The following is a 72,089-nucleotide window of genomic DNA, read 5'->3' on the forward strand; positions in this document are numbered from 1 at the left end:
AATTGCACGGTGCACGCTTGCAAATAGTACTGAATGTATTCAAATGTCAAGTTACAACTTTGCCACGTTACATTTTTCACACGTCATGATACAAGCAAATACATTAATAAATAAACCAAGAAAGACCACAGCCTGTCATTTCAAATGGTAACAAATTAGTCATAGTGGAAGAACAAGCATGGAGGTGGGTGGAGCCAAGCAGAGGTAGAGAGATCCTATTGGCGCGTGCTGTCATACATTTGCATATTTCCTTTAGGGAACGCCTACTTTGTGAAGTGCGCGTGTGTAAAAAATAAATTCGCCTTTGCACTCCTTCAAAACAACACAATATTTTGAAACTTTGGCAAAGCGTAAGGTCTACAAAACTTTGTTCACTCTGTACGTAACAGATTTTAGTTTGGGGAAGAGAAAATTGTATTGAGATGAAATGTAATCCATCACGTTACATCGTCTCCCACTGCAGAGTGGACTAAATTTTGTAGTGAGTGGAAAAGCCAAGGGAATGCTTTACATTTATACATCCGGTGGAATTTCTGTCTCATTGTTCTATCTGTGAAATTCACACGTGTGAATCACGATATGCTACAAACTTGAGCCGACTGCGAGCTGGGGTAGGCTAGGTCGTTTCACGTCTCAGGCCCTCGGAGGAAGCCGATTGAGAGAGGGGTGAATGTGCTGCTAAAAAAGGCAAATCCAGGAGGCAAATCCGGGGGAAGCAGGCGAATATAAGGAATGATTCTACTCGTTCACAAAGAGACAGGCGTGATTAGAAACGCAGTCCGATCAAGAATAGGCCTATAAGCGTTCTGAGCTTTGATCAATGCTGGGAATAATATTTAGATGTTCATCCGTAACTGATTTCTTTATTGTGTATAAAATATATAAATAGGCTATATATAGTTTTTTTTTTTTTTTTTTTTTACAAATTAGGAAAAATTACCGAGGTCCGGATCTCGTCCTCATACGTAGTTACAGCTCTGTGTGCAGGTTATGCTTTTAATATGACTGAAGGCTCTACTACCGACTGAAGCGATGTGCTCGCTTTCAACCACCAATTTCACGACAATGTTTGCTTGCGCATGGCCAGTCGCTCTCGAGGTCTTTCCGTCTCACTCGCAACCGGCATCTTTGTACAAAAAAAATCTTAGCACTGGTGCATCAACACCTGGGGTAGGTTTTCCTTTACTGTGTTTAGTATTGATATATCAAGAGAGTAGTAGGCCGTCTGTTTTTTTTATGCATAGGATGTTTGTTATAGTATTGTAGGCTAATGTGATTCTTGTTGAATATTTGTCCTCTTTGATTCATTGACGCATAGGCCTATATATAGATATCGACCTCTCAAAACGTAACATTTCATCTAATAAATAGGCAACGTTATTGTGATGGTCATCAAGGTCATGCCAGTGTTGATTGTGCACTGTTTTTAAAAACTATTAAACCTCTATCGTGTGCTAAAATTGAAGGGATTTCATGATATGTAGGCCTAATTCATATAGAAAATGTGTCAGTAGCCGACTGTTTAAGGTAAATATTTAGCCTACAGCCTATTGTCACACAGCTAGACCCTCGTCAATCTCTAGATCTGGTAGCCTACAATTAGCAGATGAGCTATGATTATGATCATGAAAAAGGCTGTTCTTGTTAATAATATATCAACGTTTTTTGACTCTCTCCACCCCGTTTAATGATAATCGGAGCATCTGTGTTACCAACAGTAGCACTACATGGTGGCGTTCCATCGAGGTTAAATGGTGGGAGGGATGCATTTATTCCCAAATAAATAGTCTACAATCTGCGAATCAACAGTGAAGTGTTTAATATACGTATAATTAAAATCGCCTATATGGATCAGTCAATGCGGGTTTGGATTGTTAACATTGCCAGCGTTCAATGTGATTAGTGCACTTCTAGGCAGTGATTTTCCTGATTAAGGAATACGCTCTCCATTACCAAGGTTTACACACTTCAACGCTTTAATTTGAAATAATTATTGTTTTGTGACGGCTGCATATGTTATTCTATCTAATTTAAAGAAATATATTGTGGCCTTTGTTAACCTAGAATATTCTATTTCGATTTAAATTACGTTTAGATTTCACTAAATATGGTGGACTATTCAAATTTGAGAGGCAGGCACAGCATGCGTAATAGCCTACATGTCAATGTCTATTTCATAATTTCATAAATTCCTGCAGGTGTTCAGCAAAATAATTAAGGGCGAAATAATTTAACGACATGAGCAGATCCACTGAATGTCGATGGAGTCTGTGAATGCCGTAGAGCTCCATGAATTGGGGGATGGGGACAAGCGCGCTGCCTGCAAGGCCGCTACAACTCCGGGACAGGGACAAGGACCCCGGACAGCGCCCAGAGCTGGAATCGAGAACACGTCATATCAGGAAGAAGAGCACGAGATGAGGTTCAGTGACCCAGCCAGCTCGAGTGTTCATCGGTCCATGTCTAATGATAGGGGCTACCAGACACAACCCCAGCCTTTCCAGCGAAATGAACTCTCACCCCGGTCTGAGGAGGGCCATGTGACTGACTTCAATGACCATTCTGTCGACTATGGGTTTATATCTGCCCTGGTGTTCTTGGTGGGTGGAATAGTACTGGTAATCATTGCCTACACCATCCCCCGAGAGGCTAAGGTCAACCCAGACCTGGTGTCAGCTCGTCAGATGGAGAAACTGGAGATGTACTACGCACAACTGGGCTCGCACCTCGACAAGTGTATCATAGCAGGCCTGGGACTGTTGACTCTAGGGGGGATGCTCTTGTCCATCTTGCTAATGGTGTCCATATGCAAAGGTGAGCTGTACCGCCAGAGGACTTTTGTCCAACCCAGGAAGACGTACGGGTCGATTCACCTGCGGATGAGACAGTTGGGCGAGGGGGGAGAATCTATTGTTGAATGTGAACCTAGTCACACTGGCACCACAGCTCCTGCCACAAGTACAGATGGAACACAGATGTCCAGTGGGACCCAACAGGAGTAGCACAATCTGAGCACATTTCTATCCACAGACTATGTGAAGGGTTGTAATCATTGCTTGAGGGGCTTTGTGAAAAGTGAAGCAAGCAAGGTAAGCTGAATGTGGTTAAGACTAAGAGCACATCTGGAACTACACATCATGTATTGATGGATGTAGGATCAAATCAGAGACTGAGATGGATCTGAAAAGCACAATGGGCACCCTTGAGGAACTCATTGTATAGGCTAACTTGACATGCTGTAAACAGATGGCTATCAGCATCTTTTCAAGACTTGAATATATGTCTCGATAATATATGTATCACATTGTTAATGAACAAAACATGTACAATATGTATAGGCCTACAAATGCTGTTGTTGTTATTATTATTATCATGTAAGGATACAATGCCTTAAAAAGTTAGTCGCTGTAAATTGTGTACACATATGCTAACATACTAAGCTCATGTGAGCCAATAAGCCAAGTTAAATATGTAGCAACTCACTGGAGCCACTTAACCTGTTGGTTGTTATTATAACGTGGTCTTGGCAAGAATATACAGCAGCACAAACAAAAACATCTAAGCAAGTGAAATGTTAGATTTGCATCAGAGGCTTTGGGCCAGGTTTTTGCTGAATTTATGGAAAACAACAGATTATTTTATTTCATAATGGTGTAGAAATATATATACCAAATGTGGAGAACTGGCAACAACTTTTCCTCCAAAATGTGTTAAGGAGAATGTCCATACACACACCATCATGCAAGGTCTTGACCAAAGAAATGGGGTCATAATTATATACTATAATTGTCCCAGTTGTTTGCTACAAATTTAGCCTTTATCTTTAAAAATACATTAGAGCCATTTGGTAACAGATCATATATCAGAGAAGTCCTTATGAAACTTTGCAATGGAATAATGGCGCTGGAAGAATAAATCTCTCTCTTTCTCCCCCCCCCCCTCTCTCTCTTTTCAAATCAGCATGTTAAACAGCAGCAGCACAATATATATTTATTTATTATAAATATCAAACATTCGTGATAATGAAATATATCGCCTCCAGATAACAGTTATTATCCAAATGAAATATTACTATAGACCAAATTATTTGATGCAAACCAAAGGCCTTTTCAAATGATTTAATGGAGAAAGCTAATCACTTATAAAGAAAGTGGTAAGAATAAAGTGCTAGTATACAGATTACGATTTTCTTACCATCCGGTGATGCATTACATATAGAGCAACTGAATGAGACAATTTATAAGGCTCAGAAAGCATATTAATGACTAAAACCTAAGGCTCCTTTAACATCAACTGAGGCTAAGGATTTGGCTGCGAAGTTGATATCCCTTCAGTGTATGTAATAAATGTAATAGCCCAACATAAAAACAAATCTAAATCAGATTGTATTAGTCACATGCACAGGGTTGCAGATGTGTTTGCAGGGTACATTGAAATTCGTATGCTCAGAGCTCCAACAATGCAGGTCAACGAGAAGTGAGTGAAACAATAATAACAAATAATAATAGTAATAATACGAAGTAAAATAATATAAAATAATTCAAATGCTGTGTTGTACACTCATTGTTGGTCCATATTGGCAAGTGCACTTTTGGAAAAGAGAAGCACATTTTCCTGGAAGAAATGACAAATATCTGGCTTACTGCTATTAGCCATATATACTGTTAGTTATGTAAAGGTGGCCGTTGTTTTAATTTTGAATCATGGAGTTAATATTATATTCACAACAAATATAGACAATATATCAGAGAATTAAGTTTACAGATATTTAACAACTATTTCTATACAGTGTATATACAGAACCATTGTTGGATCAATGTAACGTAGAAAATATTTGACCTCCACAATTGCTGCTGTTCACGTCATAGGCCTACTCATAAGTATTGTACATTGATGAAACTTGCAGAGTAATCTAGCCGTAGATATCAGTTCAAGGTTTTAGGAGGCTTTTTCTTATAATGGTGTTTTCAACCATCAATAAAGTGTCTGTCTATAGGTTATGACCAAGAGTAATGTTGCATTGCTTGTTATTCAAACTGTTAAAAAGAGAGGTTACGTTGAATGTCCATGTTAATCTGATTGTGTTTGATGAATGTTAGGTAATGTTGTATTACTACAGAGATGTTGGACTCATAAAGGCCCTGCTAGTCTAAGTTTTCAGTTATTACACGTGAATACATACATTTCACGTATGCACAACTGGAATACACTTCAATACCTTCTCACTTAGTTTGGGTACCCGTCTGTTTTTGCCGTCATGTCAAGGAGCATGAATGAATGTAAACTATCCCAAAAGGTGAACAACTGTGGCATCACAATAATGCTCACAGTATTCATATTATGGTTGATGCAATACTGATGTATGTTGACATTTGACGATTGAATGACGGTTAGCATGATATCGTCTTCACATTTTACACACAAAAAACACACAGGAACTTATGTTATCACAATTACAGTTGAAGTTGGAAGTTTACATACACCTTCGCCAAATACATTTAAACTCAGTTTTTCACAATTCCTGACATTTAATCCTAGTAAAATTCCCTGTCTTAGGTCAGTTAGGATCACCACTTCATTTTAAGAATGTGAAATGTCAGAATAATAGTAGAGAGAATGATTTATTTCAGCTTTTATTTCTTTCATCACATTCCCAGTTGGTGAGAAGTTCACATACACTCAATTAGTATTTGGTAGCATTGCCTTTAAATTGTTTAACTTGGGTCAAATGTTTCGGGTAGCATCCACAAGCTTCCCACAATAAGTTGGGTGAATTTAGGCCCATTCCTCCTGACAGAGCTGGTGTAACTGAGTCAGGTTTGTAGGCCTCCTTGCTCGCACATGCTTTTTCATTTCTGCCCACAAATTGTCTATAGGATTGAGGTCAGGACTTTGTGATGGCCACTCCAATACCTTGACTTTGTTGTCCTTAGGCCATCTTTACACAACTTTGGAAGTATGCTTGGGTCATTGTCCATTTGGAAGACCCATTTGCGACCAAGCTTTAACTTCCTGACTGATGTCTTGAGATGTTGCTTCAATATATCCACATAATTTTCCTGCCTCATGATGCCATCTATTTTGTGAAGTGCACCAGTCCCTCCTGCAGCAAAGCACCCCCACAACATGATGCTGCCACCCCAATCCTTCACGGTTGGGATGGTGTTCTTCAGCTTGCAAGCCTCCCCCCTTTTCCTCCAAACATAACGAAATAGTTATATTTTTGTTTCATCAGACCAGAGAACATTTCTCCAAAAAGTACAATCTTTGTCCCCATGTGCAGTTGCAAACCGTAGTCTGGCCTTTTTAATGGCGGTTTCGGAGCAGTGGCTTCTTCCTTGCTGAAGGGCCTTTCAGGTTATGTCGATAGAAGGACTGGTTTTACTGTGGATATAGATACTTTTGTACCTGTTTCCTCCAGCATCTTCACAAGGTCCTTTGCTGTTGTTCTGGGATCGATTTACACTTTTCGCACCAAAGTACATTCATCTTTAGGAGATAGATTGTGTCTCCTTCCTGAGTGGTATGACGGCTGCATGGTCCCATGGTGTTTATACTTGCGTACTATTGTTTGTACAGATGAACGTGGTACCTTCAGGCATTTGGAAATTTCCCCCAAGGATGAACCAAACTTGTGGTCTTGGTTGAACCAAACTTGTGGTCTTGGTCAAACTTGAGGTCTACAATTTTTTTTGAGGTCTTGGTTGATTTCTTTGGATTTTCCCATGATGTCAAGCAAAGAGGCACTGAGTTTGAAGGTAGGCCTTGAAATACATCCACAGGTACCCCTCCAATTGACTCAAATTATGTCAATTAGCCTATCAGAAGCTTCTAAAGCCATTAATTCATTTTCTGGAATTTCCCAAGCTGTTTAAAGGCACAGTCAACTTAGTGTATTTAAATTTCTGACCCACTGGAATTGTGATACAGTGAATTATAAGTAAAATAATCTGTCTGTAAACAAATGTTGGAAAAATGACATGTGTCATGCACAAAGTTGATGTACTAACCGACTTGCCAAAACTATAGTTTGTTAACAAGAAATTTGTGGAGTGGTTGAAAAACAAGTTTAATTGACTCCAACCTAAGTGTATGCAAACTTCCGACTTCAACTGTACATTATCACCAAGTTAGCCGCCACACTGTGTATTCCAAACAATCCTGTTTGTTTTGGCTTCATCTTAAAGTGTAGAAATGCCCTCAATGTTTAAAAAAATTGAGGACACAAAACCTTTAAGGAAGTGGATACACCCTGAGACCTTGGAAAACTGACCAGTGATAACTCAAATTGATTTTAAGTTATTAACCCATGTTAATGATCAGCACAGCAAAATGAACTAGCATGTTTGAGGATCAGTAAAGGACAACTATGTGTACCATCGACTGTTAGCCAATGTGTGTCTTGTTCTTAAGGAGCAGTCATACAGTTACTTAGTGATGAAGTCTTATTTGGCGATACAAGAGTAACAGAGAGTAAGCTGTTGAAACTGCATGTGTGTTTTGTGAGATATTGTGAAAATCCAATGCCCCATTTTTGTTGCATTTATGATATATCTAAGAGCTGTATATGTGACAATTTTTAAGAATAATTTCAGTATGACAAATAAACCGTTGTTGCTGTTGTTTCTATTCTCTCTACTCTACTTTTCTATTGTGTCCTCTTTATTGTTTCTCTTAGTGGTTGACTCTCAGTTATTTTTGCTGCTTATCAGCCCAATATGAACATTCAGCTCAATCTGTGGACTTGTAAATAAGACTGGCCGGTGATAAAAGGGGTTATCTGATTGGTGGGATTGATATAGGAAGGGGAACGCGGGCAGGGTTGGATTTTCTATAGTGTATTGAATACCTCTTGTATCATCTTTAATTCCTGATTTGTCAGTACCAGTCTGCATGACATCGTACTGTGGTAGAGAGTCCCTCGCTGAAGCTCATGAGGCTGAGAGAAAATGTTGCTCTTTTAAAGCAAATTTTCTGCAATTCTACACATATTGCAATGGGGGAGAGAGAAAAATGTTACGTTTTATACCTAATCTCATGCTATTCAACAATTTTTTTGCAATGAGGCTGAGAGAATTTTGCATTTTTAAAGCTAAGTTTCCCAAATCCTACAACAAAAGTGTGTGCTGTTGGGGGTACTCGAGGACTGGAGTTGGGAAACACTGATATAGATGATGTCGCCATAATGTCGACTGAATTATTTGTTTTCTACTATTTAATGAAAGGCATGCCTTATTCCTAGAACGGAGGCCATAAATATAAAGAAAGGGAATCTGAATGTGCACAAAGTCCTATCAAATTAAGTTGTATCAATTTCAAGTACTGCCATATTGTTTACAGTGGAGTGTAGTGAGACACCATTTTTTTTCTTCCCCCTGGTTAGCTTTTTCTGTCAGGGACTGTTTTGGTTACCGTATTGCATGTGTGACATATTTTGGGAATTGACCTGTTGCTAGGCAACAGTCCAAGGCCGGAGAGTGGAAGAGACACGACTTGAGCTAGCTATTTTTGCTAGCTAATCAAAGGCTGACAGTCTGACTTCATAGAGACCATCTAGTCTAATAGTACTCTCACACACCTAAATAATAGGTCCATTAGACTAGGTGGTCTGTAAGTAGTCAGCATGTGACGGTTAATGTGTGTAAACATGTATAGGCATAACCATAAATAATGTAGAGCAGTGCCTACACCTAATATGTAAGGCACTCCTAAAGATATGTATTTACTTAATAGGAAATATAATAAAACCCACACAGTATGGAGAACTGCTCAATGATTAAATGTCCCTTGAAGATAAGAATTAAACACAAACAACCAATTACCAGTTACAAATTATTATTAAAAGGAAGACATGTCAACTCAAAAGTACACTCAATAAAAGCTCAAGCTTAAAACAAAGTGTAAATCAAACAATTATTATCTCATTTCAATCACATCTAAACTACCGTTCAAAAGTTTAGGGTCACTTAGACATGTCCTTGTTTTTGAAAGAAAAGCAAATTTTTTGTCCATTTAAAATAACATCAAATTGATCAGAAATACAGTGTAGACATTGTTAATGTTGTAAATGACTATTGTAGCTGTAAACGGCAGATTTTGTATGGAATATCTACATAGGCATACATAGGCCCATTATCAGCAACCATCACTCCTGTGTTCCAATGGCACTTTGTGTTAGCTAAATACAAGTTTATCATTTTAAAAGGCTAATTGAGCATTAGAAAACCCTTTTGCAATTATGTTAGCACAGCTGAAAACTGTTGTGCTAATTAAAGAAGCAATAAAACTGGCCTTCTTTAGACTAGTTGAGTATCTGGAGCATCAGCATTTGTGGGTTCGATTACAGGCTCAGAATGGCAAGAAACCTAGAACTTTCGTCTGAAACTCATCAGTCTATTCTTGTTCTGAGAAATGAAGAATATTCCCTGCGAGAAATTGCCAAGAAACTGAAGATCTCGTACAACGTTGTGTACTACTTCCTTCACAGAACAGCCAAACTGGCTCTAACCAGAGTAGAAAGAGGAGTGGGAGGCCCCGGTGCACAACTGAGAAAGAGGACAAGTGCATTAGAGTGTCTAGTTTGAGAAACAGACCCATCACAAGTCCTCAACTGGCAGCTTCATTCAATAGTACCCATAAAACACCAGTCTCAACGTCAACAGGGAAGAAGCGACTCCGAGATGCTGGCCTTCTAACGCTAGCTGGCTGGCTCGCTAGCTAACGTTACGTGTATGATCTGTGTAGCAACATTATTCGTATCTCAGAGCCGGGTAGTAACGGTGTGAGTTGGGATTATGGTTCATTGTTTAGCTAGCTAGCTACATGTCTAAACAAAAGACTCCACTATGCAAGTAACCATTTCAATAGAATGTTCATGATGACACAGCGACAACTGCCGATAGCCAGAGCGAATTTACCAGCTACGTCTATCTACTGAAATTTCAGAGCACTCTGTCTGAGTGTGACAGAGCGCAGAATAACTGACGAATTTACGAACGCGTGTCAGTTAACCTTGGCAAAAAAGCGTAATACATTTTTTGCCTACAGCACAGTTGCAGTCATCAACGCTCTGGATAACAAAAAAACAGCCTAACCAGCTCTGCTAGGGAGAGTAAAATGGTCAGAGTGAGCTGTTCTCTCATTTGTGTCTGGAAGTAGCTAGTAAGCTAGCCAACATTAGCCAGATAGCTTGGGTGTTTGACTGCTGTTGTTGGGTCAAAACACTCGGATCAACCCTACTCCTCGGCCAGAGTGTCCAATGTGCGCGCTAAATACTCAGGGAGCGAAAAACTCTGAATTTACAAACAGACAATCTGACAAAGCTCAGAGTTTCCGAACTCGCAGAGCACATTCTGGCACTACAGATTAAATTAGCTTTTAGTCTTGAAACTTTTGGTTGTTTAGTACATGGCCTCACATGTGAATCCTTAAAGAGGTGGGTGGGGCTAAGGCTTAAGAGGGTATGAATGATGCTGAATGGGTGTATACAAAGACGAGCTCTCCAGTAGGTGTACCAAAACATTCAAGGGCCATTTTCTCAAATGTAAAAAATAAACTTTTAAATTTTGATACATAAGACCGAATCGAGTCGTCGGTCACATTTAGAAAGGACCTGGTACCAGATTGTAATACCTAAGATTGCTCATTCTATACAATGGGGATCCCCTTCAAACCAATAAAAGATATAGCAAAGTAATATGGCACATGATACAAGGCTCAATTGAAAAGTTCAATCCCAGCTAACAACAAATGTTCCCACAACTTTAGAGGACATTCCCTTAATGTCAAATAGAACTTACCCAGAACATGGTTACCGTGGTCTCAGAATTTAAGATATTAATGTTCTCGACACGTTTCATGGGATCGTTGCAAGAACATTCATGTGTCCAGTATTCAGGGGTTTAGAGAATATTCAATCTACGTCCAACCACACATACACAGAACATGGTTGCCATGTTCTCAGAACATAAGATATTAATGTTCTTGACATATTTCATGGGAATGTTGCAAGAACATTTAGTGCCCCTAAAAATACATAATGCATTTTTACTGTTACCACACAAGGCCCTGATTGGTGAACCACTGATCCATTCATAGTTCTTTGTCTGTTGGCAAGATTAGGGATACTCACTCACACACACAGTGCTTTTAAGGCTAGAGCTGATTTTAAGGTTTTACTGCTAACCTACAAAACATTAAATGGACTTGCTCCTACCAATCTCTCTGATTTGGTCCTGCTGTACATGCCTACACGTACACTACGGTCACAAGATGCAGGCCTCCTTATTGTCCCTAGAATTTCTAAGCTAACAGCTGGAGGCATAGCTTTCTCCTATAGAGCTCAATTTTTATGGAATGGTCTGCTTATCGATGTGAGAGACGCAGACTCGGTCTCGACCTTGAAGTCTTTAGTGAAGACTCATCTCTTCAGTAGGTCCTATGATTGAGTGTAGACTGGCCCAGGGGTGCGAAGGTGAACGGCAAGGCACTAGCATGATGAACAGCCCTTGCCATCTCTGCCTGGTTGGCTTCCCTCTCTCCACTGATATTCTCTGCCTCTGACCCTATTACGGGGGCTGAGTCACTGGCTTACTAGTGCTCTTCCATGCCGTCCCTAGGAGGGGTGTGTCACATCGTGCCAGGCTTTTTTGTGCTATATTTGACTTGAGTGGGTTGAGTCACTGACGTGACCTTCCTGTCCGGTGGTGCACCCCCACAGGCTCATGCGGTGGAGGACAATTTCGTGGGCTATACTCAGCCTTGTCTCAGGGTAGTACGTTTGTGGTCTGTTAATACCCATCTAGTGGTGTGGGGACTCTGCTGTGGCAAAGCGGGTGGGGTTATATCCTGCCTGGTTGGCCCTGTCCAGGGGTATTGTCGGACATGGCCACGGTGTCCCCCGACCCCCGTCTCAGCCTCCCGTATCTATGCTGCAATAGTCTATGTGTCGGGGGGCTAGGGTCAGTCTGTTATATCTGGTGTAATTATCCTGTCTTATCTGGTGTCCAATTCAAATCAAATCTTATTGGTCACATACACATGGTTAGCAGATGTTATTGCGAGTGTAGCAAAATGCTTGTGCTTCTAGTTCCACCAGTGCAGCAATATCTAACATGTAATCTAACAATTCCATAACAACTACCTAATACACACAAGGCTAAGTAAAGGAATGGAATAAGAATATACACATATAAATATATGGATGAGCAATGACAGAGCGACATAGGTAAGATGCAATAGATGGTTTAAAATACAGCATATACTGTACATGAGATGAGTAATGTAAAATATGTTTAAAAAAATTAAAGTGGCATTATTAAAGTGACTAGTGATCCATTTATTTAAGTGGCAAATGATTTCAAGTCTGTATGTAGGCAGCAGCCTCTCTGTGTTAGTGATGGCTGTTTAACAGTCTGATGGCCTTGAGATAGAAGCTGTTTTTCAGTCTCTCGGTCCCAGCTTTGATGCACCTGTAATGACCTCGCCTTCTGGATGGGAGCGGGGTGAACAGGTAGTGGCTCGGGTGGTTGTTGTCCTTGATGATCTTTTTGGCCTTCCTGTGACATCGGGTGCTGTATGTGTCCTGGAGGGCAGGTAGTTTGCCCACGGTGAAGCGCTGTGCAGACCACACTACCCTCTGGAGAGCCTTGCGGTTGTGGGCGATGCAGTTGCCGTACCAGTCGGTGATACAGCCCGACAGGGTGCTCTCAATTGTGCATCTGTAAAAGCTTGTGAGGGTTTTAGGTGACAAGCCACATTTCTTCAGCCTCCTGAGGTTGAAGAGGCGCTGTTATGCCTTCATAACCACACTGTCTGTGTGGGTGGACCATTTCAGTTTGTCCGTGATGTGTACACCGAGGAACTTAAAACTTTCCACCTTCTCCACTGCTGTCCCGTCGATGTGGATAGGGGGGTGCTCCCTTTGCTGTTTGCTGAAGTCCACGATCATCTCCTTTGTTTTGTTGACGTTGAATGAGAGGTTGTTTTGCTGACACCACACTCTGAGTGTTCACGCACACACGTATGCTCCCTCTAATTCTCTCTTTCTCTCCCTCTCCCTCTCTCCCTCCCGGAGGACCTGAGCCCTAGGACCATGCCTCAGAACTACCTGGGATGATGACTCCTGGCTCTCCCCAGTCCACCTGGTTGTGCTGTTGCTCCAGTTTCAACTGTTCTGCCTCTCTCTGGAACCCTGACCCGTTCACCGGACGTGCTACCTTGTCCCGGACCTGCTGTTTTCTAATCTCCCTCTCTCTCTCTCTCTTTCTATACCATTCCTGCTGTCTCAACCTCTGAATGCTCAGCTATGAAAAGCTAACTGACATTTACTCCTGAGGTGCTGACCTTTTGCACCCTCTACAACCACTGTGATTTTTATTTGACCCTGTTTGTCATGTATGAACAATCTTGATTAACAATCTTGATTAACAATCTGGCCTTAATGGCCATGTATTCTTAATGGCCATGTACACAGCCAGAAGAGGACTGGCTACCCCTCGGAGCCTGGTTCCTCTCTAGGTTTCTTCCTAAGTTCTAGGGAGTTGTTCCTTGCCACCGTGCTTCTACATCTGCATTGCTTGCTGTTTGGGGTTTTAGGCTGGGTTTCTGTATAAGCACTTTGTGACATCTGCTGATATCAAAAGGGCTTTATAAATACATTTGATTGCTTGATTAATCAAACCGAATCACACCGTTCCTTTATCGTATCGGAGCATGCATCTAGATATGTATCGAATCACCTTGAAAGTGAAAGATGCACATCCTTATAGTTTACCCATTACCCACCTTTTTTACCACTACATCACTGATGTTAATATAGAATCGTAAGTAATATTCTAATAATTAATCTAATAATACGATCATCTGTGTGCTCCATTGATGTCTGTTTGTGCGGAGCCTGAATAGTAATGCCTAGGAATGCAAATGTGAATGCTATGTAATTTGAGAAAAGAGATCTTTATGTAGAGTTGATGATTCTATGCAATTCATCATTACAACTGACTCAACAGTCTCTGATGCTACGTGTCAGTGTGAATCATTTCTCACATTTCCTCCCTTTCAGGGGTATACTGTTACAATTATATAGCTAATAGGCTATGTGTTTGTAGATAGACTGAGGTGAAAGAATTTACAGCAGCCAATGTGATAATGGCTTTTTGATAATGTTTTTGCTTTTCTCCAAATACCATTTTTAAATTGTATACAAATTAGCCTGTACCCTTCCGGTTTTAGTTAGTAAATAAATAGTTCAGATGTATTTTATTAGCCTACCCTGAATGAATTGAAAAGATGCTGTTCAAGAAATTGCCTTAAGGTATAGGCTACAAAGCTGAGTATAGGCTAAGTAAAAAAGCAAGTGACACCAATAGCTGAAACAGATAGACTAGGACTCAATTTGCATATTGAATGAAGTGTCCTAAGTCAATGACATCTCTGACATCAAATCAAATTTATTTTATATAGCCCTTCGTACATCAGCTAATATCTCGAAGTGTTGTACAGAAACCCAGCCTAAAACCCCAAACAGCAAGCAATGCAGGTGTAGAAGCACATCAATGCCTAAACATAGGCCTATCATCGACTTAAACCATTTACCCTAATCCATCACTCTTAGAAAAAAATTGTTATTCGGTCTTGTCCTTGTCGGAGAACTAGATAGAACCCTTCCACCCACAAATAAATATTTTAAACGCCATTTTTTTCCATAGAGGTTCCAAATAACTAATCTCAGATGAAAAGGGTTCCACAGGGTTCCGCTTTACCTTCTACAGGAACCCTACGGTTTACATGGAACCCTTTTCATCTGAGATGGAGTTGTTCTTTGGAACCCTATCATGGAAAAATGCTTTGGAAAAGGTTTTATAACATCTGATATAATTTTGTCAAGCCAATTAGTTGACATTATGAGGTCCTAATCGCTTGTACTGCTTGGCTAAATGGCAAAACCCGTTTTTCAAGTCCTTGTATGCAGGAAACACCCTTCTCAGAGTGAAATCAATTCACAGGCTAAATATTCTAAGCAGCGTATCTTCAGATGTCTCGACTTTGATATTAGCCTATTACATTGGTGGATGCACTAGGATTCAGAGATTGAGAAGTGGTAGGATTGCCATGGAAACTGAGGATTCAAGCCAAGGCTATGCATTAACTATACTTCCATTCCATCTCATATACACTGCTCAAAAAAATAAAGGGAACACTAAAATAACACATCCTAGATCTGAATGAATGAAATATTCTTATTAAATACTTTTTTCTTTACATAGTTGAATGTGCTGACAACAAAATCACACAAAAATGATCAATGTAAATCAAATTTATCAACCCATGGAGGTCTGGATTTGGAGTCACACTCAAAATTAAAGTGGAAAACCACACTACAGGCTGATCCAACTTTGATGTAATGTCCTTAAAACAAGTCAAAATGAGGCTCAGTAGTGTGTGTGGCCTCCACGTGCCTGTATGACCTCCCTACAACGCCTGGGCATGCTCCTGATGAGGTGGCAGATGGTCTCCTGAGGGATCTCCTCCCAGACCTGGACTAACTCCTGGACAGTCTGTGGTGCAACGTGGCGTTGGTGGATGGAGCGAGACATGATGTCCCAGATGTGCTCAATTGGATTCAGGTCTGGGGAACGGGCGGGCCAGTCCATAGCATCAATGCCTTCCTCTTGCAGGAACTGCTGACACACTCCAGCCACATGAGGTCCAGCATTGTCTTGCATTAGGAGGAACCCAGGGCCAACCGCACCAGCATATGGTCTCACAAGGGGTCTGAGGATCTCATCTCGGTACCTAATGGCAGTCAGGCTACCTCTGGCGAGCACATGGAGGGCTGTGCGGCCCCCCAAAGAAATGCCACCCCACACCATGACTGACCCACCGCCAAACCGGTCATGCTGGAGGATGTTGCAGGCAGCAGAACGTTCTCCACGGCGTCTCCAGACTCTGTCACGTCTGTCACATGTACTCATGTGCTCAGTGTGAACCTGCTTTCATCTGTGAAGAGGACAGGGCGCCAGTGGCGAATTTGCCAATCTTGGTGTTCTCTGACAAATGCCAAACGTCCTGCACGGTGTTGGGCTGTAAGCACAACCCCCACCTGTGGACGTCGGGCCCTCATACCACCCTCATGGAGTCTGTTTCTGACCGTTTGAGCAGACACATGCACATTTGTGGCCTGCTGGAGGTCATTTTGCAGGGCTCTGGCAGTGCTCCACCTGCTCCTCCTTGCACAAAGGCGGAGGTAGCTGTCCTGCTGCTGGGTTGTTGCCCTCCTACGGCCTCCTCCACGTCTCCTGATGTACTGGCCTGTTTCCTGGTAGCGCCTCCATGCTCTGGACACTACGCTGACAGACACAGCAAACCTTCTTGCCACAGCTCGCATTGATGTGCCATCCTGGATGAGCTGCACTACCTGAGCCACTTGTGTGAGTTGTAGACTCCGTCTCATGCTACCACTAGAGTGAAAGCACCGCCAGCATTCAAAAGTGACCAAAACATCAGCCAGGAAGCATAGGAACTGAGAAGTGGTCTGTGGTCACCACTTGCAGAACCACTCCTTTATTGGGGGTGTCTTGCTAATTGCCTATAATTTCCACCTTTTGTCTATTCCATTTGCACAACAGCATGTGAAATTTATTGTCAATCAGTGTTTCTTCCTAAGTGGACAGTTTGATTTCACAGAAGTGTGATTGACTTGGAGTTACATTGTGTTGTTTAAGTGTTCCCTTTATTTTTTTGAGCAGTGTACTTAGGTCCAGCTCTTTTCAATAACATTGTGCGAATAACATTTTCTACTATTGTTATCATTGATATAGGAAAGTCTAAAGGATTATGGCCTATAAAATGATATAAACTACCAGGGAATTAGGGCTAATTTGTTACTGTAGCTAAAGGCATAGACTATAGCCAGGCTCAATTCAGTTTGCATGTTTACAAATTACAGTATCTCTATATCATCATGAATTCCTAATGCCATGACATGGCCCTCTTTGGGTACAGCGAGCACCCCCCCCCCCCCCCCCCTCTCTCTGTCTCTCTCTCTCTCTCTCTCTCTCTCTCTCTCTCTCTCTCTCTCACCACCTCTCTCTCTCTCTTACCACCTCTCTCTTCCCCCTACACCCAGGCTCTGTTATCGAAGGTCATAAATTCCTAGAGGAGTCTCTCTCCTCATGACCATGCAGTATAGAGAGAGTGAGTTTCACAGGAGAACAAAGGAACCTCTTCCACATCACAGAACTTGAGAACTGAACAATGTCCATGTTTTGGAGAATGTGTACACGGTCGGGGGAGAATCCAGCTACGACCGGTCCATTTCGTTTAATGTTTGTGAAACTCATGAGAGACAATACAGCCACATTACCATAACTCTGTTCATACAAGAGTCTCAGTTGTGAGGTTTGCATCTAATTGTTGTATAAAATGAATGAGTAAAGATGAAACTATTTGTGAAATTATGTAATGTGATTTTAAACTGTTTATTGAAGGAAACTCCAATTCCCTTTGGAGTTTAACTAAGTCATAGGCCCGCCCCATGAGTACAGACATTGATCTTGCGTCATGGGACAGCCCTTTCCTACTGTTCTGGATATAACCCCCACATTGGGAATTTCCCAGTAGACCAGTACCTCAATCACAGAGGGAGCTAAGTTTTGAGTAGAGACCATGCGTACCTCGACCATCGAGGGAGCTAAGGTTGTAATGGTTGCTGAATCTTTGAACCATACCACGTGGTTAAACTCTGAGACTATCGATCCGACAGAATAAGAGCTACTCTTCGATACTAATTACTAGTCTGCAGCTAGTAATTATGTACCCGTGAATGCGAGGACCGACAACCGCCGACACATCTATTCTATAAGAATATTTCTGAATGGGACTCTGAAGTATCCATTCTAACCACGGAAGAGAGAGAGAGGGCGGACGAACCGTCCAACGGAAAGACGGCAACAAGCAGCAACAACTGCATCATAGCAAGATAAGCCTAAAATAAAATATTTGGCCTGTTGTAATAATGTGATAGTCTTGGACTTAGAGCAATGTATAGGATACATCATCAAAATCATCATTTTTTCCCCTACCCTGAAACAAACCAACAACAAACCAGGTAGGCCTAAATCAAATCAAATCAAATTTGATTGGTCACACACATTGTTAATCAAGCTTGATATTATGGGGGTAGGAGGAAGAACATACAACTGGATAAAGGATTTCTTGTTTGGAAGGTCGATCCAGGTGAGGGTGGGGAAGTCTCTCTCAGGCAGCTACATGGTGGATAATGGTACACCGCAGGGGAGTGTGACTAGTCCTCTGTTGTTCTCAATCATGATCAATGATGCTTACTCTCAGGTACAACCAGACATTGGGAGGTTGTTATTTGCAGATGATGGGGCCTTATGGAAGGGAGGAAGAAATGTGCCATATATAGTCAGGAAGGTACAGGAAGCAATTGATGAGGTAGAGCGGTGGGCATTAATGTGGGGATTCAGGTTCTCTGCAGAGAAAACTCAGACAGTGTTCTTTACCAGGAGGAAGGTGGGAGATGAGGTATGCTTAAGGTTATATGGGAGAAACGTGGAGAGGGTGGGGGCCTTTATGTTCCTTGGGGTATACTTTGATACTATGTACTACGGTGGGAAAGTGTAAGAAGGTACTAAATGTGATGCGCTGTCTGACAGGGAAGGACTGGGTGTGCCTCATTGAAGACCATTTATGTTGCATTGATCCGATCTGTAATAGACTATGGAAGTATAGCATATAGTTCGGCAACCCGTCCGTCATTGGAAAGGCTAGATGTCATACAGGGACAAGGACTCAATAGTGGGGCGTTTCGGACTTCCCCAGTAGCTGCACTACAGGCGGAGATGGGGGAAATGCCATTGCAGATCAGGAGACAGCAGCTGGCAAGGAATTATTGGGTCAGCCTGCAGGGACATGGGGTGTCTCATCCTGCGAAAGGGATTTTACAGGCATGCTGGGAACATGAGTGAAGACAGAACACAAGCTTTGGATGGGTGGGTAATACCCAGGCGAAGGAGATGGGACTGTATGGAAGCTATCCATGTGAATCCATCATGGCTACTCCCACCTCCAGTAGTAGATCTAGATGCATTGGAGAGACTACAGAAAGATAAGGAGGGTATTGATCCATCTGATTGGAGAGACTAGGGAAAGATAGGCAGGGTGTTGATCCATCTGATTTGTTTAAGAGAAGTCTTGGTACTGTGTATCAGGATTTTGTGGCCATTTACACAGATGGTTCAAAAGATCCAAGGACAGGACGTACTGGGTCAGCATTTGTAGTGCAGGAATGTGGGGTGAGAGTCAGGAAACATATTACAGATCATCTGGCTGTATATATGGCGGAGATGATGGCCATACTGTTGGCCTTGCAGTGGGTGGAGGAAGTTTAGCCAGAAAGAGTAGTTATTTGTTCTGATTCATGTGCAGTGCTAAGGCGTATCCAGTCCTTTATATCACGTAGCAGACAAGACCTGCTTTATGAGGTGCTACAAACCCATGGCAGGTGTAAACAAATGGGTATACAGATAATATTTACATGGATCTGAGCTCATGTGGGGGTGGAGGGGAATGAGGCAGTTGATGTACTGGCTAAACAAGCACTAAGTAGTGGGGATGTTGATGTGGTAGTTTCAATGAGCAAGGCAGAGGCAAAAAGCATGACATGGACAGTGATGTTGGAGAAATGGCAGGAGTAGTGGAATAGAGATATTAAGGGCAGGCATTTATTTCAAGTACAGAGGAAAGTTAGGGAGGGGATAACGGCAGGAAAGGACAGAAGAGAGGAGGCTGTATTTCCAAGATTAAGGGTGGGACAGAACCAGCTGAATAAGATCTTACATGTGATAGGAAAGCATCCAACAGGAAAATGTATTGCCAGGAAACAGAGACTATGGAGCATGTATTGATACAGTGTGGACATTATTGGAGGGAAAGAGAGATGATGAGATCTAGTATGAGGGAAAAGGGGATACAGGAAATTTATTTAAAGACTATATTGAGTAGAACGTCATTAGATATAGCCTCAAATATTTTATATTTTTTAAAGAGCAACAGGGCTGGCAGGTAGGATTTAGTTTCTCCCTGTCTCTGGCCCACACTCCAATACAATAGGTGGCGGTAATGCACCATAACGTTGGATGCCAACTGACGATAAACCCCACCGAAGAAGGAGAATTCGCGTCTCCTTCCTTTGTAACATATCTGGAGGGGTCAAGCTACCGCTTCTATGACAGCAATATTGGATAAGGATCAATAGAATAAAGCCTGAAAAATATTTTACGTTATTTAAAATTTGGAACTATAGAATTATTGACCTCATAATATTTATTATGTAGGATACTATATATGTTTTTAGCACATGTATTGGGTTCTTACTAGTGAATAAAATAATTTGAACATAATTTACACTAAGGCAAATTTGTTACCATCTATTTATTTTTGTTTTGTAATTGAAATGCTAAAGCCAGAGATACTGTATAATGTTTAATGACGAGATGGTCTTGTGTCCGTCCTGACAATGGGAGTTGTCTGCTATAGGTATCGGTTTGCTTATCTCTGTATTCCCGCGTGGACAGAGTTTGACGGGAGGGGACCCATCTGGCGCCGCCTCTTCCTCTCTGGGATTGCTACGCAGTCATCTCGGCAGCAGCAATGGAGTCCGTCAAAAAAAACTATCAAGAATGAACCTGGAAATTGACAGGTCTGTTTCTATTCTTTGTATGATGTGTTATTCAAATACTTAGCTTCATACGCGAAATATTAGCTATGTATAATTCAATTGGACAAGTTGTTACAAACTACTATTTCAACAGGATTGTTTTAGCTAGCTATGCAAGTAAGCTAGCTAGTAGCTCGTTAGCCAGCTAACGTTAATTATGAACCGAACAAGCTAACGTTCGCTAGCTAACTACTCGTTTTGGTGATATATTATCAAAATAAATCTTTCACAGCATGTTTTTGGATTTATTCAGCAGTTTTTACACAATGAATTACGATACCATTGGAAATTAATGTTGGAAGTTAAATGTATAACGTTACTCATAAAACTTAAGTTTAACATTACAGTATAATGTTCTGTCACTGTTTCCTGTTGACAAGACCTTTTGATAAATAGTCCAAAGTCAAAACAGTTTGAACGTGTCCAAATCAATAACCAATATGCAGAAACAATACGTGATATATCGGGAAACCTAAAATGTACTATGTATTTTTTTTAAACAAGCACTTCGTAAACTGCACACGCACAAAAAAACTTTGACAATTGGCAATAAATCTCTTAACGATTTAGAGGGAAAATCCGGTTGTATGCGCTGTTGAAACTACTACCATTCAAAAACCATATGTAGCCAAATTGGATATTTTTACATGACGGGTGTACACTAAAGACAGGAGCTGTGTTCGAATACTCGTACTAAACGTACTATTTGACGTAAATTGAGCATGTAGTATGCTTATTGGTCATAGTATGGATAGAGTTTGTATGCCAAAAGTTCCCCAAATTTTTTCCCCCAGCTTTATTTAACTAGGTAGGCTAGTTGAGAACAAGTTCTCATTTGCAACTGCGACCTGGCCAAGATAAAGCAAAGCAGTTCGACACATTTCCTTACTTTTTGGGCCCATAATGCAATTCTTCAGGAAATCGATGTGGTTTCACGGTTTCAGATTTGAAGAAAATGGCGGAATATATGCAGCCGAAGTCCGACGAGAGTGGATACAAATGAACTGCATTAACTAATTATGACAAATGTTAAGAAAATGTTGAGCAATATAATAAAGTAATGACTTAATAATTATTTACGCTACATGTTATGTTGGCTGACAATGTGTTGGCTACGCTATCCTTACGAACCGCATAGCATACATATTCATTACAGCAGTAGGTACTACCGGTATGTTAGCTAGCTAACGTAAACTCACCCCATTCCGTACAAATGTGCGTAACCGCAACATTCAAACGAGGCTACAAAGAAAACTAATGGGACTGTGGTGACTTCAAAATCGGGGGTGTGAACTAGGTTTCTATTCAAGCGTTGATCGACATGGTAATGGCTCTATAGTATTGGAGAAAAGTTGAAAAAACTGACCCTCCGTTACATCTTGACGTGTCATGTCGTAACGTACAGCACGCATAAAGCAACTATTTCTGTCTTACTATCTCTCTCCACCAGGTGTAGCACTTCTCTCATTGTTTAAAAACAAGACAGTGACGGGGGTAAGGGGTGGATACCTAGTAATTTTTTTCGTCATCATTGCATGCGATCATCATTCTCAAAGCCGCTGTTTACTTCTAAGATCACTTTAGCACCGCCCTAAAAACCCGATTCAAATTCGACACAAACCTTCAAATAGGTATGTAATGACACATTATATAAACTCTTTATAGTGTTTTATTGACATTTTAGAGGCAATAAGGTGATAAGTTGGACAGATCGAGTGAAAAAAGCAATTTTCACACACGACATCTGTCCTTCTCACTATCACGCATTCGTTTTGCTTCCCCACCGCCATTTTTAAAAAGACCCGACGGGGCTCATTGCCTGCTTGAATTATGCAGAAACGGGCAGTGTTTAGGTCATGTAATTGATTTTGTTGGAAAGGGGAGAAATAGTGCTTTACAATGGTATTGACATTACAGTTGATCTGGAAGTATTACGTTTTTGGGGCGTTAAAATAAGGGCAATTGTACGGACCAAGGCGATGTACGAGTTTACGTGAGTTTACGTTACCTCGTTAGTTGGCTACTAATACATTGAACTTGCCAGTATAGTTAAATAGCATATAATTAATAACTACCTAACGTTTATTGACTTGATTATTCACGTCATTCTTAGCTAAGTGGTGTAGTTGTTGTGCGTTGTCAATGGACATACATTCGCTCTGGCTATTTACTCAATTTCAGAGCACTCTTGTCTGAGTGTACCAGAGTGCAGAATAACTAATTAATTTACGAACGCTCAGCACCCGTTTAATATGGCACTCCAGATTGAATTTACGAACACAAAAATGTCTGATTTGTTATGTTAACAAGCTATCAAGAGGTTGCATAACAACATAATCAATTTCCGGTACACAGGTGTAGGGCTAGTATGCTCAACTGAAAGGGTACCGTTTGTTTACAGTACATTAAAATTAACTAATAGTATGTAGTAAATAGTCATTAAGTATGTATGTATGGTTATCCGAACACAACCAGGGTGTCACACACAAGATGCTTCACTTCTTCGATGAGGTTTAACAGCAGTTGACATCCAATAAGTGTTGCATTACCGCCAGCTACTAGACTGGAGTATAACTTCCTTATACTTTGCATGAAAATAAACAAATACCCTACCATCTAACCCTATAACCATTAAAAAATCCAATCTTACTGAAATGTTTATCACTTGTTGGCCTATCCCTCTACTGGTTCAGATCTACTACTCACACCACTCCTCTCAGGATCCTTCCCCCTTGACCCATCTTCCTCTACTTTCTTCACTGCCTCAGCAGACGACAACTTCTGCACAACTCTAACCCTGGAAACCTCAACCTGCCTCTCTCGCATCGGACATTTCTGATCCCCAACCCCATGGGCACCCTTACAATTAACACCTACCACTACTTTCCCCAATACTACACATTCCTTTATCTCATGCCCTTCTGCACACTTCTCACACCTAGGAACCTCCCTCCCACACATGGCTGCCACATGCCCATAAGCTTGACACTTGTAACAACATAATGCTATCGTCACAAAAGCTCCTAACATCACTTTGTCGGGCAAAGAATCAACATCAAAACTCAAAAGAACAGACAACGACTCTTCTGTTTCACCATTCTGCGTCGCACCAAACGACGAGCATCATAAACACCGGGAATCTTCTCTCTCAGTTGGTCAACCTTCACATTTACTGCTACCCCAGTAATAACTCCTTTCAATAGCGCCCTTTTCTTGAGAGCAGAACAGTTCACATCGCTTGGCCCCATTAGTTTAACGCTGAGCGCCTGCTCCCTCTGTCCAGAAGAAACAAACAATTATCACAAGACCACTTCTGGTTACCTTCACCGATTCCACAACACCTGACATCCACCCTGAAACCACAAATGGACCAGCCAAAAGGCAAGGGTCCACTTTTTCCCAAAATTTCACTCCTACCGTCAGATTCATCTTTATCCTGACCCTTGGTGCAAGCCTTGGGCTCCGAGAACTTCACCACACCTACCTCCTCCGATACTTCGCCCTCACTCTCTTCCATTTCTCAGCCTGTCTTCAATCCGGCGTAAAGCTTACTCTGCTTACACTTTCTACCATTCTTCTTTAACAAACCATCTCCCTTCTGCCATTTTTATCAACGATTCTTTACCTGGTCATGAGGATTCTCTATACCACCACGCTGTCTCTCAAAAACAGTCAGACATTCATGCGTCCAATACGGAGTTAATTTCTAGCCAACATTTTGAATTGAGTAACGTTGCTTGTGAACAGAGCTGTAATGATTTGACACTTTGGTTAAAGGCAAGTCCAAACGCATACTAGTAGTCATCGCGCATACTAGTAGTCATTGCTCCTGCTCGAGAGTCTACACATTCTGGGTGAAGTGAAACAATATCTCACTGGCTTCTCTGGCAAGCTCTCATTGTCTTGCTGATCATCGTTCTTATAACATGTCATTGCACATCTCACACTACAAGAGCATTGCAGATTTTGTGCCAATGAAATCAAACGTTTGAAAATATCGGGATGTCTGGGATTGCTCAGACGCGATCGGTAGCCCTCAAATTGCGTCTCTGACCTGCTCACATTAAACGAGCGTCGGTGACAGCCGCGCCCCGAGTTGGCAACGACATGGGGATTTTGTCTCCGATCTCAAACTTGTCTGTGACAGCTAAATCAGGACCAAAATCATGTAGTGTACACCCGGCTTTAGAGGACGGTCAGCTACATTTTGGAATTTAGCATTTTGATACGGCAGTAGAAAGAGAAAGGCAACACTTTTTTGTTAATCACTCATCGATTATGTTCAATAGCGCAAGAGGGGGGAGATTAGGTTGCACGTCCTGTTAAAACTAACATTGCTCAAAACCACAGGAATCAGGGAATAATGTCTGACTGGTAGTGCTGAGCGATTAGTGCTTTTTGAGGTCGGTTTGGTTTCAGTTCGATTATAAAAAATAAGAAAAACATGGATTTCGGTTTGAATTATTTGTTTTGACATTAAATGTACTATGCATTATGTGCGTTGAATGCTGTAACACAGAATAAAACAATTAAAAGTCCAATGATGGTAGTGACTGCCCATTGCTGCTCATCGCTTATTAATCATAATTTATTCACCTTACTTTAATAAAATATTTGGTGACTTTGTTTCATTCCAAGTTCTCATTTAGAGCTGCTGCTTATGCTGTCTGACAAAATCACAATTTATAATATTCTTCAAAGTTAAATAAGGGATACTTTTATGACTGCTGAATACAAACTATCAATCACTTAGATAATGTATTTTCAGGCTCGCGAAGCAACTGCTTTCTATCCCTGTCAATCGGGCGCCCGCTCTGAAGTTTAAGGGGGCACACAGTGGATTATGGTCATTGTAGTTAATTACCACGTTTTCTGTGCTGAACTATGTGGAATATTGACCTGTTGGAAACTACAATTCCCTACTACATCGAACAGTTCTGCACATCGAGCTCACAGGAAAAACCCAGAACGAAATGTAATTCAAATAATTGAACCGACTTCAGTCAATTATGTGTTTAAAAGCCGAAAAATAACTGCCATTTTGGGTTAATCGCTCAGCACTAATCACTGCTTAGAGGACAACTTGTAGAAACACCTAGCTACATTCTTAAGTGTTGAATTTTGATTCAAATGGGTTGCCAATGCGGTAAGTGTAATGCAACACTTTTTCTGTCCATCAATATCAAATTGAAATCAATAGAACGGGGTAAACGTTTGGGTTGTATGCGCTCTTCAACTAAAACTAATCAAAAGCCACACAGAATCGGAGAATAATTTTTACATCACTAGTTAGAAGAGAATTTGTTGAAGACAGTCATCTAAATTCTAGAATGGCATTGGAGATTTTGGGAGGCTGCCGAAACGGGGAAGGAAACAAATCAGTTGCTTTATTAAACTTTTATTTAACGAATCACGACCCGTCATAGGATCTGAACTAGGGCTGTGACAATGCCAGTATCACAGTATTTTTTTCCAATGCCAAAAAGGAAAACAGTGTGTTTTAAAGAATCTTTATGTAAAATATCGTGTGCTATAGCTTGGAAAAGAATAAAGGTGACTCTGGATGACAACATGTTTCCAGCATTAGGGCTGTTTTCCTAAAGAATCCGCTTCGTGTTTTGTTTCCTTGCCATGGTACTGAGTATCGACATACTGGTATCGTCCCTGCCCTAATATCAACGGTTGTCTGTAATTTAAGTGATAGTTTGACTCTCAAATCGACGTATTGATGTGTGGCCATTCATTCCATTTGAATTCGAAAAATGACAACAGAGTTCTAAGTCCTGCGAATACCAGTGTACACGACCAAACCAATGGTACAAAACCAAAGATTTGTTTTAATCCATAGATTTTGTGTAATTGAGATGACTATAATCTTTTATAGTATCAACACCAATCTGTGGTAAAAAGTATGTGTATTTCCTGTAATTGGTTTGTGGTGGAAACGTTAATCTGCAATTTAGTAGCACGTTCTGTCCACCATAGGGACATTTTGCAAAATATAAGAATTCAATGTCAAAAGAATTTCCAATTAGGATGATTGTAAATTAAGCACCCTCACATATTTTTACAACAATGACATGAATTTCTTACTACTTTAACCATGGAGAGAGTTAGAAAATGCTCCTAGCGACAATTTAACCAGGTGCTCTAGACTAGAGCATCCATAGTCTGTGCAGCAGGCTGAATGTTTGATGTCCCTACTTGTTTTCTTCTTGAAGCTAGCTAGCTAACATTATAGTGTTACTAACTGCAGCTAGTCAACCAAATCAACCCCACCATAGTTAACTTGCCTTTAATGCAATGAAAGATATTTGTTGTGCTCGATCTAACCCAACATATCCGTAGCGTTAGCTGCTTGGGCCTTTTGGGTTAGCAGACTAGCGTAGCTAGGTGATGAGAGCGTGACCAAGTTGAGCTATTTTTGCATTTGCAGGGAAATATGGCTAACTATGTCCTGTCAAAGAGAAACGTATAACTGATGCTTGTCTGCAACTTTTTATTTACTGTATCCTTTCCTTTTTTTTAGGCCTAACCTGAAGGTAAACGGTTACAACCTGCTCCCACGTCACATCTGCCGTGGTTAGGAAACCCCACTGTGTGTCATTCCATCTAGCCCTGTGGCCAACTGATTGAGCTTGGTGTGATTTCGCTTCCCCCTCGCAGACAATGTACTGCCTTCAGTGGTTGCTCCCAGTCCTCCTCATCCCGAAACCCCTGAATCCGGCCTTATGGTTCAATCACTCAATGTTCATGGGCTTCTACCTGCTCAGCTTCCTTCTGGAGAGGAAGCCATGTACCATTTGTGCCTTAGTGTTCCTGGCAGCCCTGTTTCTCATCTGCTACAGCTGCTGGGGAAACTGTTTTCTGTACCACTGCCATGACTCCACACTGCCAGACTCTGCACACGACCCCAGCATTGTGGGCAACTAAGAGGATCCCACTGACACTAGGAGCACACGGACCCTGGACAATCTGTATCTAGGCTGTGAATAAAATCCCCCAGTTGACTGTCGAGATGCTGAGAAACCTAGACAGTGTCCCGATTCTCATCCCCTCTGCCCTTAGTGTGCACTTGTTCACTTCCCTTCATGGATTTCAAAGGAATTGACTGTTGCAAAAAATAGGGTGGTAATTCCCTCCAACGATTACACAAATCCAGTGCTTTTAAATGCATGGGGAGGAGTGCATATGTAAACTTTCCAGAAAATGCCCTATCCTGCCCATCTCCCTCCTCACTACTGCCCTCCACCCCTGCCTTTATCCCCTGGTCTTGAGTGAACGTCCACTACCCTGGACTCACATTTGCAATGGTTGCCTTTTATAGTTTTCATATGTTATGTTAATACATCGATTTTAATTACAGAATGCTGAAAGTTTCCAAAGGGTAGAAATTGTGTGTGTGTGTGTGTGTGTTAATCAGCATTTTCACAAGTCATACTATCAATATGTTATGGTAGCAGGAAGGTGAACATGAATATCCTGCGTCCTTGTTGAGCTTTATTGATGTCGAGAGTAGAAGAGTGATGTGAACCATCTTCATGTCACTTCCCCTGCAGAGCTCAAATGTTACCACAGCCTTTTAATTTATTAAAGTTCAACGTCTGAAGGCGCTATCACTGACCATGGCCTCGTGTGTTTTCTCGGTTCTTCTAGGCTTTATGTCAACTGCAAGTTTGATCAATTGCCCACTATCTGCATTTGAGCGAGTGAGAATGCCTCATGACTAAGAAGGAAAAGCTCAATATTGTTGGTGAAAGATTTTTTAATTTTTTTTTTAGGGTTCACAATCTCAATATTTGAAAAGACAAGTCCGCTTTTATAAAGTTTATTATGAAAGTAATTGAAATGAGAAGGTTAATTACTGCGTGTTGTCTGGTGCTGGAGGGCAAACATTTTATTTTAAGTTGGGCCATATAGAGACTGCTGAACAAGCTAATGAGCTTTTGATCAAAATGTTTTATATTATTTTTAACTCCAGCCCAGTGTGAGACCCATCACGGAAAGGTCACCATTTTGTAGCTGGCTATCCAGTGAACCACAGGCCTAACAAAATGTTCACATCATTTAGCCCGGTCTGGTTTTGAGAACTTTTGACAATGATACTCAAGTCAATTGATTTATATTTTGTTAGGATGCTGTAGCTAATGACATATTGTTTGTCATTGATGATCGAACCTATTTTAGTCTCGATTTGCTCTTTTGTGAAGATTGTGCTGCCAATGTTATTTGTAGGCTACATTCAATACATGGGAGGTTTGTATTGCAAATATTTGCATTAGGTCTGTCCCCGACTAAAAAAGATCTTGGTAAACCGAGAGTCGTCTGTTCTTTCGACCAATCAATTGACTGCAGTTTTTTGTTTTTTTCCATATATAGACACACTGTGTTTTAATAAAATCAACTATACGCATTGAGCTTGTCTGATGCGTTAAGCTTACAGTTTGATGAAGTAAGACAAATGCCTCGAGGGCGCCAGAGATCTACATAACCAGAAGGGGAAAAAACGTAACCTGACCCAACTATTTTCCTCCTGCTGGCTTTCGCAGATTCTGCAATTGCTCTCCTGAAGTTGCCAGCAATAGGCTACATGAGGAGTTGGCAACCTTTCTCATTTTGAATGCCAATTTATCCTACCATTTCTACCAATCTGTGTGCCGTTATGGTTTTCACATTTTGTAAAACAGTTTCATTTGATTAATGACGTCTTCATATCTGAAAATCCTTGTCATGTGGTTAATCAAAATTCGATCCAAATCTAAATTAAAATGATACAAAGTTTAAAAAGTAACTTCTATTGCCATTGCCAACTATGTAAAAATAGTCTACATAAAGCTAACAAATATAAACATTGCAGTCTGCAGGTAGAAAATATCCTGATAAAATAAATATCTTATAAATCACATTGGCTACACATTGGCTGTCTGCAACAACCTTGAAACATTGTATAAACTAAGTTGGTTCCAGCCCAAAGCTTTCCTTAGTGAACTTGTTAGGTTGGTTCCAACCCAAAGCTTTCCCTAGCGAGCTTGTTACATTGTGTAAAATATTCTGGGCCCTCTGTTTCCCTGCCAGTGAGCTAGGTACCGACACAGCTGTAGGGTATTTGCTCAAGGGATAAGAATCAGTGCTTGACTTAGGCAGGAGCACCCAAAATGAGTACCCGAACGTATTTCAGTATGTCAAGCACTGATAAGAAGCAATCAGGTAGGCCTATTTTATGATGTTTCCACTGAGTCAAGCATTCACGAGATGCAATCAGGTAGGCCTATTTTATGATGTTTCCACTGAGTCAAGCATTCACGAGATGCAATCAGGTAGGCCTATTTTACGACATTTCCACTGGATCAAAGCATGACATTTTTCGCTTTCACGCTGAGTGGTTATCGAAAGGGAGAGAACTGGAAAGATTTTTCAAATATGCTGAGGATCTATTGTAATTCTCTGCATTTAAAAACATACTTTTCTTGCTGTTTGAGGTGAAGAAAACATTACTTTGAGAAGCTCCACGGCTCATTAGTGGTGGTGCTTTATTTTATTTAACCTTTAACTAGGCAAGTCAGTTAACAATTCTTATTTGCAATGAAGGCCCAACAAAAGGCAAAAGGCCTCCTGTGGGGACAGGGCCTGGGATTTTAAAAAATATATAAAAAAATAAATGCAATATATTTATAGGACAAAACACATCAAGAGAGAGAACACAACACTACATAAAGAGAGACCCAAGACAACACAGCATGGTAGCAACAGAACACGGTACAAACATTATTGGGCACAGTTCACAGCACAAAGGTCAAGAAGGTAGAGACAACAATACATCACACAAAGCAGCCACAACTGTCCATAAGAGTGTCCATGATTGAGCCTTTGAATGAAGAGATTGAGATAAAACTGTCCAGTTGGAGTGTTTGTTCCAGTCGCTAGCTGCAGCGAACTGAAAAGAGGAGCGACCCAGGGATGTGTGTACTTTGGGGACCTTTAATAGAATTTGACTGGCAGAACGGGTGTTGTATGTGGAAGATGAGGGCTGCAGTAGATATCTCAGACGGGGGAGTGAGACCTAAGAGGGTTTTATAAATAAGCACCAACCAGTGGGTCTTGCGACGGGTAGTCAGAGATGACCAGTTTATAGAGTGCAGTGATGTGTCCTATAAGGAGCATTGGTGGCAAATCTGATGGCCGAATGGTAAAGAACATCTAGCCGCTCGATAGCACCCTTACCTGTCAATCAGAAATACTATCAGATCCCCAAATGGGCACATTTCTATGCCTACATTTGCATGTAGGCCATGTAGCCTATAGGCCTACTTCTATGCGTGCGTGTCCTTACTCAACATTGACAGAAGCGCACCAAACAAAATACTGATTAAATTGACAAAACTCGTAAATGGAATGAAATAAACCAAAACTTGTTTCTCACAAGTGTAGCATAGGTTGTTCATTATGCAAACAATGTGTTCACTCAGACAATGAGAATGTGAAGACTGGAATAATAATATTGAACGCATTCAAATAAATGACCGTTACCGAAGTAACACGCGTAGATTAGAAATGATAGGAATTAACGGTAAATGTCCTACTGGTGATATATGTGTTGGGGAATTGAAATACGCAAACAATTCACACAATGAAACAATGAATGTGCATTGTTCATCTGGGTGCATGGTCAATCCGATGTCTGCACTGGCCATGCAGCATTTAGAGTGATATGGCCTCAGCAGAAGTCAGGCCATTCATACACCATACAGAACCAATCAGTCAATATAGTCGAGAACTCTCATCAGTAATCACTCGATATGTATCAGAAGTGGGGTGCCGCCTTACCCACGTGTTGGGCAGAAGGTTCAAATCACCGTTTCATATCGTAATTTCCGAATAGGCAAAAAGCATCAACCACGGCTGTTATTACACCCCTTATATGTTGTTGGTGGTCATGCCCATTTTTATTGTGCTGTAACTAGAACTAGAAGATCTTCTGACGTCCTTTCCCTTCGTCAAAGGTACGTAATCGCATTATTTTTAGTAGGGTTGAACATTTCTTGAGTGAATTTTGATCTGAATATATATTCATTTTAAAAGGATTTGCAATTTTGAACTAGCAGTCTTTTCGACTTAAATTTCCCGGGAACCATGACATGGTGTAAATTCCTGTTTTCGTTGCTCGGCTTCGTCTAATTTCTTTGGCTGCGTCTCCTGTCTCTGTGTCTTAAATGTCCATACTTTTCCCTAAGTGTGCACTAGTACACTTTCTCACATGGATTTAAACTCTAGCCAATGCTTACACCATTCGTATAACCAGGAACCAATATCCAAAGGGGGTACTTAGAATCATTTCATATGATATGCCTACATTTAAAATGCATATGAGTCGGTACTTTGGGGGCACTATGGGCAGAGCAAGATGTGATTGGGCCTTCAATTACCAAAAAAAGGTTGAGAACCACTGGACTTGGCAAGTATTTGATGGTACATTATAAAAATCCCAACAATAATCATCCATTAGCCAAGATGCCCAATATATTCCTGTCCCATGCTTGTTGAAGCCCAAAGATGTGTCATCACCTGTCTCTGGAGGCATTTCAGACTTCTTAATGTCCATGTGGAACACAACTTCCTACCCATAACTGTCTTTAGATTCACTATAAGAAAATAATTGAGCATAAGCAAAGTAACTCTACTAGTCATGCTAGTTATGATAGATTATTATGTGTCCTAATATATCTTCATTTAGAATAAATCAAACTTAGTCATTGTCTTGTTTTGTTTTACATATATAATTGTTTAGAACAGGCCTAGTCAATTCCTGTCCTCGGGGGCCAGATTAGTGTCACACTTTTCCCCGATCCCTAGCAAACACACCTCATTTAAACTAATTGCATTTAAAAAAAAAAAAAATGTTTTACCCCCTTTTCTCCCCAATTGTTAGTAATTACTATCTTGTCTCATCGCTACAACTCCCGTACGGGCTCGGGAGAGACGAAGGTCGAAAGCCATGCGTCCTCCGAAACACAACCCAAACAAGCCGCACTGCTTCTTAACACAGCGCGCCTCCGACCCTGTCGGAGGAAACACTGTGCACCTGGCTACCTTGGTTAAAAAACACCTTACATTTTTTGACTTTTTCCCATACTGGTCCCCCATGGGAATCAAACCCACAATCCTGCCATTGCAACCGCCATGCTCTACCAATGGAGCCACACAGTGTGGCTAGACAGTCAATTCTTAGATTTGCCAAATAGACAATTTAACTAGGTAAGTCAGTTAAGAACAAATTCTTATTTACAATGACGGTCTACCCCGGCCAAACCCAGACGAAGCTGGGGCAATTGTGCGCTGCCCTATGGAACTCCCAATCACGGCCGGATGTGACACAGCCTGGATTCAAACCAGGAACTGTAATGACACCTTTTGCACTGAGATGCAGTGCCCTAGACCGCTGCGCCACTCAGGAGCCCACAATTGATTAACTTTTTCTTGGTAAATGTAGTTATGCTGTCTTTATAAGCATATCAATATGATATTTACAGCATCACATGTGTTGTCTTTGTAACACTCATAAATGAAAAAAAAAATCTAGAATAAGGCTGTAACGTAATAAATTGTGGGAAAAGTCAAGTGGTCAGAATACTTTCCGAAGGCACTGTATTTACATGACCTTGATGAAACGTTGTGTACGGGGTGCGTACTGGCGGCAGAGAAGTCAGGCGCAGGAGAGCAAACTCTGGGTTTACAACGGAGCAGTTTAAAAATAAAAACCACCGGAATCAGAACAAACAATAAATGGGTACAAAAACCCGTTGCACACCAGAATAAACGAGCACCTGCACTTACAATAAACAATTCCGTACAAGGACATGGGCGGAACAGAGGGTTAAATACACAACATGTAATGATGGAATTTAAACCAGGTGTGTGGGAAGACAAGACAAAACAAATGGAAAATTAAAAGTGGATCGATGAGTGCTCCTCAACTTCAAAACTTTGTTCTCTTCATAGCAAAGCTATCTTAGCTTACCTCACCATACTCACTACTGCCCTTGTTTGTTGTGATTGAATGGCTCTCATTTGCCTTCAGTTATGGCCTAATGAGCATTGATGAAAATCAAGGCCAAATCAGGAAGTGCAGTCGCTCTTTAAAGGATAGAAAGCATGAGTTTTTACTTACCAATGTAACACAATGTGGTCAGAGACTAAGTAACTTAGTTGTAGTCATAATCTGGCTACCTATAACTACAAAAATAGTTATGTTTTTGGGTTATTACATATTTAATAAATTATTTACAGATATGTTCTAAACTACCCACAATGCACTATTTCTCAATGTCATATGGAGGATCTATAGTCGTGGCCAAAAGTTTTGAGAATGACACAAATATTAATTTTCACAAAGTCTGCTGCCTCAGTTTGTATGATGGCAATTTGCATATACTCCAGAATGTTATGAAGAGTGATCAGATGAATTGTAATTAATTGCAAAGTCCCTCTGTGCCATGCAAATGAACTGAATCGCAAAAAAACATTTCCACTGCATTTCAGCCCTGCCACAAAAGGACCAGCTGACATCATGTCAGTGATTCTCTCGTTAACACAGGTGTGAGTGTTGACGAGGACAAGGCTGGAGATCATTCTGTCATGCTGATTGACTTCGAATAACAGACTGGAAGCTTCAAAAGGAGGATGGTGCTTGGAATCATTGTTCTTCCTCTGTCAAACATGGTTACCTGCAAGGAAACACTTGCCGTCATCATTGCTTTGCACAAAAAGGGCTTCACAGGCAAGGATATTGCTGCCAGTAAGATTGCACCTAAATCAACCATTTATCAGATCATCAAGAACTTCAAGAAGAGCGGTTCAATTGTTGTGAAGAAGGCTTCAGGGATCCCAAGAAAGTCCAGCAAGCGCCAGGACCGTCTCCTAAAGTTGATTCAGCTGCGGGATCGGGGCACCACCAGCACAGAGCTTGCTCAGGAATGGCAGCAGGCAGGTGTGAGTGCATCTGCACGCACAGTGAGGCGAAGACTTTTGGAGGATGGCCTGGTGTCAAGAAGGGCAGCAAAGAAGCCACTTCTCTCCAGGAAAAACATCAGGGACAGACTGATATTCTGCAAAGGGTACAGGGTCTGCTGAGGAATGGAGTAAAGTCATTTTCTCTGATGAATCCCCTTTCCCATTGTTTAGGGCATCCGGAAAAAACCTTGTCCGGAGAAGACAAGGTGAGCGCTACCATCAGTCCTGTGTCATGCCAACAGTAAAGCATCCTGAGACCATTCATGTGTGGGGTTGAGGGTTGGGTTGCTTCTCAGCAAAGGGAGTGGACTCACTCACAATTTTGCCTAAGAACACAGCCATGAATAAAGAATGGTACCAACACATCCTCTGAGAGCAACTTCTCCCAACCATCCAGGAACAGTTTGGTGACGAACAATGCCTTTTCCAGCATGATGGAGCACCTTGCCATAAGGCAAAAGTGATAACTAAGTGGCTCGGGGAACAAAACATCTATATTTTGGGTCCATGGCCAGGAAACTCCCCAGACCTTAATCCCATTGAGAATTATTGTGGTCAATCCTCAAGAGGCGGGTGGACAAGTAAAACCCCACAAATTCTGACAAACTCCAAGCATTGATTATGCAAGAATGGGCTGCCATCAGTCAGGATGTGGCCCAGAAGTTAATTGACAGCATGCCAGGGCGGATTGCAGAGGTCTTGAAAAAGAAGGGTCAACACTGCAAATATTGACTCTTTGCATCAACTTCATGTAATTGTCAATAAAAGCCTTTGACACTTATGAAATGCTTGTAATTATACTTCAGTATTCCATAGTAACATCTGACAAAAATATCTAAAGACACTGAAGCAGCAAACTTTGTGGAAATTAATATTTGTGTAATTCTCAAAACTTTTGGTCACGACTGTACTCTGTGCTACCGAGTTTGTATGCTAGCTCGGTAGCTAACTCAAGCTGGCTAATGTTAGCCACTAGCCATGCTAGCATATAATTACATTCCAGACCAACTGTTGGCGGTGGTGAGCTAAAATCCACTAATCACAGAAAATGTGACGTAAACAAGGAGCAGATGGCAGTGATTACAGCTGTGAGTATTTCTGGGTAAGTCTCTAAGAGCTGTGCACACTTGGATTGTACAATATTTGCACATTATAATTAGTTTTATTGTTCAAGCTCCGTCAAGTTCAAATCAAATTTTATTGGTTGTATACACATATTTATCAGATGTTATTGTGGGTGTAGCGATATGCTTGTGAGCCTATCTCCAACAGTGCAACAGTATGTAACAATTCACAACAATACACAAAAATCAAAAAGTAAAAGAATGGAATTATGGATTATATAAATATTTGGACGAGCAATGTCGGAGTGGCATTGACTGGAATACAGTATATACATATGAAATGAGTAAAACAGTATGTTAACATTATGAAGACCAGTGTTCCATTATTAAAGTGGCTAGTGATTCCATATCTATGTACATAAGGCAGCAGCCTCTAAGTTGCAGGGTTGAGTAATCGGGTGGTAGCCGGCTAGTGACAGTGAATAAGTTCTCTGGGCAGCGTACTGGGTGGAGGCCGGCTAGTGTTGGCTATTTAACAGTCTGATGGCCTTGAGATAATAGCTGTTTTTCAGTCTCTCAGTCCCAGCTTTGATGCACCTGTACTGACCTCGCCTTCTGGATGATAGCGGGCTGAACAGGCTATGGCTCAGGTGGTTGATGTCCTTGATGATCTTTTTGGCCTTCCTGTGACATTGGGTACTGTAGGTGTCCTGGAGGGCAGGTACTGTGCCCCCGGTGATGCGGTGGGCAGACAGCGTCACCGTCTGGACAGTCTTGCGGTTGTGGGCAGTGCAGTTGCCGTACTAGGCGGTGATAGAGCCCGACAGGGTGCTATCAATAGTGCATCTGTAAAAGTTTGCGAGGGTCTTAGGGGCCAAGCTGAATTTCTTCAGCCTCCTGAGTTTGAAGAGGTGCTGTTGCACTTTCTTCACCCCACTGTGTGGGTGGACCATTTCAGATTGTCAGTGATGTGTACGCCGAAGAACTTGAAGCTTTTCACCTTCTCCACTACGGTTCAGTCGATGTGGATAGGGGCGTGCTCCCTCTGCTGTGTCCTGAAGTCCACGATCAGCTCCTTCCTTTTGTTGACGTTGAGGGAGAGGTAGTTTTCCTGGCACCACTCCGCCAGGGCCCTCACCTCCTCGCTGTAGGCTGTCTCATCATTGTTGGTAATCAGGCTTACTACTGTTGTGTCGTCTACAAACTTGATGATTGAGTTGGAGGTGTGCGTGGCCACGCAGGGCCCCTGTGTTGGGGATTAGCATAGTGGAGGTGTTGTTTCCTAGCTTCACCACCTGGGGCGGCCTGTCAGGAAGTCCAGGACCCAGTTGCACAGGGCGGGATTCAGATCCAGGGCCCCGAGATTAATGATGAGCTTGTCGGGTACTATGGTGTTAAAGGCTGAACTGTAATCAGTGAACAGCATTTGTACATAGTTATTCCTCTTGTCCAGATGGGATAAGGCAGTGTGCAGTGCGATGGCAATTGCATCGTCTGTGGATCTATTGGTGCGGTATGCAAATTGAAGAGGGTCTTGGGTGTCAGGTAAGGTGGAGGTGATATGATCCTTAACTAGCCCCTCAAAAAAAGTAATGATGAGAGAAGTGAGTGCTACGGGGCGATAGTCATTTAGTTCAGTTCACTTTCTTTCTTTCGTGGGTACAGGATCAATGGTGGACCTCTTGAAGCAAGTGTGGACAGCAGACTGGAATAGGGAGATATTGAATATGTCTGTAAACACTCCAGCCAGGTGGTCTGCACATGCTCTTAGGACGCAGCTAGGGATGCCGTCTGGACCGGCACCTTGCAAGGGTTAACACGCTTAAACATGAGCCATTGAATTACAAGTGCACTTTGTCTCTTTTCTGATGTTTTGCCTGTTTGATGAAGTTTTTGAAGCACGAATACTATAGGCAATGTGTTGATCGAACTTCGGTAGCATTTTCCTCAAACTTGCTTTGTTAAAGTCCCCAGCTATAATAAATGCGGCCTCAGGATATGTGGTTTCCAGTTTGCACAAAGTCCAGCGTAGTTCCTTGAGTGCCATAGTGGTTTCGGCTTGAGGGGGAATCTACACGGCCGATAGCCGAAGAGAATTCTCTTGGGAGGTAATACGGTCGGCATTTGATGGTGAGGTATTCTAGGTCGGGTGAACAAAAGGACTTGAGTTCCAATACGTAATCACAATCACACCATGAGTAGTTAATTATGAAACATACACCTCCGCCTTTCTTCTTCCCGGAGAGTTCTTTATTCCTGTCTGCGCGATGTACTGAGAATTCAGGAGGATGTATGGACGGGGAGAGTATATTTGGAGAGAGCCATGATTCCATGAAAAAGAGTATGTTACAGTCCCTGATGTCTCTCTGGAAGGAGATCCTCGCCCTTAGCTTGTCTCCTTTATTGTCCAGGGACTGAACATTAGCGAGTAATATACTCGGAAGCGGTGGATGGTGTGCACGTCTCTTGAGTCGGACTAGAAGTCCAGTCCTAATACCTCTTCTGGGCCGGCGGCGTCTTGGAGCAGCCTCTGAGATAATTTGAATTGCCTTGGGGGGTACAAACAAAGGATCCAATTTGTGAAAGTTGATTTTCTGGTCGGAATGCTGGTGAGTTACGGCCGACCTGATATCCAAAAGTTATTTCTGGCTGTATGTAATAACACAAAAAACGTTCTGGGCTAATAATGTAGAAATAACATAAAAAAATAAAATGACCAACAATGATGAGACAGCCTTTAAGATAGGTGTAGATAGCAACTGTCTGACTCATCTATTGCTAATGTTAGAAGGCTAGTAGAGCTAACGTTAATAGGCTAGTTGGCTAGCAAGTTAAACCAGTAGTCATGAGTGCAAACGATTTGGTTTAATTTGAAGTTATTTCTGTTGGAGCTTACATTGTAGAGAATAGGCTGGCTTCCCAGGTCCTCCATATTACATCACACCCAGGAAAAATATTTTTCGACATGAAAGATAGAAAAGTGAGGTAACTTTGCATTGGGACTTTTGATGTGTATACTAATGCAAATCCATATGTTAAAGGGGGTTACGTTTATGCTACCTACCCTTTAAATCATAATGAATACCTGGGGGAACTTGATCCCAGACCAGCACTCCTACTTTGAGAAGCTTTGTGAATATGGGCCAAGAGGAATTCACAGATTTCTCATCATTCATTCATTCATTTATTCATTCATTCATTCAAGAACACAATATTCCGATTCAGATGAGCACAGACATTTCCATTTGACTAACCTACCAGGTTAGTTATTACTTATCTAATAATGTAATTGCATGCAAATGAACAGGGCTGAATAATTACCAAATGATAGCACGGTCTCTCTAACAGCACTGCGCAGGTCCTCTTCAGATGACCGCCACAACTCAGCCACCTGCTCCACGCTCTCCATCGCCTGCCAAACACAGGAGATCAAAGTTCAAAGCGTGTCATATAAACCAAACAGCTAGGCTGCCATCTCTTCAAAACGTAATCTTGTCTATGCACATGATAACCCTCATGTGCATGATAAGTCTCCCAAAAAAACGACGGCAATACATCTCAAATACAAACACTCAAAGGTATCCCTTAGTTTTTAATTGGCTTGGTGTCTTTATTTTCAAGCAGGGCCAAACGTCTACAACTTCAGTGGCTCCCTCAAATATGCCATCAAAACATCCCAGTGAAATAAGGCAGTAGAGAGAACTGCCATGCCAAAACAAACATAATTAAAGCATTGGTAGGCGGCAGGGGCTAGTAATCTACAGGCATTACTGTCCAGGATAAGATTGAGTGTGCTGATGCAGAGTGGCAATTGGCGACACATGTCCCCTTCTTGCGACACCCTGTGGCTTTGGCACATATACATTGCACACAACCAAGAGCACTCACTTTGAGACACTTGAGGGCCAGACAGGCAGTCTGCTGGAGCTGGACATCGCTTGTTCCTCAGGATTTCCGTGTAGTAGACTATAGCCTAGGAGGATAATAAGACTATAAGGACATAAAATCCATCCAACTTTGAAATTATAGCATGTCATATTTTTTTGTAAGACTTTATGTTTAGTTTTCCCAGACTCAGATTAAATCTAGTCCTGCACTAAAAAAGTGGTTGAGCATGGGAGAGGTTTTCAACCCAAGTGTAAAGGCCATGATTAAAGACTCTACATGAAATGAGCATTAGCAGAATCGATGCCTTCCACCCGCAACAACAAAGAGCACAAAGTGAGAGGCTGATCTCAACCAAAGTTGTCAAGCAGCTATCATGTTGCAGAGAGTGAAGCAAACTCCCGTGCATTTGCAGAATCTGTGTGGGTGCTGACGATTGCAGCCTCTTGCCTCACACTATCTTTGAACTGCTGCTCATATCACTGAGTCTTAGTTGAATCAATTGTAATAAATACCATACCAACTGAGGGAGGAATGATGGATCTAGACTACAGCTACAGTGAAGAATAATTAGGATGGGATGCTTGTGTTGTCCTTTGGTAATGGATTAATGTTTCGTATGTATACCAGGACTCTTTGAGAATAAATAAACGATTTATCAGTAGTATACATACTACTAATACATGAGTATATTATTATTAAACATTTATTAGCATTACAATTATTGAGCATTTATACATTTCTGAACCCCTTTTTCATGATATCCAATTGGTAGTTACAGTCTTGTCTCATCGCTGCAACTCCCGTACAGACTCGGGAGAGGTGACGGTCAAGAGCCGTGCATCCTCCGAAACACAACCCAACCAAGCTGCACTGCTTCTTGACACAATGCTCGCTTAACCCAGAAGCCAGCCACACCAATGTGTCGGAGGAAACACCGTACACCTGGTGACCGTGTATGCGCACGGCCCGCCACAGGAGTCGCTAGAGCGCGATGGGACAAGGACATCCCTGCCGGCCAATCCCTCCCCTAACGACACTGGGCCAATTGTGCTCCACCCCATGGGTCTCCTGGTCGCGGCCGGCTGCGACAGAGCCTTAACTCGAACCAGGATCTCTAGTGGCACAGCTATCACTGCGATGCAGTGCCTTAGACCACTGCGCCACTTGGGAGGCCCTTTTATTGAGCTTTTATACTCAGCAAAAAAAGAAACGTCCTCTCACTGTCAACTGCGTTTATTTTCAACAAACTTAACATGTGTAAATATTTGTATGAACATAAGAAGATTCAACAACTGAGGCATAAACTGAACAAGTTCCACAGACATGTGCCGAACAGAAATTGAATAATGTGTCCCTGAACAAAGGGGAGTCAAAATCAAAAGTAACAGTCAGTATCTGGTGTGGCCACCAGCTGCATTAAGCACTGCAGTGCATCTCCTCCTCATGGACTGCACCAGATTTGCCAGTTCTTGCTGTGAGATGTTACCCCACTCTTCCACCAAGGCACCTGCAAGTTCCCGGACATTTCTGGGGGGATCCAACAGGTCCCAGACGTGCTCAATTGGATTGAGATCCGGGCTCTTCGCTGGCCATGGCAGAACACTGACATTCCTGTCTTGCAGGAAATCACGCACAGAACGAACAGTATGGCTGGTGACAGTGTCATGCTGGAGGGTCATGTCAGGATGAGCCTGCGGGAAGGGTACCACATGAGGGAGGAGGATGTCTTCCCTGTAATGCACAGCGTTGAGATTGCCTGCAATGACAACAAGCTCAGTCCGATTATGTGACACACCGCCCCATACCATGACGGGCCCTCCACCTCCAAATCGATCCCGCTCCAGAGTACAGGCCTCGGTGTAACGCTCTTTCCTTCGACGATAAACGCGAATCCGACCATCATCCCTGGTGAGACAAAACCATGACTCGTCACTGAAGAGCCCTTTTTGCCAGTCCTGTCTGGTCCAGCGACAGTGGGTTTGTGCCCATAGGCGACGTTGCCGGTGATGTCTGGTGAGGACCTGCCTTACAACAGGCCTACAAGCCCTCAGTCCAGCCTCTCTCAGCCTATTGCGGACAGTCTGAGCACTGATGGAGAGATTGTGCGTTACTGGTGTAACTCGGGCAGTTGTTGTTGCCATCCTGCACCTGTCCCGCAGGTGTGATGTTCAGATGTATAAATCCTATGCAGGTGTTGGTACACGTGGTCTGCCACTGCAAGGATGATCAACTGTCCGTCCTGTCTCCCTGTAGTGCTGTCTTAGGCGTCTCACAGTGCGGACGTTGCAATTTATTGCCCTGGCCACATCTGCAGTCCTCATGCCTCCTTGCAGCATGCCTAAGGTACGTTCACGCAGATGAGCAGGGACCCTGGGCATCTTTCTTTTGGTGTTTTTCAGAGTCAGTAGAAAGGCCTCTTTAGTGTCCTAAGTTTTCATAACTGTGACCTTAATTGCCTACCGTCTGTAGGCTTGCATGGGAAACAGTGTATAAACCCTTTACAATGAAGATTTGTGAAGTTTTTTGGATTTTTTATGAATTATCTTTGAAAGACAGGGTCTTGAAAAAGGGACGTTTCTTTTTTTGCTGAATTTATATGTGGTTATGTGTATGTACATATGTATAAATATATATATTTACCATAAAAATATATGGGGGATTGGAAATTATTCCATATGTGTTATTTCATAGTTTTGATGTCTTCACTATTATTCTACAATGTAGAAAATAGTAAAAATAAAGATAAACTCTTGAATAAGTAGGTGTTCTAAAACTTTTCGACCGGTAGTGTATATATTTCAAATGCTGTTAATATTAAGAAAAATACTTGTCGAAAAAAAAGTTGAGTTGTCCCAACTTTCAGGAATCCCTGAGTATCATCACAGAGATAGGCTTACACTATGAGAGAACATTTTTGGCACTGTGAGTACTGTACACAAAAGGAAAATTCACAACAATCTCAAGTTAATAGCTTTTCTGTGTAACGTAATAGATCCTGACAGGGGTATGATGGAGTGGACGAGGGGGGAGGGGATGGGGAGTTATGATTACAGTACACTTCTAAGTGGGATTGTACCAATGGAAATATGTCCCGGGTCTAAGGCATTGTTGAGCCATTCTTCAAAGGCATAGTTCAGCCATTTTTTGTACTTTAGTCATATTTTAGTCCCTGTCACCCTACGCTTTAAGCCTGCATGGGATCTGTCCGACTCTTCCATGGACACTGCTTTCGAATTAGCGCATGTCAAAGCTCTTCATTAGGCATCCAAAAGCGTGTTTTACTTAAAAAAATACGTAATCTGCTTTTCAATCTCTGGGAGAAACCCCAAGCTAAGAGCACCCTCGTGTACAATAAACACAGCCACAACTTCTATACAACCTCCCTGAAATGTCACTGCAACATTATACAGTATTTAACTCTAAGCTAGAGGTTCCACCATCTGTGGGAAGCACAGCTTGAAAGACCTCTGTCCCCTCCCGTTTCCCAATCAGATAGATTTTCCGTAAGCATGAGCAAGAGTTTAAAAAATAAACATGGAGGCTGCAGACTTGTGAGAAGGCCCGAGGCTTACTTGTTTTAAAATATGTCAAATCCTGCTCCAGACCCACTGACTCACTGAGTAGGAGTGAGGACAAGCCTCATTGTTTATGTTTGATCTGGCAAGCAACAGCATAAGGGGTTCATGAGAAACTATGGCCGAGTAGACACTGTAAACAACTTTATCAACTGTATAGGCACTCAGCAAATGCATACATGCATTTGTGCTAAAAGTATCCTTTTCATTCCCTGAAAACACAATTGCATGTATGTCATCTTGATGAGCAATTGCCTTGGAATGTAAACGCGGACACTGAATGAACACAGCCCAAGCAAAGAGGCAGGAAGTACAGTAGTAGTAGTACTGACAGCAAATGTTTGACCTTACCTGATAGAAAACACACTCCTATCCCAGGGTGACTGTGTATCCGACTGCCTTTTGAAGTGCCTTTGTGCTGCTCCTCTCCAGCGCTGTTGGTGTGTGTGTGTGTGTGTGTGTGTGTGTGTGTGTGTGTGTGTGTGTGTGTGTGTGTGTGTGTGTGTGTGTGTGTGTGTGTGTGTGTGTGTGTGTGTGACAGTAGGCTGGGCAGCTGCCTGCTAACTCCTGAGAGCGGAGAGATGGCTCAACTGAGAGGCTCCAGGAGGTAGAAGTGACACTTAATTCCAAGAAGTTGCTTAGAAGAGAGGCTAGACACATCAAATACTACTCACACTCAGCAAACTCTCTCTCCCTCTCTCTGCTCCCACTCTCTCCTCTGTAACCTCTCTCTCTCCTGCTCCGTTTCATTCCCCCTCTTATTCCATCTCACATCCAAGTTATTGGTCTCCCCTGCACTCTCTCTTTTCCCAAACCCCATATGCTTTATTTCTCTATCTCTCTTCCCCTCTCCCACTGTTTTCAGTGTCACTTCTCTTCTTTGTCTTGCTGGCCCAGAGTTAACACAAATACTGCCCCCCATCAAAGCAAGCGATCATACATTCAGCTGTACTGATATCTTGTTTTGTATGTAGCCAGTGATCTGGATATGACCTGTCTGTGCATTTGGCTATTGTGACATAATAGCGCCCTCTGTTGTTAAATATGTAACTTGCTAAATAAATTAGACATCTCTCCATTGCAGTACCCCAGAGATAAGAGAACCTTACGTTGACTGATAGTACATCAGCTTGGATCTTTCAGAGGGATCTGATTGTGTTATCATTTAATTCCTATTGTGACATGCACGTTAAACTTTCTCATCTGCAGGGTTTGGTAATCTTCAAATGTATTTATAACATTGTCTTTTGTGTGTATGTGTATTTCTGTAACATTTTATGTACACGCTGCTATTTCCTTGTGTTACGAATCCCGCCGAAGATGGTGCCTCTTCCCGTTCGGGCGGCGCTCGGCGGTCGTCGTCTCCGGCCTACTAGCTGCCACCGATCCCCTTTTCTGTTTCATTTAGTTTTGTCTGATTTGTTGCACCTGTTTTGTGTTTAGGTTCATTGTGGGCTATTTAACCCAGTTGGCCCGCCGACTTTTGTGCGGGCTTGTTTTTCTGTTTGTGGTGTCGTATTTTCTTGTGGTGTCTGTTCCATGTTTTGGACTGTTACTTGACGCGCCCTTGTATGTGTGGCGTAGCCGTCTCGTTATATTCTTTTGGAATATTAAATCCACTTGCTTCTCACTACCCTGCTCTCTGCGCCTTACTCCTTCATCACCACTTTTGGAATTGTGACACCCTGTTTTGCCTTCTTGCCAGGTCACCCTTGCAAAAGAGGTTTCAAACAATGGGTCTTACCTGGTTAAATAATGGTTAAATGAATAAAAATATATACGTATGTTCCATGGATGAGGCAAGATAGTATGATTGACATGCAACAGCCCGTTGGGGTAAAGATGCATGACATTCACACAGGGATGTACTGGGACCAGAAATCGGCACAGCATTTCTAACAGACTGGCCCATTTTTTTCCCTTTAAAAAAGTTTAAGGTCTAAATCTTAGGGGGAAAATTTTGGGACTTTCCAGCGCTCTCTGGGCTGAGGGCCAAGCGAATGAGGGGAGGAGTGAGGAGGGGCAGCACAGGGAAACCAGACGAGTGCCAGGGATTGCAGGGGTGCACGGAACATATGGCTAACTCCTTTAACCCTTAAGGAACCAAATATATTTCTCATCAAATGCCCAAGTCGCATTTTCTACCTGAAACATTGTAGCAACTTGCATTAAAGCTTTCAGTCCCAATTTGAACAAACTATACACTTAAAGAAGCTTTTTCAAAACTAAGGCTTAACTAAATGCAAAAGAAACCATTCAATAACTAGTCATGCTATTTAAATGGTGGCAAAATGATTTGTGAGGTATTGATACGAGTGCTTTTGAAGACTTTATGAATGCCCTATCAAACTATAGTCATTGAGAACACATTATATTTTACAATAACGTCCTGACCAAGAAGAAGCACTGGCTAAGAGTGTCCAAAGTTTTGAATGCAACATTTTTTCAACATGAAAAAACATGAACTGTTTTTGTAACATTGTTACCAGTTGTTTAACAAAGCTTATTGTGACATGATGAAAAGTGAAAACAACGTTACAATAACAATGCATCGAACTTGGCCTTCCTTAGCCAATACAAAGTGTCGTGATACGCATTACTCATTGGCTTAATCTATCAACCAATGACTTCCTATAACACCTTCCCCACGTGTCGTGTGCATCTCTGTCGTATCGGTCCTAAGTCTTGATAATAAAGGGTTTGTGTTTGTAACTTTCATTGGCGTTGTTTTCCCCACAAGCATTTTACACGTTGACCACAGATTTTAAGGGTGTAGTCTTTCTTCTTCTCGGTGAAACCATTAGCTAGCTAGCTATGTTCTTTGCTAATTAGCTAGCTGGAAGGTAGGGCCTGTTGTTTCTCCTTTGAGGCCAGAGGGAATTGCTTCCACTAGATAGCACAGCCACAAAGTCAAAATTGTCTAGATCATAAAAATGATTGAAAACAGAAATGTGCTATTTGGTCTTAATTTAAGATTTAGACATAAGGATATCAGTGTGGTTAAGGTTAGGGTTAGGTTTAGATTTGCTGTGTGCGCAATACACCAGGAAACACTTACCTTGATCAATTCAAATTGTATTTGTCACATGCGCCGACTAGACCTTACAGTGAAATGCTTACTTACAAGCCTTTAACCAACAAAGAAAAATAAGTGTTAAGGAAAAAATTGAGTAAAACATTAAAATAAAAAATTATTAAAGAGCAGCAGTAAAATAACAGTAGCGAAGCTTTATACAGGGGGTACCGGTACAGAGTCAATGTGCGGGAGCACCGGTTAGTCGAGGTAATTGAGGTAATATGTACACTACCATTCAAAAGTTTGGGTTCACTTAGAAATGTCCTTGAAGAAAATCAAAATTTTTGTCCATTAAAATAAAATAGAATTGACCAGAAATACAGTGTAGACCTTGTTAATGTTGCAAATGACTATTGTAGCTGAAAACGGCTAGAAAGAGAAGTGGGAGGCCCCGGTGCACAACTGAGCAAGAGGACAAGTATATTAGAGTGTCTAGTTTGAGAAACGCCTCACAAGTCCTGAACTGGCAGCTTCATGAAATAGTACCCGCAAAACACCATTCTCAATGTCAATAGTGAAGAGGCGAATCCAGGCGACTCCATCTAGGCCAGCATCACCCTGACCAAGGCCCTTCTCCCCCGATTTCTCAGTTTGATCGGCCGGCCAGCTCTAGGCAGAGTCTTGGTGTATCCAAAGTTCTTCCATTTAAGAATGATGGAGGTCATTGTGTTCTTGGGGACCTTCAATGCTGCAGACATTTTTTGGTACCCTCCGAGGTAGGAGCTCTACGTACAATTTGTTCGACCTCATGGCTTGGTTTTTAATCTGACATGGACAGTCAACTGTGGGACCTTATATAGATAGGTGTGTGCCTTTCCAAATCATGTCCAATTGAATTTCCCACAGGTGGACCAATCAAGTTGGAGAACCTCAAGGACGATCAATCTCAAGGGTGATCAATGGAAACAGGATGCACCTGAGCCCAATTTCAAGTCTCATAGCAAAGGGTCTGAATACTTATGTAAATAAGGGATTTTATTTTTTATTTTTAATACATTTGCAAAAATTTCTAAAAGCCTGTTTTCGCTTTGTCATTATGGGCATTGTGTGTAGATTGATGTGGAAAAAAGTATTGAACCCATTTTAGAATAAGGCTGTAACGTAAGAAAGTGTGGGAAAAGGGAAGTGGTTTGAATACTTTCCGAATGCACTGTATGCTGCAGCTACTCATATTACTTCAATTAACTCAACTATCTCGTACCCCTGCACATTGACTTGGTACTGATACTCCTTGTATATAGCCTCCTTATTGTTATTTTATTGTGTTACTATTGGCCTTTTTTTATTTAGCAAATATTTTCTTACATTTTTTTTCTTACTTTTTAATTCTATATTGTTGGAAAAGGGCTCGTAAGTAAGCATTTCACGGTAAAGTCTGCACCTGTTGTATTCAGCACATTCATAACACATCCATAAAGACTCTATATCGCATGACGCTGTACTTACTTAAAAGTATGAGCCCTTTGGTAATTTATAACACATACATAAATACCTTGCATCTTATGATGCTGTACTTACTATAAAGTCAGACACCTTTGGCTATTCAAAAGCTTAGACACATCAACTCATTCCTGGGTTTTTCTTTATTTTTACTATATTATACATTGTAGAATAATAGTGAAGACATCAAAACTATGAAATAACACATATGGAATCATGTAGAAACCAAAACAGTCTTAAACAAATCAAAATATATTTTAGATTTGAGATTCTTCAAAATAGCAGCCCTTTGCCTTGATGACAGCTTTGCACACTCTTGGAATTCTTTCAACCAGCTTCAATTAACAGGTATGCTTTGTTAAAAGTTAATTTGTGGAAGTTCTTTCCTTCTTAATGTGTTTGATCCAATCAGTTGTGTTGTGACAAGGTAGGGGTGGTATACAGAAGATAGCCGGATTCTGGAAAATGAAACTGGTTCTCATGAGGACCGCCACAGGAATGGAAGACCCAGAGTTACCTCTGCTGCAGAGGATAAGTTCAATAGAGTTCCCAGCCTCAGAAATTGCAGCCCAGATAAATGCTTCACAGAGTTCAAGTAACAGACACATATCAACATCAACTGTTCAGAGGAAACTGCGTGAATCAGGCCTTCATGGTCAAATTGCTGCAAAGAAACGACTACTAAATGACACCAATAAGAAGAGACTTGCTTGGGCCAAGAAACACAAGCAATGGACATTAGACCGGTGGAAATCTGTCCTTTGGTCTGATGAGTCCAAATGAGAGATTTTTGGTTCCAACCGCCGTGTCTTTGTGAGACGCAGAGTAGGTGAATGGATGATCTCCTTATGTGTGGTTCCCACCGTGAAGCATGGAGGAGGACGTGTGATGGTGTGGGGACGCTTTGCTGGTGACACGGTCAGTGATTTATTTAGAATTCAAGGCACACTTCACCAGCATGGCTACTGTAACAGTTTAGCTTCCGTCTCTCTCCTCGCCCCTACCTGGGCTCGAACCAGGGACCCTCTGCACACATCGACGACAGCCATCCTCGAAGCATCGTTACCCATCGCTCCACAAAAGCTGCGGCCCTTGCAGAGCAAGGGGAACAACTACTTCAAGGTCTCAGAGCAAGTGACGTCACCAATTGAAACGCTACTAGCGCGCACCACCGCTAACTAGCTAGCCATTTCACATCGGTTACACTCACCCCCCTTTTGACCTCCTCCTTTTCCGCAGCAACCAGTCATCTGGGTCAACAGCATCGATGTAAGAGTTTAGCTTCCGTCCCTCTCCTCGCCCCTACCTGGGCTCGAACCAGAGACCCTCTGCACACATCGACGACAGCCTACCCTCGAAGCATCGTTACCCATCGCTCCACAAAAGCCGCAGCGCTTGCAGAGCAAGGGGAACAACTACTTCAAAGTCTCAGAGCGAGTGACGTCACCGATTGAAACGCTACTAGCACGCACCCCGCTAACTAGCTGGCCATTCTACATCGGTTACACTACCGCAGCATTCTGCAGCAATACACCATCCCATCTGGTTTGCACTTATGTGGGACATTTGTTTTTCAACAGGACAGTGACCCAACACACCTCCAGGCTGTGTAAGAGCTATTTGACCAAGAAGGAGAGTGATGGAGTGCTGCATCAGATGACCTGGCCTCCACAATCACCCGACCTCAACCCAATTGAGATGGTTTGGGATGAGTTGGACAGCAGAGTGAAGGAAAAGCAGGTGCTCAGCATATGTAGGAACTCCTTCAAGACTGTTGAAAAAGCATTCTAAGTGAAGCTGGTTGAGAGATTGCAAAGAGTGTGCAAAGCTGTCATCAAGGCAAAGGTTGGCTACTTTGAAGAATCTTTTATATTTTGATTAATTTAACACTGTTTTTGTTACTACATGATTCCATAATTATTATTTCATAGTTTAATTGTCTTCACTATTACTCTATATTGGAGAATATAGAAAAAATATTGAAAACCCTTGAATGAGTAGGTGTGTCCAAACGTTTGACTGGTACTGTATATAAAGGCTTAAATGTAAAAACAAATGTGTTAACACCTAGGAAGTTATCCCTAACAGCTACCGTTAGCAGGCTAGCAATTGCTGTGAAGTAACCAAAATTATTTGAAATAACAGTTGAGGTAGCTTGCTATGTAATCTAACTCAACATTTAATTACTAAAACTAATTTAAATAAATACAAATCTCTGTCTGATTTGCGAACACCATCACATGTGCGCTTACTGCGTTACAGGAACACTGTTAACCAAACAACAGTTCCTTTGCACTGACTTAAAGGGTAACTACACAAAAGTTTCTTCGATTTTTCACAGACCATAAAAGTGGTCCACGGATGCGGTTTAATCATTGTTGTGAACACAGAAAATCAAATGTCGTAGTATTTTTAAATGAAAAAAGTTTGAAAAACTGGGGGAAAACCAGAAAAAACAGGGGAAATCCAAATCCTGAAAAAACTAAACTGAGAAAACAGAATTTTAAAAAATTAATACAGAATTAGGCAAAAATATTTAAATTGATTTTATAAGGCCCTACTAATGTGTTTTGCTCTGCATGACTGCATTTTCGAGTGCGTGTCATCCTGCAGCACAGAATTTTTGGGAAAGTTGAAGTCAGATCCAATGTTGGCTTTGCACCCAAGAGGGTTAGCCATCCTATAAATATTTTAGAGTAATATAATATATGCCATTTACATTAACCCCTCAATTAAAAAAAAAAATCTTTATTGTTTTGCACTGACTCTCATGCAATAGCTCTATGCACACTGACTAGACTCTACCCACACACTCACACATATTACACTGACACTACATACTCTCACACACATGCATATTGACGCCAAACACCCACACTCACATATAGACACTTTCACACTCTTCAAATACACTGTTGCTACTCTGTTTATTATTTAGTCAGTATAAATATATGTGCATATTATGTGTGAGTGAGCAAATTACGGAGTGAGTGTTTGTGTGTGTGTTGGAGTGACGGTGTGTGCGAGTGTGTAGGGCCCTGAGAGTGTGCATAGAGACAGTGCAAAGATTGAAATAAAAGGTCAATAAAGATACAAGGTTAACTCAGATAGTGTGTGTAGCTATTTTGTTAGCTATTTATCAGTCGTATTGCTTGGAGATAGAAGCTGTTCAAGAGCCCGTTGGTGTCAGACTTGATGCACTGGTACCTCTTGTTGTGCTGCAGCAGAGAAAATAGTCTATGGCTTGTGTGGTTGGAGTCTTTGACGATTTCCTGGGGCTTCTTTTCACACAGCCTGATATAGATGTCCTGGATGGCAGGGAGCTCGGCAGCCGGTGAGGTACTGGGCTGTCCGCACATCCCTCTGTAGCGCCATGCAATCTAGGGCGGTGCTATTGCCATACCAAGCAGTGATGCAGCCAGTCAATATACTCTCACTGGTACAGTTTTAGAACCTTTTGAGGATTTGAGGGCCCATGCCAAACTTTTTCAACCTCCTGAGAGGGAAGAAGTACTGTCGTGTCTTCTTCATGACTGCGTGTGTGTGTTTGGACAATTTTAAGTCTTTAGTGAGTTGAACACAGAGGAACTTGAAGCTGTCTACCTGCTCCACTGCCCCCCCCCCCCCGTCCATGTGGATGGGGGCATGCTCGCCCCCATTTCCTGTAGTCCACCATCAGCTCCTTGGTCCTCTCTGTAGGCTGACTCATCGTTGTCGGTGATCAGGTGTTGGAGTCGTGCGTGGCCACACAGTTGTGGGTGAAGAGGAAGTGACTAAGCACACACCCGTGTGGAGTCCCTGTGTTAAGGGTCAGCGTCGCGGAGGTGATATGTCCTACCCTCACCACCTGGGGTCGGCCCGTCAGGACGTCCAGGATCCAGTTGCAGAGGGAGATGTTCAGACCTAGAGTCCTAAGCTTGGTGACAAGCTTGGAGGGGACAATGGTGTTGAACGCTGAGCTGTAGTCAATGAACAGTATTCTCACATTCCTCTTATCTAGGTGGGTGAGGGCAGTGTGGAGTGCAATTGAGATTGTTGTCTATGGATCTGTTGGGGCGGTATGCAAATTGGATTGGATCTAGGGTGGTTGGGATGGTGGAGTTGATTTGTGCCATAACCAGCCTCTCAAAGCACTTCATAATTACAGAATTGATATAGGGTGGTAGTCATTGTGGCATGAAGCTTTAGAGTGTTTAGTAACAGGAATGATTGTGGTCATCTTAAAACATGTGGGGATTACAGACTGGGACAAGGAGAGGTTGGTGAGGGTAGGAAACAACATCTGACCCCACTGATCCTCAACACTGGGGCCCCACAAGAGTGCATTCTCAGCCCTCTCCTGTACTCCCTGTTCACCCATGACTGCGTGACCATGCACGCTTCCAACTCAATCATCAAGTTTGCAGACGACACTACAGTGGTAGGCTTGATTACCAACAATGACGAGACAGCCTACAGGGAGGAGGTGAGGGCCCTCGGAGTGTGGTGTCAGGAAAATAACCTCACACTCAACGTCAACAAAACAAAGGAGATGATTGTGGACTTCAGGAAACAGCAGTGGGAGCACCCCCCTATCCACATCGACGGGACAGTAGTGGAGAAGGTGGAAAGTTTTAAGTTCCTCGGCGTACACATCAGGGACAAACTGAAATGGTCCACCCACACAGACAGCGTGGTGAAGAAGGCGCAGAAGCTCCTCTTCAACCTTAGGAGGCTGAATAAAGTTGGCTTGTCACCGAAAACCCTCACTAACTTTTACAGATGCACAATCAAGAGCATCCTGTCGGGCTGTATCACCGCCTGGTATGGCAACTGCTCCGCCCACAACCGTAAGGCTCTCCAGAGGGTAGTGAGGTCTGCACTGGGGGCAAACTACCTGCCTTTCAGGACACCTACACCACCCAATGACACAGGCCAAAAAGATCATCAAGGACAAGAACCACCCGAGCTACTGCTGTTCACCCCGCTATCATCCAGAAGGCGAGGTCAGTACAGGTGCATCAAAGCTGGGACTGAGAGACTGAAAAACAGCTTCTATCTCAAGGCCGTCAGGCTGTTGAACAGTCCTCACTAACATTGAGTGGCTGCTGCCAACATACTGATTCAAATCTCTAGCCACTTTAATAATTAAAAATTGGATGTAATAAATGTATCACTAGTCACTTTATATAATGTTTACATACCCTACATTACTCATCTCATATGTATATACTGTACTCTATACCATCTACTGCATCTTGCCTATGCCGCACGGCCATCGCTCATCCATATATTTATGTGTACATATTCTTATTCAACTTCCATACAGGAAGTGAAAAATCTGAAAACGAGGCTCTGTTTCAGTGCCTGCCTATTCAACTGGCTTTTATTTATCGATATGCATGCACTTCATACGCCTTCCACTAGATGTCAACAGGCAGTGGAAGGTGGAATGGGGTGTCTAGCTTGATCTGAGGCCGAACAAGAGCTTTTGGAGTGACAGGTCCGGAATTTTCTTTGTCTTCGAAGGCGCGCGGCGGAGCTCGACACTGTCTTCTGAAAAGCGTTCGGTTTACACGGCGAATATCTCCGGCTCTGATTTTATTTGATACATATGAGAAAAACATCATAAAGTAGGATTTTTCAACCGAGTTTTATCAGTTTATTCAACGTTTATTGGGACTTTTGGAGTTTTCCGTTCTTTGCGTCCAGAGAGGATGGGAATGTTAGCAACCTTGGCTAGCATTGTGGCGCGAATTCGACAGAAGAAATGGACATTCTAAAACCAAACAACGATTTATTCTGGACCAAGGACTCCTTGTACAACATTCTGATGGAAGCTCAGCAAAAGTAAGAAAACATTTATGATGTTATTTCGTATTTCTGTGTAAAATGTTGACTCCTATTCTCCGCCGTTTTGGTGAGCGCTGTCTGTTATGTTATGGTAAAGTTATTTAAAAAAATCTAACACAGCGGTTGCATTAAGAACCAGTGTATCTTTCATTTGCCATACAACAAGTATTTTTATGTAAAGTTTATGATGAGTTCTTTGGTCAGATTAGGTGAGTGTCCAAAATATCTCCGGAGATTCTGGTGAATCGATGCTACGTATTCACAATGTATAATCAGGATTTGTAGCTCTAAATATGCACATTTTCGAACAAAACATAATTGTATTGTATAACATGATGCTATAAGACTGTCATCTGATGAATTTGTTCAAGGTTAGTGATTAATTTTATCTCTATTTTGTCGGTTTTGTGCAAGCTATTTTTGCGGGGAGTAAATTGCGTTGTGTGTTTGGCTACTGTAGTGAGCTAATAGAAATATATATTGTGCTTTCGCTGTAAAACACTTAAAAAAATCAGAAATATTGGCTGGATTCACAAGATGTTTATCTTTCATTTGCTGTACACCATGTATTTTTCATAAATGTTTTATGATGAGTATTTATGTATTTCACGTTGCTCTCTGTAATTATTCTGGCTGCTTTGGTGCTATTTGTGATTGTGGCTGCAATGTAAAACTATGATTTATACCTCAAATATGCACATTTTCGAACAAAACATAAATGTATTGTATAACATGTTATAAGACTGTCATCTGATGAAGTTGTTTCTTGGTTAGTGACTAATTTTATCTCTATTTTGTCGGTTTTGTGAAAGCTACCTATGCGGTGGAAACATGGTGAAAATATGCGGTTGTGTGTTTGGCTATTGTGGTTAGCTAATAGAAATACATATTGTGTTTTCGCTGTAAAACATTTTAAAAATCGGAAATGATGGCTGGATTCACAAGATGTTTATCTTTCATTTGCTGTATTGGACTTGTGATTTCATGAAAATTATATTATATGATATCCCTGTCCCGTTAGGCTAGGCTATGCTAGTCAGCTTTTTTGATGAGGAGGATCCCGGATCCGAGATGGGTATTAAGTAAAGGTTAACAATGGATAGTTTCTGATAGGCTATTTCCTTCAAAGAATTCAGCCCAATCAACCTGGGACCAAATGGTGCATGTGGTGATGCTTGTGTAAAAGAGTTAACTTTTTAGGGATGGGGGCAGTATTCGGAAATTCGGATGAATGACGTGCCCAAAGTAAACTGCCTGTCACCCAGGGCCAGAAGCTAGGATATGCATATAATTGGTAGTATTGGACAGAAAACACTCAGAAGTTTCTAAAACTGTTCAAATAATGTATGTGAGTATAACAGAACTGATCTGGCAGACGGAAACCTGAGGATACATTCTTTTTGAGGTCACCACCCATTGAATTGGCTGTCTAATGGAAAATCAAAGGAATACCTCCTAGATTGCAGTTCCTAGGGCTTCCACTCAATGTCAACATTCTTTAGAAAGAGTTTCAGGCTTGTTTTTTGAAGAATGAGCTAGAATTTGTCTTTTTTCTGAGTGGCTCTCATTTCGACTGTAGTATTGTGGCGCACGTGGATGAGGGCGCGCACTTCGTTATTTATCTCCGGTAATGCACATACTATTCTCCGTCTTAAATTTGATCGTTTATTTACATATTAGGGTACCTGAGGATTGATTAGAAATGTTGTTTGACTTGTTTGGACAAAGGTTATTGGTAACTTTTGGGATTGCTTTGCATGCATTTTGAATGAGGGAAACAGGTGGATTACTGAATCAAGAGCGCCAACTAAACTGACTTTTTTTGGATATGAAGAAGGACTTTATCGAACAAAACGATGATTTGTTATGTAGCTGGGACCCTTGGGATTGCAAACAGAGGAAGACCTTCAAAGGTAAGTGATTTATTTTATCGCTATTTCTGACTTTCGTGACGCCTCTGCTTATTTGGAAAATGTTTTTAATGCTTTTGTACGCGGGGCGCTGTCCTCAGATAATTGCATGGTATGCTTTCGCCGTAAAGCGTTTTTGAAATCTGACAAAGTGGCTGAAGAAGTTACGCTTTTAAACGATGTAAGACACTTGTATTTTCATGCATGTTTAATATTACAAATTTTGTATTTTGAATTTCGCTCTCTGCAATTTCACCAGATGCTAGCGCCCCACCTATCCCAAATAGGTTTTAAGCTCACTCCACAGCTAGCTTGAAATATTGCCAATCCTATCAAACAGGATCCTTTTCGTATAGCTCAATCAGTTCATACGTTGTCAAGCGGGTGGCCACCTGTGTTGGCAAGGTAGAGGACCCTGGTTAAAGCCAAGTCAGAGGCAATTTAAGAGAGGCAGCGCTATATACTAAGCTAGCACAGTGATGCCGGTAATGCTTGTTTGATTGACACTCAGAGGATAAGTCATGCACTATTAAGTCCTGTAATTGGTTCCACCAGGATTTGTAATAACAGTGGTATGAAGGATGAAAGCTGGAATAGGACTACAGACTTCAATTTACCTGATGTCAAGATGGGCATGGGCTATATTTGTATTCACCTGATTCACCTAGCTTATTCAACTGGCTGATTTATCTTATTCACCTGGTTTATTCACCTGACCTCTATAGCCTAAAAGGCCAAAAGAAAGTAACAGAAAATAATCGAAGTGAACTGTGCAAGCCATTGAATATCTTCCCACCTTAGCATTCAAGCCAGGTAATCAGGACACCTCACCATACAGATGGTCCTACACAAGTGTAATGACTGAAGGATACATGTAGGCAGTGATGGAAAAAGTATCCAATTGTCACACCCTGGCCTTAGTTATCTTTGTTTTCATTATTATTTTAGTTAGGTCAGGGTGTGACATGGGGAAGTATGTGTTTTGGTTTGTCTAGGGGTTTGTAGGTTTAATGGGGTAATGTCTTGTCTAGGTGTTTGTATGTCGATGGCTGCCTGGATTGGTTCTCAATTAGAGACAGCTGTGGTTTATTGTCTCTAATTGGGAGCCATATTTAAGGCAGCCATGGGCATCATGTGTTTGTGGGTAATTGTCTATGTTGAACGTTTGTTGCTTGTCTGTGCACTTACGTTATTTAGCTTCACGGTCGTTTGTTGTTTTTTTGTTAGTTTGTGTATAGTGTTCGTTTTCGTGTTTTTTCTCTTTTCCACAATAAAGAGATGTATTTTGCACACGCTGCGCCTTGGTCCAATCTCTCTCAAGAAGACGATCGTGACACCAATTGTCAATACTTGAGTAAAAGGAAAGATACCTTAATAGAAAATGACTCACGTGAAAGTGAAAGTAAAACTATTTGGTTTTAAATATACTTAAGTATCAAAAGTAAAAGTATAAATCATTTCAAATTCCTTATATTAGGCAAACCAAATGGCATAATTTTCTTGTTTTTTAAAATTAATAAATAGTCAGGGGCATACTTCAACACATAATTTACAAATGAAGCATGTGTGTTTAGTGAGTCTGCCAGATCAGAGACAGTAAGGATGACCAGGGATTTTCTCTTGAATTGGTGAATTGGACCATTTTCCTGTCCTGCTAAGCATTGAAGATGTAACGAGTACTTTTGGGTGTCATGGAAAATGTATGGAGTAAAAAGTACATTATTTTCCTTATGAATGTAGTGAAGTAAAAGTTGTCAAAAATATTAATAGTAAAGTAAAGTACAGATACCCAAAAACACGACTTAAGTACACACACACCTACTGCTTGTAGGTTCAACAACAGCTTACAATGACAAATTCTGTCACCAACAATCTGAAGACTTCACAGAAGTTGCCTGAGAAGAGACAATTTGCTGACTAACTGCAGCTAATTGTATGGATTTTTTTCTATTAATAATGTGAAATTAACAGCCATACAGAAAGAATCAGGGGAAGGTGAAATTACAGAAGAGGAACTTCTTGATGCAATTAAAGCCTTTACGTCCATGAAAACTCCAGGGCCGGATGGCATAGAGTGGTTGCTCAACTAAAAGTTTTTTGTGATTATGCTGCGGGACCTAGAAGTAATTTGTGGTTTAGTACGGTACCCTGCGTCACTACTTCATTGCTCCAGACCAGTCTCATGACGTTGGCCTGGGGGTAGGTTTATGACAGTCATAAATACCTCTTCCCCCCTTTTTCCTCTCTCTACCCTACTGATGTGACATTAGAAAACCCCTAGGTTAACATAGAGATTCTGGAAACATCACACAGAAGCATCCAGGGTCAACGCCCTGCTCAAGGGCACGTCGACAGATCTCCCACAAGGCCAAAAAAAACAGGGAAGCGAACCCTCCAAGATCCCTCCACAGTTCCCTATAGCTGTCTCTCAACCATCCGAGACCCCTCCCACAGTCACCCCCCCAAGAAAAAAAGAAAAAAAAAGAAATATAATCATAAAAAATCTAATTAATTCCATTCCCCACCAACATCCAAGAAAATTAACTGATGAGAAAAAAGAAAAAGACAAAAGAAAATAGAAAACAACAATGCAAAAAAAAACAAAGGACATGAAGGACAACTAAAATCATAACTGCAAGGCCAACTGTATATGTTTCAGTGCATGTCTGGCACTATTTACATGTGTGTGTGTCTGTGTATGTGTGTATTTGAATGAGAGTGTGTGTATGTGTACAAACACCTGCACGGCATCAGCCTCAGGCAAACCGGCATTAGTTATAAAAACACTGCCCCTCAGTGTCATTCAAACTTACTTTTTATTAGGTTTTATTTTGACTTCATTTTTTATACTTTATCTTTGACCATCATTCTATCTCCTGCCCAGCAACTCCACTCCCACTTGTCTCCAATTCCACATCCCAACCCTCAGCTTCCCTCAGCCCATCCCACTATCTCTGCTGGCCACCCTCTTCGGATTTCTACAGAACATATATCTTTCAACTATGCTGTGATGTTTAATGTACAATTTCAAACTATCTAATTGAATAGAATCCACCGATTGCGAGTTGAAGATAAATACTTTTAATAAGAGTATTTGTATATTAGTAATTGACTGACCCGGTCTCTCCAGATCTCCTAACAGGTCAATTTTAGATCAATGTTATGCATTTTCAACCATTCCTGAACCCGAGACCAGACCTGAGGGCAATACCAAAATATATAGTCTATTGATTCTGTATCCTCACTACAAAATCTGCAGAGCTTCGATAATTTTAGGCCCCAAATATTCAACATTTTGTTGGTGGCAAGAATTCTATATAATAATTTTTGCTGAAAAGCACTTAGTCTTGAATCTTGCGTTGTTTTATATATCAACTCATACACCCTCATCAAAAATCTCTTCCCGACTATTTTGCAATCTGTATGGCACAGTTGTCAACATCCTGGTCTTCAAATTAAACTTGTATACTTTCCTATTTATGCTATTTTTATTTCTTAAAATGTTTTTGCTGTGGATTGTTTCAAATCACAAGAGTGTAGGCCTATGCCTAGTTGGGAAGCCATCATTTTGGACAGCACATGTGGCAATAGGCCTAGCTGATTATTGAGTTTTGGCTGTCAGTGAAAAGCATCTAAAATATGTTTGAAGATAATGTGTCTTGAATATAATTTGACATGCCCTTGCGTAAAAACAGCTATCTGTCCCGAGCTCACAGGCACAGGAGCCTCTGAGTGCCCAGAATAGGCTAGTTGATACAATGTTGAAAGTTTGCAAGTAACAGCTTCAGGAAAGAAGCAGTTGATTGATTTGATACGTTGCACTTCACCAGCGATAGCTAAAGTCAAGACAGATAGAAAGGGAAGCAGACAGGCTGAGGACATTAGATATATTCTTCCCCAAACTTGAAACTCACGCTACACCTATGTCAGTTATTGGCCTTCCCAAGTTTATCAGGCATCGTATTAACTTGGAAAATGCAGGTTGTATTTTCTTCTTCGCCATAATCAGCTCAGAAATTCACAAATAGGCCTACAAACATTAAATCGCTAATTATCATGACAAATCCATGACAATTTCTGAACTCACTCACACACACACAATGGGGAGTTACAGTGTGAGGCATACAGACACACAAAGCCTGCAATAGTTACCTGCGTTCGAACTATCAAAGAACCCTCCCCCCCATAGCTCTGAAACTTTATATCAATGTTCTAGAGCTTACGTCGATAGTGCACGGTGAGTTATGTGGCTCTAGAAGGTTCTCAGGCCGAGAAACAGCCTCGTCCATTTGCAATGACTTCAATTAATTTTGATCATCGCGAAAATGACAACATTTAGAAAGTCCCAGAATCACAAGACAAGGTGCATTGAAACCGCCTCGGCCCATAGAGACAGATCCTAAAGTTTATGTATGATAGCTCATTCAGGGACACTGTAGCAACGCCTGGAATTAGTGAATTTTCAGCACTAATTAAGGTCGCTGCTCGGGCTCCGAATTACCTATCGACCCGAAACTCGGGATTCGGGGTCGCCCCAGCTAGGCCTACACATAATATCAGAACTGGACCCACAGCTAGAACGTAACTATGTGTTTTAAGCTTTTATTATGGTTTAAACAGAAGACGCTGTGAATTATGGGCCTGCTCTGAAATCTGTGATATTTGGCTTCTAAACGAGTTGGACACATTGGGTTTGGTGTCAGTTTGTATCAGTTTTGTGTCAGAATGATATCTTATTGACTGATGGACGCTGACTTGATGGCTGACTTTTGTTCATTTGCAATATGTTTAAACAGTGATAAACCATCACCAAATTGACATGCTGAAATCAACACCAACGAGCAATGGAGAGGAACCACTATCACTGCCCGGCCATCCCGAGTTCAACGGGCCAGTCAATTGGGCATTTCTGCAGTATATTAGAGCATGTCAAATTTGTGATGGTAAATGCTCATTGTAAGACATTGCAAATGGACAGCCGTGCACCTGGTTACCTGAAAGGGTTACCAGTAGCATATTTTTTAATTGGTTTTTAATGCCTTTAGGAGGGTGCAAGGGGTCCATGGCCGGGTAGGGAGCACCCCCCACCCGTGCTCATCCAATAGGGGTCGCCCCTGGTCATTTTGGACGTTTTCAAAAAATCTTTTAAAAAACGACAGAGTCCCACTTCTCTCTCATTGCACCAAATTCTTACTTCCTATGACTTCCTATGATCAAACATGACAAACAGACCTTCTAGGTTGATTCAAGGCAAAACATAGTGATATATATAATTTGGTCAGTATAAATGCCATTTGGACATTTCTTATGCCGTTTGGACATGGTTCACTGACTTTTGGGTTCGGAAGCCGACTTCCTATGATCATATATGGCAAATGGACAAAACACAGGCCTTATGGACAAACTCCACAAAATAAGACAAATGTATGTTCATACGGTTATTACATACGTATAACTGACAAAAAAATCTATGTTTTTTTTCCCAAAAATGGTCCAGAAAGCACTTTTTTAGAGGGGGTTGTATTTATTTATTTATTTATTTATTTCAAAATTTGACCCTTGGTTCTTCACTTTGTGATCATTTTCCATATGAAAATCTATGGTAGAGCACTCTCGCCATCTTTGTGATTTTTTTTTCCTCAGAGGTGAGGTGGGAGCTGTGGACGAGCGAGTGTGACCGGGAACAGACCTCCTCTCCATCCTACGTTCTCGCAGCTGCCCATCGATCAATATGGTTAAGACTATGAGAGAGTCAAGGTCCATGGGAAGCTCCCAGGCTGCACGCTCATATTTAACCACCTCTGATAATCCTTGAAGGAATGTGTCGAACAGAGACTCCGGGTTCCAGACACTCTCGGCGGCCAAAGTGCGAAAATCCACCGCGTATTCTGTGACACTACGGGAGTCTTGACGCAGTTGAAGTAGATTCCGAGCAGCCTCTCTACCGGACAACCGAGAATCAAACACCTTTCTAACCTCCGCCACAAACTCCTCCAGACTGAGGCAAACAGTGGATTGTTGCTCCCACGCCGCAGTAGCCCAGGGGAGTGCCCCCCCAGACATCAGCGTTATCAGGTAGGCAGCTCGAAGATGAGGGAGCACTGGGAGAGAAATGCCCAGCAGGTTCCTGGATCTCCAGCTTAGCAATCCGGAGGAAGTAAGCGATGTTCTTGAGAAGCCGGGGTAGACTGGGGAGAAGCGCCACTGGTAGCGGGGTAACTGAGAGTCTGGGGGGTTACCAGAGTGGCTTGCTGCCAGTAGATAATCCTCAGTATTGCTCCAGCAATGCATTGAAAGTGTGATCCTGGCGTTCTTCCAAGGTCTGGAGTCCTTTCATAAGGTTTTGAAGTAGGTCCTTGTGTCTTCCAATGGTGGCTCCTTTGGAGGAGACAGCGTTGCGAAGCTGGTCCGAATCTGCTGGGTCAGTCATGGCCGGTTCGTACTATCCCGACTCAGGATATGACCCAGATGCAGACACAGGAGGCGTATAGTTAGATTCTCTGAAAATGTAATATAACAAAGTTATAAACCTGGTCAGAGTCAGGCAGGCACAGGATGACAGGCAGGCTCGGGGTCAGGACAGGCAGAGGTTGGTAAACAAGTCAGAGTCAAGCAGGTACAGAACAGCAGGGAGGCTCGGGGTTAGGACAGGCAGAAAGATCAGAACCGGGAAGACTAGAAAACAAAAACTTGAGAACAGGAGAAACAGAAAACACGCTGGTAAGACCTGAAAAAACAAGACCAACTGGCAACAGACAAACAGAAAACGCAGGTATAAATACACAGTGGAGAATGGGGGAAAATGGGAGACACCTGGTGGGGGGTGGAGACAAGCACAAGACAGGTGAAACAGATCAGGGTGTGGCAACAAATGAGTAAGTCACTCAGCTTTATGATGACTAATACACTTTATTGGCTAAATAAGTAGATTTAATAAATAAAACATACATTCTTTCTGTTTTTCGAGGGAGAGAAACCAAAAGCATAATCAGCACTCTAACTCACCCTTGTGATAGTCTGGCACAATGATATGATGCAACTTACTGCAATCTGCCACCATCTACCCAGTGGCGACCCGTAATTTTTTGTTGTTGTTGCCTGCTTTGCATAATATTTAGACATTAATACGTTTCACATATCAGTTAATAAAGCCGCATACAAACATGGTCTTTTTTTTTGCTTTCTTGAGTAAGGCAGCTCCAAAATGCAGGTGCTTCAGCCTAGCTCAGTGCTTTCTGTGGTTGTGGGGCAGCCAGCGGAAAATACGGAGCGTAGGGGTTGGTAATGTTCTCTAGTTGCACTGTGATTGGCTGTGTTCTGTCACTCATGGGTACACCACGTCACCGCAAAATTCAAAATTGGAGTTACATTAGAAGTGTCCATCCAAGAAGGCTCAATGTCATTAGCCACAGATAAAATGGCATCAAATCATGTTACATATACCGTAGCTTTGATTGGACTGATCATGTCAACATCATACTTTCAAAATCTTAGCTAGCAAGCTAGCATTCATCATCATGAATCAAGTCGACAAACTACTTGCAAATCTTTGTCAATCCTTGTCATAAGAGAAATTATGAAAATAAATGATAGATAAAACGTATCGGTGCTTATCAGCCATAAACATTACACAACATGTTGGACATGGCTAATTCAGCAATGAGTGGTTTGGAAGGTATCAGTGGCTAACTGCAAGCACTGCAAAGCAATCACCAGCCTGCTATTCTGTGGAGTGGGGGTGTGGTCCAAGTCTGGGTTTAAGGGTCTCTTTTCTAAGCTTAAAAGGAAAAACATTCAACACCATGTGCCAGAAAAGTTTGAATGCATTGGCCATGCTGTCAATCCAGCACGACTTCTTCCGAGTAAAAAAAAACTGGAAAACTCAGAGTTCAGTGAGTTCAAGACAACTGGGAACTCTGAAAAAAACGAGCGCCGAATGGGAAAATACGTTTTGAACGGTCATCCAATGTAATGGAGACACAGGGGAGTCAGGAAGCAGGTGCAGTTGTTGAGTTAAATAATAACGAACATGGCGCAATACAAAACAAGAGAAGTGTCTGGACATGAAAACAGAACCAATGCTGCCTAATGAGTGAGGCTACAGAGTGCTAGATAAAGGAGAAGTAATCAAGGTAGTGATGAAGTCCATGTGTGCATGATGATGGGTCGCAAGTGTGTGTAATGATGGGTTGCCAGGACCGGTGTTTAGTAAACCGGCAATGCAGAGCGCCGGTAGGCGTGACGTGACCCCCAGCTTCTCAATGAAGGCTTTCCATACCTGTGACGTGAATTGGGGGCCATAGTGCCGGAAGAACTGTTGGAACAGTGCCTCAGCGACCTGGAGTGCGGTAAGGAGACCAGGCAGAGGGATAAAACGGGAGAATTTAGAGAATCTGTCACGATTGTTGAAATTAGTGGACCAAGGCGCAGCGTGATTGGAGTTCCACATCTTTATTTTAGTGAAACTTAAACAAAACAAGAAACAAACAACGACTGTGAAGTACCGTAGTGCTACATGCACTGACTCAAAACAATATCCCACAAAGCTGGTGGGAGAAAGGGCTTCCTAAATATGATCCCCAATTAGAGGTAACGATTACCAGCTGCCTCTAATTGGGAACCATACAACCCAGCCACATAACAAATCATGACTAGAACACCACCCTAGTCACGCTCTGACCTAAACACCATAGAGAACCGAGGCCTCTCTATGGTCAGGGTGTGACAGAATCTGTCTACAACAACTATAATAGTGGTGAAACCACCAGACGGAGGGAGATCAGTAACGAAATCAAATCTATGGACAGATAGGACCAAGGCCGCTGAGGCACGGGAAGGAGCTTCCCAGCTGGAGCGTGTCTGGGAGATTTAGTTTGGGCTCATACGAAGCATGAATTGACATAGCGGGCGATGTCCTGTGCCAAGGTGGACCATCAGTACTTCACAGAGATGGATTGAATAGTGTAGGTAATACCTGGGTGTCCAGCGGCGAGGGATGTATTCGCCCAGGTCAACACCTGATCCCTCACCTCCGTGGGGACGTAAATGCACTCAGGAGGGCAGGTAGCAGGCACGCGTTCCCTCTCCAGAGCCTGACGGATGTCCACATCAACATCCCAAAACACGGGGCCAATGATATGATGACCTAGTGTACGGGAGCCGTAGTGATGAGGAAGGGAAGGCTTTCATATTTTGAGGCAGTATTCTGTAACGGAGACGCAGAGAGTAAGGGAGCAGGTGCGGTTGTTGCATTTAATAATAACGAACATGGAGCGCTACAAAACAAGAGAAGCGTCTGGACATGAAAACAGAACCAATACTGCCTAATGATTGAGGCTACCAGAGTGCAAGAAAAAGGGGAAGTAATCAAGGTAGTGATGAAGATTACTAACGTCATGATTTGACCTCGTTTTTTTCCGAGTTCCCAGTTGTGTTGAAAGCACCATAAATCCAGAGAATGCCAGACTTTGATGACAATATTTGTTCTTGAAGGGCCGCTGCTCCACCTTCCTGTTCAAGTGAGCACCACGCAACAAGGTGAGTTCAACAATGACTTGTATTCTCCTACATAAATGATTTACTATGCCAGGGAGATATATACAGTGCATTCGAAAAGTATTCAGACCCCTTGACTTTTTACAGAATTTTTACGTGACAGCCTTATTTTAAAATGGATTAGATTGTTTTTTCCCCTCATCAATCTACACACAATAACCCATAATGACATAGCAAAACCAGGTTTTTAGAAATATCACATTTACATAAGTATTCAGACCCTTTACTCAGTAAAAGCACCTTTGGCAGCGATTACAGCCTTGTTTTCTTGGGTATTACACTACAAGCTTGGCACAGCTGTATTTGGGGAGATTCTCCCATTTTTCTTTGCAGATCCTCTAAAGCTCTGTCAGGTTGGATGGGGACATTAAGAACATACAGCTGGCCGGTTTTACACTCTATCTTCAGGATAAAACTGCAGCCTCTGGTAAGACACAGGGTGGGGGCCTATGCATATATGTAAACAACAGCTGCTGAACGATATCTAAGGAAAAATCCGGTGAAATTGCAGAGCGCGACATTCAAATTACAGTATTATAAATATTACATTTCATAAAATCACAAGTGCAAAACATCAAAATAAAGCTTAACTTCTTGTTAATCCAGCTGCTGTGTCAGATTTCAAAAAAGGCTTTATGGCGAAAGCAAACCATGGCTCATTTTTCCAAAAACCAGCCTGAAACTCTTTCTAAAGACTGTTGACATCTAGTGGAAGCCCTAGGAATTGCAATCTGGGAGGACTTCGCCTTATAATAAAAGTGATATCCATTGAAAATAGTGGTAAGCTGAATGGTTTTTCCTTGGGGCTTCGCCCCGTTTCGCCCCTCTGTTATACTCACAGACAGTTTTAGAAACGTTAGAGTGTTTTCTATCCAAATCTACCAATTATATGCACATCCTAGCTTCTGGGCCTGAGTAACAGGCCATTTACTTTGGGCACGCTTTTCATCCGGACGTGAAAATACTGCCCCCTATCCCAAACAAGTTAAGGACCCTGGGACTAAACACCTCCCTCTGCAACTGGATACTGGACTTCCTGACGGACCTCCCCCAGGTGGTAAGGGTAGGGTAACGACACATCTGCCACGCTGATCCTCAACACGGGGGACCCTCAGGGGTGCGTGCTCAGTACCCTCCTGTACTCCCTGTTCACTCATGACTGCACAGCCAGGCACGACTCCAACACCATCATTAAGTTTGCTGATGACACAACAGTGATAGGCCTGATCACAGAAAATGACAAGAACGCCTATAGGGAGGAGGCCAGAGACCTGACCATGTGGTGCAAGGACAAGAACCTTTCCCTCAATGTGATCAAGACAACAGAGATGATCGGGGACCACAGGAAATGGAGGAACGAGCACGTTTCTCATCAACAGGGCTGTAGTGGAGCAGGTTGAGAGCTTAAAGTTCCTTCGCGTCCACCTCACAGACAAACTAACATAGTCCAAGCACACCAAGACAGTCGTGAAGAGGGCACGACAAACCTTTTCCCCCTCAGGAGACTGGAAAGATTTTGCATGGGTCCTCAGATCCTCAAAAGGTTTTACAGCTGCACCATCGAGAGCATCTTGACAGGTTGCATCACTGCCTGGTATGGCAACTGCTCAGCCTCCGACCGCAAGGCACTACAGAGGGTAGTACGTACAGCTCAGTACATCCCTGGGGTCAAGCTTCCTGCCATCCAGGACCTCTATACCAGGCAGTGTCAGAGGAAGGCCCTAAAAATTGTCAGACTCCAGCCGCACCTGTCATAGACAGTTCTCTCTGCTACAGCATGGCAAGCGGTACCAGAGTGCCAAGTCTAGGTCCTAGAGGCTTCTAAACAGCTTCTACCCCCAAGCCATAAGACTCCTGAACATCTAATAAAATGGCAACCCGGACTACTTGCATCCCCCCCACCCTCTTCTACGCTGCTGCTACACTCTGTTATTATCTATGCATAGTCACTTTAATAACTCTACCTACATGTACATTTACCTCAATTACCTCGACACCAGTGACCCCGCACATTGACTCTGTACTGGTACCCCCTGTATATAGCCCCGCTATTGTTATTTACTGCTGCTCTTTATTTATTTGTCATTCTTTTCTCTTAGTTTTTAACATTTTATTTAGGTATTTTCTTAAAACTGCATTGTTAAGGGCTTGTACGTAAGCATTTCACTGTAAGGTCTACACCTGTTGTATTCAGCGCATGTGACAAATCAAATTTGATTTGGTTTCATCAGACCAGGGAATCTTGTTTCTCATGGTCTGAGAGTCTTTTGGCAAACTCCAAACGGGCTGTCATGTGCCTTTAACTGAGGAGTGGCTTCTGTCTGGTCACTCCACCATAAAGGCCTGATTGGTGGTGTGCTGCAGAGATGGTTCCCATCTCAACAGAGGAACTGGAGCTCTGTCAGAGTGACCATTGGGATATTGGTCACCTCCCTGAACAAGGCCCTTTTTCCCCGAATACTAAGTTTGGCCTGGTGGCCAGCTCTAGGAAGAGTCTTGGTGGTTCCAAACTTCTTCCTTTAAAAATGATGGAGGCTACTGTGTTCTTGGTTAATGCTGCAGAAATGTTTTGGTACCCTTCCCCAGATCTGTGCCTCGACACAATCCTGTCTCGGAACTGTATGGACAATTCCTTCAACCTCATGGCTTGGTTTTTGCTCTGACATGCACTGCCAACTGTGGGACCTTATATAGACAGGTGTGTGCATTTCCGAATCATGTCCAATCAATTGAATATACCACAGGTGGACTCCAATCAAGTTGTAGAAACATCTCAAGGATGATCAATGGATGCAGGATACACCTGATCTCAATTTCGAGTATCATAGCAAAGGGTTTGAATACTTATTTATTAAGGTATTTCTGTTTTTTATGTTTAATACATTTGCAGAAATGTCTAAAAACCTGTTTTCACTTTGTCATTATGGGATATTGTGTGTAGATTGATGAGGGAAAAAATGAATTCATTCCATTTTAGAATAAGGCTGTAACGTAACAAAATGTGGGAAAAGTCAAGGGGTCTGACTACTTTCAAATGCACTGTATACTGTACCTAAGAAAGTAATACTAAGTGTACATTGTGTAGTAAACTATTAGAAGTTGGTGGTGCACATGTAGCCTATAGCCTGTTTTAGAGAAACGTAATCATTGAATATTGTAAGAGCTTTCATTGTCTGCTTATATGCCCCCTTTATTTATCCTACAGTTATGATTTGGTGTACAGGGAGAATACTGTAAGAATGGCCCATGGTCTGAATTCTGTTGCTGTCCATTTCAAAGGTGCTGAACAAATAGTTATATTGACTACTTCCGTCCTAGTTCCCTCATTAATGTTTCAATCAAAATTTTGGATGGCCTCTTATCCGCTCATCATCCAATTATGCCATAGTTTGTATATCTCAATTGTCAGTAGAAACTACATTTGTTTAAGCAAGTCAGCCGTATCAGCTATGGTTTTTTTTAAAGGCAGAAATTAAGGCTGAATGAACTGTTTTGCTGCAAGACAAGGCTCCGCTGATAGAAGACAAGGCTCTGATGTTGGAACAGCTTTATGTCAGCCCTAACAGTTTGTGGGCACCGTTATAGTGCAATTAATGTATTGTTGAGTGTTGTTTTGTGTTGGAGTTTTACATTTTAAAATCACCACTGCTCTACCAGTGCCTTGGCATAACCTTAACATTTTGAATTGAGGAACCACTGTATCTCTAAATGTAGTAATAGTATGTAAATAATTTGATATACTATCTAAACATTTCAAAATACTTTAGTCAAAATGTCAAGATATGTTGAAATTCTGACTAATGTATCACACAATTTTTTTTAGATAGTATGTCAAAAATGTGAGATTCTATCTAAATAATGTTGAGATATGTTAGTCAGAATTTCAAGATAGTATGTATACAATTTGAGACACTATCTAAAAAATGTCAAGATACTATCTTGAAATATCTCAACATTTTTAGATAGTACTGTTTTTATTTATTTATTGTGTGGCAGGAATGGGCTTCCATATAAAAGCCATCATGATTGGAAGATGCAAGTGTAACCGGTGTGAAATGGCTAGCTAGTTGCAGGGTGCGCGGTAATAGTGTTTCAATCGGAGACGTCACTCGCGCTGAGACCTTGAAATAGTTGATCCCTTTGCTCTGCAAGAGCCGCGGCTTTTGTGGAGCGATGTGTAACGGTGTCCATGTGTGCAGAGGGTCCCTGGTTCGAGCCCAGGTAGGGGAAAAGAGGAGAGAGATGGAAGCTATACTGTTACACAAGGAAGAAGAAATATATAACCGTTAGATCTGTACAGAATTGACACCAAGAATAAAACAAATGCGTATTAAATTACACGGCCAAAGAGCAAAACCGAGGGACTCTCATGACCGGAAAATTAGGTTTTCGTGCGGTTTTATGGTAACAAAGTAGTAGAATACAACCAATCACAATAAGGTTCACATCAACGATAACTAAATGTGCTGAATGGTGTTTGCAATATGTAGCTCTCAGACAAACTTAGATGGGCACTCCTTGTTTGACAGCTGGAGGACCAATGGAAATATCCATCGACCCAGCTGCACTATGGTGCAGCCAATGAAAAATAGAATGTTACGGGTCCAATTTTTTTGGATGTTGTAGCAGGAGACCAGCGCTAAACTTCACCAAATAATAGCTGTTTGTATTTTGTCTGCTGCAGTAGCCATTTTAGGTAAGTAGGTATTTTAACTGTTTTTATTCTGTGTTGTATTGCAGGGTCCTGTGTTGTGGTGCGGTGGTTGGTGAGTCTCAAACTTGTGCATCCCTCATGAATGAACTCATCTGCTCTTGTGCTTTATGAGGATTAAGAAATTGCACGGAGGCCCCCTCCCCATCTCACACCCCGTTAAAAAAAATTTAATGCATTTTTCTAAACTGTCATGGCGTTTTTGTGTCCTTGGAAATAAATGCAGGGAGAAAGCGCAGTGTTCGGCAACTGATGCTCTGACCGGCGAGTGTTGCCCAGGTAGGTGAAGTCATATTGAGGGGTAGCGGCGATGTCTCTGCGAGGATTTTAAGGGGGTGTTCACACGTGTAAGGACTGGAATATATAACATCATTGCAGTGACATTAGTTAGCAGGCTGGCTAGCTCGATACCTTGCTAATATAAATAGGGCACGGTGCCGCCGACGTAACGATTAGTGTTGTTTTTGGTAGCTGAATTGACAACGCGTTCTTAATCATATAAGTTAGCTAAGAACTTCAATTTGCCAGGCAACTTGTAGCAGTTAAGTTCTACAGTCTACTAGCTACTTCATGATAGCCAGCTCAAGTCTTTGCCATGAAACTAAGACACGTTTCCGCAGGTAGGTCGATTATTCCTATGGAATTTTGGTGGAGCCAATATGCCGCACAACTACACCAGGTCTAACAGTAAACAAAGACCCTGGTCGCACAGGTAAAATAGGCAGCTCCCCTAGCCACCTGCAGTTTATTTGGATCCACATTAGCTGTTGCATAAGTCACAGCTATTCTTCCTGGGGTCCGCAAAAATAAAAGCATATAAACATAATAATAAAAGTGAATAGAGCATAAACAATTACATGTCACACATTATACAAATCCAAAACCACTTGAGGTTCGTTTGTAAACAAACAATGTGTCCCAAATTAAGTTTGCGATGAAAGAACACCTTCGTGTTCTTGTTGGCTATTTTGTTGGCTAAAAAATGGTGCATTTGGGGCTGAGTTTAGTCTGTATCCAGTAGACACAGGAAGGAGTAGGCTAGTTTGGCTCATCACTTTCAAGGTAACTTGCAAATGTCTAACTTTTTAAGTTGCACATTGTTTTATTTCACATATAGCTGAGACTAGTTGTCACCTGACAATCATAAGTGCCGTAGCTATATTGGAATTGCTCATGGTGGCTAATCATGTAGGCCTAGATGGAATGTGTCATAAAAGAGCCTTGGTTTATTGTACCAATTCTATCAATGGAGAAAGGTGACTAACAAATTATCTCCTGTTTATTTATTTATTTATTTTTTAACTAGTAACTCTTTCCCCCCTGCAAATAATTTGACCAGGTCCTACTGAGGTTAGTGTATTAAAATAAAATTTCTTACTTCAATAAAGATATATATTTTTGTTATAGATGCAGTGAAGGTGAAGAGAAATATGAAAATACAAAAGAAGGACAAACAGGTTTGTATCTTTTTGACTTGCATGCTTGTTTACGTACATGCACTACCGCTCAAAAGTTTGGGGTCACTTAGAAATGTCCTTGTTTTTGAAAGAAAGCACTTTTTTTTGTTCATTTAAAATTGCATCAAATTGATCAGAAATACAGTGTAGACATTGTTAATGTTGTAAATGACTTGTAGCTGGAAACAGCTTTTTTTTAAACGGAATATCTACATAGGCGTACAGAGGCCCATTTATCAGCAACACAAGCAAATTATCACTTGTGTTCCAATGGCAAGTTGTGTTAGCTAATCAAAGTTGATCATTTTAAAAGGCTAATTGATCATTAGAAAACCCTTTTGCAATTATGTTAGCACAGCTGAAAACTGTTGATTAATGCTGATTAAAGAAGCAATAAAACTGGCCTTCTTTAGACTAGTATCTGGAGCATCAGCATTTGTGGGTTCGATTACTGTTCTCGTACAACGCTGTGTACTACTCCCTTCACAGAACAGCGCAAACTGGCTCTAACCAGAATAGAACGAGGAGTGGGAGGCCCCGGTGCGCAAATGAGCAAGAGAACAAGTACATTAGTGTCTAGTTTGAGAAACAAGACGCCTCACAAGTCATCAACTGGCAGTTTCATTAAATAGTACCTGCAAAACACCAGTCTCAACGTGAACAGTGCTTCTTCAAACAGTTTCCAGCGGTGCTAACCTAATTGCAAAAGGGTTTTCTAATGATCAATTAGCCTTTTAAAATGATCAACTTGGATTAGCTAACACAGGTGTGATGTTTGCTGATAGTGGGCCTCTGTACGCCTATGTAGATATTCCATAAATCAGCCGTTTC

The 72,089-nt window shown here is 41.8% G+C and overlaps 2 protein-coding genes across 2 annotated transcripts; both read left to right on the forward strand.

The window, feature by feature from the left end:
* Positions 1–2,261: 2,261 nt before the first annotated feature.
* LOC120065559 (transmembrane protein 74B-like) lies at positions 2,262–3,002 on the forward strand. The gene has a single exon (XM_039016624.1). The coding sequence runs from the start codon at positions 2,262–2,264 to the stop codon at positions 3,000–3,002; it is 741 nt and encodes a 246-aa protein (XP_038872552.1).
* A 17,610-nt stretch (positions 3,003–20,612) lies between these two features.
* Positions 20,613–28,367, forward strand: LOC120064983 (bladder cancer-associated protein). Its single transcript, XM_039015604.1, has 2 exons — positions 20,613–20,725; positions 27,273–28,367. Exon 2 carries the CDS (start codon positions 27,413–27,415, stop codon positions 27,674–27,676), a length of 264 nt encoding a protein of 87 aa, XP_038871532.1. The 5' UTR covers positions 20,613–20,725; positions 27,273–27,412; the 3' UTR covers positions 27,677–28,367.
* The last annotated feature ends 43,722 nt before the right edge of the window (positions 28,368–72,089 follow it).

Source organism: Salvelinus namaycush, chromosome 20 (genome assembly GCF_016432855.1).
Source record: "Salvelinus namaycush isolate Seneca chromosome 20, SaNama_1.0, whole genome shotgun sequence".
Lineage (NCBI taxonomy): Eukaryota > Metazoa > Chordata > Actinopteri > Salmoniformes > Salmonidae > Salvelinus > Salvelinus namaycush.

Coding starts and splice junctions, on each gene's coding strand:
- LOC120065559 (XM_039016624.1), top strand. CDS start 2,262: ATGGAGTCTGTGAATGCCGTAGAGCTCCATGAATTGGGGGATGGGGAC.
- LOC120064983 (XM_039015604.1), top strand. CDS start 27,413: ATGTACTGCCTTCAGTGGTTGCTCCCAGTCCTCCTCATCCCGAAACCC.